This window comes from Bufo gargarizans, chromosome 2 (assembly GCF_014858855.1).
Source record: "Bufo gargarizans isolate SCDJY-AF-19 chromosome 2, ASM1485885v1, whole genome shotgun sequence".
NCBI lineage: Eukaryota > Metazoa > Chordata > Amphibia > Anura > Bufonidae > Bufo > Bufo gargarizans.
The window spans coordinates 611721331-611793419 of record NC_058081.1 but is presented as its reverse complement, the minus strand read 5'-3'; the positions used below and the strand labels follow the sequence as shown (position 1 = coordinate 611793419).

Below are 72089 nucleotides of genomic sequence, written 5' to 3'. Positions count from 1 at the left end.
GTCCAGCATGTTATACACTTAAATATTTTTCATGGATGAAATGGGAAACAGTTCACTGCAGTTGTGACATTTTCAGGAAAATGTTAGCATTCATTAAAGTACTCAATAATAAAAGTAGTTCTTCAAAGCCGAAATTCCTTGGATTTATAGTTCTGTAGTAGATGTTTAATGAAGACCCAACTCACGCAACCGTATTTTTGGTCTACATCCAATCTGCAGTGTTTGCCGAGAGGGTGTGGATCCATTAATTTCCATGGGTCCGCAAAAAATGCGGACAGCACACCGCAAGCTGTCCGCATCCATATGTCCATTCCGTAGCCCCTCCCAAAAAAATAAACATGTCCTATCCTTCTCCGTTTTGCAGACGAGGATAGGCATTGTTACAATGGATCCGTAAAAAAACGGATGCAACACGGATGTCACATGGACGTCATCTGTATTTTTCTGCTAACCGCAAAATACATGCAGTTGTGTGAATGCACTCTAAAGAAGTTTTCCAATAACATCAGAAACTTGGTGGCCTAAAAAACAGTTGGACAGGGAAATAAGAAAGACTATTGGAGTCTAGTCAATGATTTAATTAGGCCCATGAGAGATCACAAGTGAGATCCAAAGATGGTCGATAAATTAGCGTAAATGGGTAACGGAGCTATGCATGAAAGCTGATCAGCATGGATGTGGTGTGTCCAACCCCCAATGATCAGCTAGTGATGTCCTATTCTGAGGATAGGCCATCTCTTATAAAAGGCTGTATAACCCCTTTAAGGGCTCATTCAGACGGCCGCATGCTGTCCACAAAAATGCGGATTCGTTTTTTGTGGACAGTTCAGCATCTCTGCCCCAAAAAATGGATTGCATTCCGCATTTTTGAAGACCCATAGGCTTCAATGAGGCCACATCTCTATTTTTACTGACATGGGCCCCATAGAAGTGAATAGGTCTGCATCTAATCTGCACAAAAACGGATCCAAATTTTTGCGGACAGCATACGGTCGTTTGAATGAGCCCAAACTCCGCTGTGTAACAAAGCTACCACCCACAAATGATGGCACAGACACAGCTCCATAATAGTGTGGAACTATTTGCTGCTACGCAACTATTAGCGGTCAGAGTAGAAAGGGGTTAAGATTGTTTTCTGGGACAAGATAACATCATGCTAATTTTACTAAATGCTGGAACAATCCCAAAAGTTTTGCCATAAGTGGCAACTAACTACGGTAAATCATAGAAAAAAAGTTTCCCATTTATTAAATGAAGAAACTGCATAAACTTTTCCCAAATATATTGTTACTGTCCTTCATTGGTGATTATGGTTGAATCTGAGGGTTCTCACCATATGGACCCCTCATGATTTGTTAGCTAGATGGGTCTTCTCCACTGAGAACCTGCAGGCATCATGTTATAGGGCAGAAGGAGCTGAGCAGATTGCTATATAGTTATACATGAAAAGATTTGGTAAAACTTGTAATTTATACATTTATATTCCTGATGCACCTATGGTGCCAAGGAATACCTGGTTGCATGTGTTATATATCAGGCCTTATTTGACATTTCTCTATGTTGTTTTAGTTGGATGTCTTGCATTTCTAAGTTTAGCAAAAGAGTTAAAGGGGTTGTCTCACTTCAGTAAGTGGCATTTAGAATGTAGAGAAAGTTAATACAGGCCACTTACTAATGTATTATTATTGTCCATATTACCTTCTTTTGCTGGCCGGATTCATTTTTCCATCAAATTATACACTGTTCGTTTTCATGGTTAGAAAGATGAATCCAGCCAGAAAAGGAGGCAATATGGATAATCACAATAGATTAGTAAGTGGCTTGTAGTTACTTTGTCTATATGATAAATGCCTTTTGCTCAAGTGAGACAACCTCTTAAATTTATCTATTAGTGTATATTTCGGTGTGTTATGTTCTTGGTAGAGAAAGACTTCTCCAAGTAATTCATTATTAGTGACAGATTAATGTACTTCATTGAGTCTAGAATGGTATGTTGAAATTTATGATTTTGCTTGATTATTGTTATTTGTTATCATTTTATGAAAAACAAATGCTTTTGAGGAAGATGGATTATCTTGGAGTATTTTAGATATGATATGATACCTCTTTAAAGGGTTTGTGCCAAGTTTAGACAATATCTCCTTTCCACAGGATTGTCTCTATAACAGGCCTAACTGATTGCTGAGGGGTCTGACTGCTTGGACCTCCTCCAATCCCTATAACAGGGGACCCATTCCCTTCAGCTTATGGAGCGGGTGGTTGGACATGCTCCATTATGTTTTATTCTTTCTCTATAGCACCGCTGGAAATAGATGAATGCTTTACTCGACTATCTACTGCAGTTACGTGCCCAACCGACCACTCCATCAGCTCGGGTGAATGGGGCCCCTGTTATCGGGATTGGTGGGGGACCCTGCTGTTGGACCCCCAATTATCACTTAGTGTTTCGCTATGCTGTGGGTAGGGGATAACTTCTAAACTTGGCACAAGTCACTTTACTACTATATGGGCCCCTGCGTTATAAATCCTAGAAGGGGGATGATCTGTACCTCGGTGTCATCTGCACTGTAACATTCTCCTATTCATATACTTGTGAGGTGAAATTCAGGATTTTCCTAAGTTATGACGTAAAGTCATGATTTTATGAAAGACACGGAGGCGAGTATTTGCTTAACTCTTTCTTTACTGAGACATAGCAGCAAAGATAACTGAAGAAAAAAATGACATCAGTGTAACCATGGTAATAACTCCACCCCCATAGCCCCTATATAAGGCGCATCACCCCATGGACACTTCCTCTTTCTTTGTGGACTTCAACTGACGAGAACCTGGAACCTCGAACAGTCAACAAACAGCCCGAACCTTGGCTGCGAACGAGAACACCGGAAAGCCGTAAGGTGAACACTTGGAAACAGCAGACAGAGGGTGATCAACCTGAAGAGAAAATAAAAGATCATGGTAATATGGATACTAACAAACCGAGTATGGGAACCACACCCGGACTCATTCCCTGCGGACACAATAAGAAATTAAACAAAACATATAAGTAAACTTCCGAAAGGTCCGAGACCCCCAGACCAGATGGGTGGGTACAAAACAAAGGGAGGGAAATACTCGCCTCCGTGTCTTTCATAAAATCATGACTTTACGTCATAACTTAGGAAAATCCTGAATTTTATTTCAAGACACGGAGGCTCATATTTGCTAGTTTAAAGCTGAGCAATCACGGAGGAAAAAGCGTGAGGAACAGGTCTAAAATAGAATTCCCGAAAGGTAGAGACTCGGGACCAATCCGCCAAACGTAATACATCCTCTAAACGGGCACCAGCTACGGACATAGAGGTAGCCGCTGCCCCACGCACAGAATGTGCGGTAAAGATGGACGTGTCGATACCCGATAGGGACAGGATCCATTTAACCCAACGGGACAGTGTGACGCTTGAAACCGGCGCAAAGGGGCGGCGGAAGGAGATGAAAAGCTGGGGATCATTCCCAGAGCGAGAAGCCAGAGTGCGAGCCTCATACTCCCTGAGACAAGCCACCGGACACAACTGCAGAGACGAAGGGAAAGACGGATAAGCAACGGATTTAATGCCCGTCTTCGTGCGCCGAGAAATATTAAACAAAACTCCCTCCGGCGTAAAATAGCGAGCATCAACATCCAGAGCCCGGACGTCAGAGACACGCTTACACGAAATCAAACACAAAAGGGTCACTAATTTGGCCGAGAGCTGCCGGAGAGACAACAAGGAGTTGGAAGGCCAACCCTCTAGAAACCTAAGAACTGACGCCACGTCCCAAGTGGAAGAAAAACGAGGTCGTGGAGGCCGCGCTAAACGACAGCCTCGCAACAACCTGCACACTAACGCATGTTGGCCTGCGGGAACACCATCAAACCCCGAATGCCCGGAAGAAATGGCAGACCGGTACACATTGAGAGTACGGTAAGCTCTCCCTGCCTCAAACAGAGATGTGAGGAACTGAAGAACGTCCGTCACAGGGGCCAGTACGGGATCCAAGTCCCGAGAATCGCACCAACGACTCCAGACGTCCCAAGCGGCGTGATAGGCTCGTCTAGTGCCTGGGGCCCATGCCGACTCCAACAGACGTCTAGTCGCCGCCGAAAAGCTGGAGGAGTCCCAGGAACCCCTGAAATGCGACAGGCGAGAAGATGAAGCGAGCCGTCGAGGAGTAGAGGGTGAGGACGGCCGTAAGGGTCGAGCAGGAGGAGAGGGAAAGATGGCAAGAGCCGAGGTTCCTCCGACAGAAGGTAAAGTAGTTGGGGAAACCAAGACTGTGTTCTCCAGTAAGGAACTATCAGAACCATCTGGGCCTGTTGGCGACACACCTGAGCAAGCACTCGAGGGATGAGTGCGAAAGGAGGGAAAGCGTAAAGCAGGGACCCGCCCCAGGGCTGAAGGAAAGCATCCACTGCCTCGGCCTCTGGGTCTGGACGCCAGCTGAAGAACCTGGGGAGTTGTGCGTTCAAACGCGTCGCGAATAAATCGATGGAGAAAGGGCCCCAGAGAGATACAATATCCTGGAAAACCCCCGAATCCAACTTCCAGTCGCTGGAATCTGAAAGACAACGAGAACTCCAGTCGGCCAACGTGTTGTGTAACCCAGGAAGGTATTCGGCCACCACTGACAGCCCCCTGGACAGGCAGAACTCCCAAAAATCCTTGGCCAGAGATGACAGGACCCTGGATCGCGTTCCTCCCAGGCAGTTCACATAACGGACAGCCGAGACATTGTCCATCCGTAAACGGACACACGCCCGAGCCGACCCGTGAGCAAAGCTGCGGATCGCAAAAGATCCCGCTAAGAGCTCGAGAGCGTTGATATGCAAGTGTGATTCGTCCGGGGACCACGCTCCTCCCGTGGACACCCCTTGACAATGGGCCCCCCAACCCATGAGGCTGGCATCCGACTCGATGACAAGGTCGGGACTGGGGCCGAAAATGGCTCGGCCATTCCACACAGATAAATTGTGGATCCACCACACCAGTTCGTGCCTGGTCTCCGTGTCTAAGATCAGAGTGTCCGAAAATGAAGCCCCCGCCCTGAGGTGAGCAATTTTGAGCCTCTGAAGGGCTCGATAATGTAAGGGGGCTGGGAAAATCGCCTGAATGGAAGAGGTTAGAAGGCCAATCAAGCGAGCCAGTTGACGGAGGGACACCTGAGGAAGGGCGAGAGAATGGCGGATCTCTTTGCGAATCGCCTTGACCTTGGACGCGGGTAGACTGAGCGTTTGACTCCCCGAATCTATGGTAAACCCTAGGAACTCTATGGAAGTGGTTGGCAAAAGGCAGGACTTTTCCAGGTTGAGAATGAACCCCAAGCCCTGAAGAAGGTCTTGGGTCAACTTCAGATGACCAAGTAAAAGGGGCGGATCCTGAGCCATAATCAGGATGTCGTCCAAATAAATGATCAGACGAATTCCTCTCCCTCTGAGCCAGGCCACTGCCGGTTTCATGAGTTTCGTAAAACACCATGGGGCCGACGACAGACCAAATGGGAGGCAGGTAAAACGCCAGATGCGGTCCCTCCAAAGGAACTGGAGAAGACTCCGGGACACCGGGGCCACAGGAACTGTGAGATACGCATCTTTTAGATCTAATTTGACGAACCAGTCCCCTGGTTGAAGCATATCTCTTAACAGATGGATCCCTTCCATTTTGAAATGTCTGTAACGAACGAAGACATTTAAGTTCTTTAGATTTATGACTGGCCGGAATTGTCCGCCTTTCTTCTGCACTAGGAAAATACTGCTCAGTATTCCCGTATGAGGTTCGGGGGATACCTCTATCGCCTCCTTCCGGAGGAGGGAGAAAAGTTCTGCATCTAAGAGCGTCTGTATCTGGTTCGAACAAGAAACCCTCGGGATAGGAGGAAGGTTTCTTGGGGCGGCTACCAACTCGATGGTGAATCCCTGAACTGTGGAGAGGACCCACTGGTCTGAGGAGATCCTTGACCACGCACGGAAAAAGAAACAGAGTCTTCCCCCAACCTGTAGCGAAATCGGATAAGACACACAGAGATGGCTTACCATATGGGCGTCTGGATCCTGGAGCGCCTCGGAATCCTCTGGACCGGAAAGAGCCACCGCGAGACGGGAAGAACGTTGGCTGGTACTTGGGATCCTGAAGGGACTGGCGGTAATTAAAGGAGCCTCTGCCCGTGCCTCTGGGCTGGAAATTGGATCGGCCGGACAGGCGGCCCCTGAGACTGCCGGCCCTGGATGAAAAACGAGACTGGAAAACGCGGCGCATCGAACTCTGCGCCTTATCCAGGGCCGTAAAGGCCCCCACGTATTTTCCCAATTCTTTAATAAAAGGATCTCCGAAAAGGAGGCCCTGTGCCTCCTTACCGGACTCAGAGAGGGACAGATTTGCTAACTTGGGCTCTATCTTCATCAAGATAGCCTTTCTTCTCTCAATGGCAATGGAGGTGTTTACATTGCCAACTAAACATATAGCCCTTTGGGCCCAGCCGCTAAGATCCTCTGGGTCGACCTGCGTGCCCGCTACTCTAGCGGTCTCGGCTAAATCGAGGATTTTTGCCAGTGGGCCGGTCATATCGAGCAATTTGTCCTGGCAAGCTTTGAGCGCAGAATCAAGCCCCTTGCGTGGGTTGAAACCGGTTTTCGCCAGAAATTGGACCACTTTTGGGTCCACAGTAGGGGTCTCACATATCTTGTTCGGAATTAGGGGACGGGGACATTCCGCGCGCAGCTTACTGCGAGCCTCCTTGGAAAGAGGCGTGCGGATCCTAGCCTCAAGATACTGGGTCACATGGGTGGCAGGAAGCCACTCAGAGGACCGCGGATGGTGTAGCTGGTCGGGATTAAACAGAGGATCCCCCATGGGGTCTATAACTGTGTCTTTGGCGACTTCCAGCGGCTCAGTAATAACACCCGTTGTCAGAGACGGGTCTTCTAAGGCAGTATCCACTGCAATATCCGCTAACTCATCCCCTGAGTGAGTGGACCAATTCTCACCTGCCTCCTCAACAGACTCTGCGTCTGAATCTGATACCGGATCCGGGAGTGCCCGGGCGGTCTTCCAAGATCGCACCCTTTCTGCCGGGCGCGGGTTAGCTCTTTTGCGTGACTTATTCACGCAGTCAGTGGATGGGCCAGAGCCATCATTCAAGAGTGTTCTGGAGGCAGGAGGGGGCATAACAGAAACTGGCTGTGCCATAAGGGCCTGTGATATGGACTGTGTCAGCGAAGCTGACATGGTCCCCATTGCCGCAACAATTGCATCAGATATAGATTGTTGTAAATTAGTAGCCTGCACTACAGGAGCAGGCGTCTCATTAACTCTGAAAGGAGTGGTGGGAGCTATCTGACCTGTGTGTTTGTCTTGGGCAGAAGCGACAGGGGAAGCTGGCACAGAGGACATGATGGATGAGATACTGCAGGAGTTAGTCACCCCAACAGAGTCAATAGGGAAGCGCAGAGGGAGAAATACCGGACTGAATGTGATGAACAACCGACCGTGCGGTGCTGAAGATGCAGCCGATAGTACTGGCAGCCGGAAACACACTAAGAAAAACCCGGGAATCGTAGGGGGAGTAGAAAACCCTAAGACTCCACCTCCTACCAGTGAGGGCCAATGAGCGGACGCCAAAGGAATGACGTCCGAAATCCCGCGAGATCTCGGTGATCAGAATCCACCAAAGTAAAGATGGCGCCCGAGAATCTCGCACCTCGCGAGACTACGAGCGCGCGCAGCCTGGAAGAAGCGGCGAAAAAGGTAAGGCCCTGAGGAGAGTGGGGGGGAAGAAAATGGCCGAATGCCGTATAATATAAGGGGAAAATCGAAGCGCCGGGCACCCGAACCGGAGGCTAAGCGGCACAACAAGGCCGGACGAAGACAAGCAATAACCAAAAAAGCACCACAAGCGGGCCCTAATAGGGGATGAACAAATAAAATGAGAGAGGGGAAAAAAGGAGTCCCACAGAGATGAGAGAGACAGAGGGCAGACAAATAAGCCCTAATCAACTAACGGACGCCAAGGATGACGTCCGCAAATTGAGAACCCTATCTATATAAGGGTTAACAATAGGACACAAGGCAATGAAAACTATACAGATTAAAATATATAACCATGTACTTATCTGAGAAGCAGCAAAGAAAGAGGAAGTGTCCATGGGGTGATGCGCCTTATATAGGGGCTATGGGGGTGGAGTTATTACCATGGTTACACTGATGTCATTTTTTTCTTCAGTTATCTTTGCTGCTATGTCTCAGTAAAGAAAGAGTTAAGCAAATATGAGCCTCCGTGTCTTGAAATAAAATCCATTGTTATAAGGCCTTTTAGGATATTCTTTGCTGAATTTGACATGTAATGAGGAGAAAAGCTCTGCACATCCACATCTAAATTATCCATCACAGGGAGCTCAGCCGCCTCAGCGCCAAGTGTAATTAGTCACAAAACCGCTGCCTATTCTTGTCCCTGAAACCCTGTCGGATTTAAATTGGTATTCCCAAGTGGCATCTTCGAGCGACTGTTCACAAAATCAAAGTGACCTTCTCAAGATCTGACTGACAGCCATGAGGGTGACCTGCGCATTTTCCTATTAGAGCAGCATCAAATAAAAGCTACAAAGGCAAGAAGCCGCTATTACAGCATGTTCTCTGTAAAAATATAAAATAGGCCAACAGTGCCAAGATGAAAAGTGATCCCTCTACATATTCTATTTGCCCCCACCCCAATGCCTAATTTAATAAAAAAAATATAATACGAAATTAAAGGCAACAAAAGGAAAATAAAAGACATAATAGAAACCACGGACCATGATAAAAACATACAAAACAACGGAAACCAGGTACTTTACAGACGCATGAACCTACAACATTTTGTATATCATATTTATTCTGACACCCCCCCCCAAAAAAAAATTCTAGATGTGACACGGTGTGTACGCCCCAAAAATATTTTGCACATATACCACGTCCTATAAACCTGCTTATGCCCCAAACATAACAGCCATTGTTGTACCCCATCAACATTACAGCGCCAGACAAATGCAGCAAAAGCCCCAGATGTAGGGTCTTGCAAAAAATGAGTGTTTTTTTAAACCCAATATATAAAGGCAGTAATTAAAGCTTGTATTTCACTGTCACAAATTCAACAAAGGCCCCAGATGTAGGGTCTTGCAAAAAATGAGTGTTTTTTTAAACCCAGTATAAAATTGCAGTATTTAAAGCTTGTATTTCACTGTCACAAATGTAATAAAGGCCGCAAATGTATTATCTTGCCCAAAATGGGTGTTTTTTTTTAAAACCAAAATATAATTTCAGTATTTAAAGCTTGGATTTCACTGTGACAAATGCAGCAAAGGCCCCAGATGTAGGGTCTTGCAAATAATGGGTGTTTTTTATAAACCCAGTATATATATGCAGTATTTAAAGCTTGTATTTCACTGTCACAAATACACCAAAGGCTGCAAATGTATTATCTTGCCCAAAATGGGTGTTTTTTTTAAACCCAGAATATAATTGCAGTATTTAAAGGTTGTATTTTACTGTGACAAATGCAGCAAAGGCCCCAGATGTAGGGTCTTGGAAAAAATTGGTGTTTTTTTAAACCCAGTATATAATTGCAGTATTTAAAACATGTATTTCACTGTCACAAATGCAACAAAGGCCGAAAATTTATTATCTTGCCCAAAATGGGTGTTTTTTTAATACCAGAATATAACAGCAGTATCTAACACTTGTATTGGACTGCCAAAAATGCAGCAAAGGCCGCAAATTTATTATTTTGCCCAAAATGGGTGTTTTTTAAAACCCAGAATATAATTGCAGTATTTAAAGCTTGTATTTCACTGTCACAAATGCAACAAAGGCCGCAAATGTATTATCTTGCAAAAAATGGGTGTTTTTTTTAAACCCAGCATATAATTGCAGTATTTATAGCTTGTATTTCACTGTGACAAATGCAGCAAAGGCCCCAGATGTAGGGTCTTGCAAAAAATGTGTGTTTTTTTAAACCCAGAATATAATTGCAGTATTTAAACCTTGTATTTGACTGTCACAAATGCACATATGCTGTGCTGGTGCACAGAACTTGCACAAAATGGCCGCCGACGCCCACCTAACTAACAGATGGATAAAAGTTATCTGTGTCACTGAAACTGCAGTATTTAAACCTTGTATTTGACTGTCACAAATTCAGCAAAAAGCGCCATTAACTCGCCGAACACCGGGGTTCAAAAATCCTAAAGTTTGGTACGAACCCGAACTTTACAGTTCGGGTTTGCTCAACCCTACTGATGACCTATCCAGAGGATAGGTCCTCAGTATTTAAAGGGAACCTGTCACCTGGATTTTGGGTATAGAGCTAAGGACATGGGTTGCTAGATGGCCGCTAGCACATCCGCAAAACCCAGTCCCCATAGCTCTGTGTGCTTTTATTGTGTAACAAAAACGATTTGATACATATGCAAATTAACCTGAGATGAGTCAGAGCTTGAAAATATGACTTTTCTCTGGGCACACAAGTAAGATATGACTCTTTAATGTTAATTTGCATAAAAGGCGGGAAGTACAAAAATGCATAATACTTATTGAATTTGTCTGCAAATGAAATTAAAAGTGTAATTTATATGTTTAGGGTAACACAATGAACATTTAGAAACGCTCAGTGAGGGTAGCATAGTAGAGGTGACAGGTTCCCTTTAAAGGGGTTATCTATGTTACTTTTCAATTCCAGACACTGCTTGGGGCCTGCCGGACACTGCCCAGTCAATCTGCCAACATCTTGTATTGAAAAGCTCCAGCTGATAATGATGAGTCATGAATATTCATGAGCTCCTGACTCTTCCAGCCTACCTGCTGCTGATTGACAGTTATTTTCCATATGAATCAGCAGCAGGTGTGTCACCGGGTGCCAAAGGCACACTCGGTCTCCCATCAGCCGCAGACCTGCTGCTTAGCTTCGGGAGCGAGGATCTGTGTTTGGCCTCATTCCCAGGGCGGCTTTGCTAGCTGGGAGGCTCCCTGCTCCTAGGTCTGTCTCGAGCGCCGAGCTGATCACTAGGTGCTCGACTTGTCTGTCTGTCGGTCATGTGACGCTGGCCACATCACATGACCCTCAGACCCCACTATAAATACAGGCAGCCTGCTGGCCACAATTTGCCTGTTAATTCTAGGTTCCTGGCTACTTGTTGGACTACTGAATACTCACCTGATCCTGTACCCTGACGATCCTTTGCCTGCTCCTTCTGTACTGCACTTCTCTCCTGGTATCCTGACCCCGGCTTCCACCTGATGATTCTTTGCAGACTCCTGTTGTACTTCGTTTCTCTCCTGATATTTGACCTCAGCTTTTCCTGACTATTCTCTGCTCATTCCTTAGTACTGCGTAGCTCTCTAAGTATTGACCCGGTCCGTTCACGTTCTGTTATTTGTCTTGTCTGTCTTCCCAGCACGTATCCTAAGTTAGGGACTGCCGTCTAGTTGTCCCCTGTCATTAGGACTTGCGAGGCAAGTAGGCAGGGCCAGGGGTGAGGGTGGTCACTATCCTCCCCCCTGTGTGTAGTGTACGTGACCGTCACAAGGTGGGCAGGGGAGTGGCTATAGCTGTTAATTAAATAAACGCTGGACTCAATGACATCACGCTGGACTCTGCAAAAAAAAAAAAGAAAGAAAATAGACTCCCAAATGGAAACCAAAAGGACCCCATTATGGTCAATGGGATCAGTTTGGCTCCGTTCAGGTCAGTTATGTGCTGAATCTGACACTTCCATTATTTTCATTGTTCTACTCCTACGAAAATCAATAAGGCAAGTGTGAAAGAGGCCTTAAACTAATCCTCCTTTCCACCTTTAGCGTAAAACATGCAGCCCGCCTCTCAACCTCTAGCGATTCCTGTTACAAGCTACAGGAACAATGATAAGGATGATTACTAGAAAGGAACATCTAAAAGATTTCTGACAGATGAAAAAGGTTGCTGTCATCAGAGCAGACATTTTCATTTACTGTCGCCATACACGAATAGTTTTACAAAACAAACCAGTATGACAAGCCAGGGCAAACTGGGATTCTGCATAGGGCTGCACGGTTCCGGGGCCACACTGGAATAGGTATAAGGCCTTAGTCACACATCTGTGCCCGTAATGAAGTTAGCGAGAAGTCAGCCAGTGTTTCATTCATCAAGATGTCTGTGAAAGATCCATGTTTAGGTCATGTGTCAGATTTTTGCCCTACGTTTGTCAACCGTATTCAATGTGCACTGCTAGGATGAAAATTAAAGGGGTTATCCGGGTTCAGAGCTGAACCCGGACATAACCTTATTTTCACCCAGGCAGCCCCCCTGAGCCTAGCATCTCATGCTCCAATGCGCTCCCGTACCCTGCGCTAAATCGCACAGGGCACCGGCTCTTTTGTTTTTAATAACACACTGCCGGGCGGTAACTTCCGCCCGGAAGTGTGTTCGGTGACGTCACCGGCTCTGAGGGGCGGGCTTTAGCTCTGCCCTACCCGTTTTACTGGCTAGGGCAGAGCTAAATCCCGCCTATCAGTGTCGGTGACGTCACCGGGGTTCCTGTTAGCCCCATGGAAAGCCCCGGTACGTCAACAGAACTCCTACAAATGCCTTTGCCCTGCGCAATTTAGCGCAGGGCAAAGGAGAGCATCGGAGCATGAACTGCTCCGATGCTCCTGCCAGGGGAGCTGCCGGGGTGAAAATGGAGGCATGTCCGGGTTCAGCTCTGAACCCGGACAACCCCTTTAATTTCCAGACCATCTCCCATCAAAGGTCCCTGAAAATCTCTGACAGAACATGGATGCCAATGGTTTTCACAGACCCAACATATTTGGTCCACATCAAGGACCAAAATAGTGCATGTGTTTGTGGTTTTCTGGGTCAGTGGAAAATTAATAATGTGTTAACAAAAACATTAAAGTCAATGGTACATGTGCTGTCCGTGGAGAACATGGACAGCGTATGTCCGTGATTCATTGAAGTGTGAATAAGGCCTAATGGCAGCCTGTACTGATAATCTTCTGAACTCTGTGATTTGCCCAAACAGCAGTTTATGACCACACATTGTCGTATTTAGGTGAAAATGGGTAATAAATTCTGGGGTCATTTTCTCCTGTTACCCCTTGTGAAAATGAAAAATTGGGCCTAAAGTGACATTTCGAAATTTATTGGTGGGTGTACTTTCCACAATGAGGTCACTTTTTGTGGGGTTTCCACTGTAGGGGTACCTCAGAGTCTCTTCAAATGCAACATGGCGCCTAAAAACCATTCCACGGAAAACTACAGGGAAGCCCTCCAAAGGTCATATGGCGCTCCTTCCCTTCTGAAGTCTGCAGTGTGCCTATAGTTATGACCACATATGGGGTATTGCCGTATTCAGGAGGAGAAAATGGGTAACAAATTGTAGCATGATTTTCTCCTCTTACCCTTGTAAAAATGACAAATTTGGGCCGAAAGCGACATTTTCACTGCCCAGTGATTCTAAATTCTATGAAACGCTTGTTGAGTCAAAGTGTTCAGTGCTGCCTTTGAAAAATTCCTTGGGGGGGAGGGGGTGTAGTTTTCATAATGGGGTCACTTTGTCGGGGTTTCCACTGTAGGGGGACCTCAGGGTCTTTTCAAATGCAGAATTAAGGTAATAAATATAGAGGTATGTTTTTATGTTAACCCTTGCTGTGTTACAGGAAAAAAAAGGATTAAAATGGAAAGTCTTACAAAAAGAAATAATGTATTTGAAATTTCACCTCCATTTTTCTTTAATTCCTGTGGAACACTTAAAGGGTTAACAAAGTTTATAAAATCAGTTTCGAATAATTTGAGGGGTGCAGTTTCTAAAATAGCATTATTTATGGTTGGTTTCTATTATGTAAGCCCCTCAAAGTCAAATTTGAAACATTGCTTCTAAAATTCTAAGCCTCCTAAAAAATAAAATCACATTTACAAAATGATGCCAATGTATAAATAAAGCAAAAAATATTGACCCAAAGTTACCTCTAAGATAAAGTATGATGTTTCATAAGAAATCCATCTCAGAATCGGTTAGATAAGTATAAGTGTTCCAAAGTTATTAGCACATAAAGTGACATATCTCAGATTTGCAAAAATAGGCAGAAGGGTGAAAACTGGTCCAGGGTAGAAGGGGTTAACCAAGCCATAACATAAAAACAGCACGAGAACTAGTTTACTATATAACATAGTAAAATAGTTTATAAGGCTGAAAAAAGACATCCGTCCATCTAGTTCAGTCTGTTATCCTGCAAGTTGATCCAGAGGAAGGCAAAAAAAAACTTGTGAGGTAGAAGCAAATTTTCCTCACTTTAGGGGGAAAAAAAATTATTTCCGACTCCAATCAGGCAATCAGAATAACTCCCTGGATCAACGACCCCTCTCTAGTAGCTATAGCCTGTAATATTATTACACTCCAGAAATACATCCAGGCCCCTCTTGAATTCCTTTATTGTACTCACCATCACCACCTCCTCACTGCTCTTACCGTAAAGAATCCTCTTCTATGTTTGTGTATACACCTTCTTTCCTCCAGACGCAGAGGATGTCCCCTCGTCACAGTCACAGACCTGGGGATAAATAGATGATGGGAGAGATCTCTGTACTCCCCCCTAATATACAGGGGTGCACTACCAATGAGGCGGGGTGAGGCGATTGCCTCAGGCAGCACCAGGTAGGGGCAAGAGGGGTGCAGCAGAAGGTGGATTATATGTTTCTGCAGTATAGTATTGGGAAGCACAGTGGGCACAGTATGTGGTGCTGTATTACCCTGTATGTTTTGTAGCTCTCTCTGTATGTAATATTTTCCAAGTATGCCTTTAATAGTAGGGCTGGAGGGAAGGGGTTAGGTTAAGAAATTGGCATTGGGGGCAGGCGCCATTTTAGTTTTTTCGCCTCAGGCAGCAGAAAGGCTAGGTGCACCCCTGCTGATATATTTATACATAGTTATTAGATCTCCCCTGAGTTGTCTTTTTTCTAAACTGAATAACCCTAATTTTGGGTACTGTATTCCACCCATTCCAGTTATTAATTTAGTTGCCCTTCTCTGAACTCTCTCCAGCTCTGCTATGTCTGCCTTGTTCACAGGAGCCCAGAATTGTACACATTACTCCATGTGTGGTCTGACTAGTAATTTGTAAAGTGTCAGGACTATATTCTCATCACGGGTGTAAAAGGAAATATTAATAATTAATATTCATTAATAGGATTAAGTTGTCTATTGATAACTCTGCCTATTTATACAATAAATACTAATAACTATCTTCTTTGTTGCTCTACCTTTCTGAACTACGTGCACTATGTTATTATTATTATGGCGACGATTACTACAATAAATGACTATACGCTGTACTATGAATAATAACGTATTTATTATACAATAATAAGTCTACAGTCTAATTATTGCTATAACTATATATATTTATATCAATGGACATATAAATATATATACTTATAGCCGCACACAGTAATATATTAACAACACTACAATACACCTAACTACACTAAATACAATATCTACACAATTCCACCCCACAAACTATCTAAATAACACACTTAAATACACACATGTAAATAGCAGCAGCTCCCACCCACCTGGCTATACACTGTCCCTATGGGGAAAACAAGGAACACAATCAGGGGTAATGGTCAAACTGCAAGGGTTAATGCAGGCCAGGAATCTGGGGTAAATTGGTAAAAGTGGGAATGGCACTGCAGGGGAGCAGTGAAGGGGTTAATACAATATTGCAGGGGTTACAGAAGTAATGATATTATGGCAAGGGTTAATGATATATTGGTGGTTCAGGGGTTAATATTGTGAGGCAGGGTATAAGGGGTTAATAGTTTTTTTTAGAGATAATGCAGGGCAGGGTATGTAATAAAGGGTTAATGCAGGGAATAAAGGTTGTTGTGGTATAGGGTAATAAACAAAGGGTTCGTTGGTGATATAGGGTTATAATAAAGCAGGGGTTAATTCTTTGGTGGTATAGGGTACTTAGCCATCCAGGGGTTAATTGCTCGTCCTCCAGGGGTTAATGCTCGTTGTCCTGGGGTTGATTCTCGTCTTGCAGTGGAGGATTCTCTCTTAGGGGCTGCTCGGCTCAACTGCTGCGGAGGTCTGCTAGGTTAGCAGCACATGTGTAGCCTTTTGTTATTGTTTTGGAGTTGAGCTGTATCCGCCTCCCTTCAGGTGCACTGGGTGGAGTCGTTGGTATGAGTTTAAATTACGCCCACTCCCAGTGTCCTGTGCGGGTTATAGCTTCTGTCTTGTTTAGAGGAAGGAAGGAAGGATTGCTTGCTGTTCCTGCTCAGTACAAGATAAGTTGGTTTTGTTTTTCTTGTGATTGTCTGTCTAGGCTGTTAGAGAAACGCCTGCCCCCTCCAGGTCCTGAGGGAGCAGGCTGCCTCTTTGCCCCTTTCACCATCTTAGGTATTTTAGGGAATCTTCAGCTTAGGCATGGGGATGTCATGGTCTTACCTTCCTGCTGTTCTCCTTCGTTTGACATGTGCTGGCGGCCATCTTGGTTTCTGGGTTTCTTGTAGCCTCCCACCCTGCGGCTTCTCCCTCCCACTGGGAGGAGCTGGATGCCTAGCTCATATATATAGGAGGTCTGTGGCTTCAGTTCCTTGCTTGGTCCTCCTGTGTTCACATGCTTCTAAGACTGCTGCTGCTTCTGGTTCCTGATCCTGGCCTCGTCTGACTACCCCGCTGGTTCCTGATCCTGGCTTCGTCTGACTACCCTTCTGGTTTCTGACCTCCGGCTACGCAAGACCCTGCTTCGGTTTAGCCATCCGTTTGGACTTTGCTTACAGCTTGATTTTCAATAAAGCCTTCTTATTCCCACTTATCTCTTGTTGTACGTCTGGTTCATGGTTCCATGACATTAGGACCAAGCCATGAATTCTGACGGTACAGGGCCATCCTCGCTACCTACGCTGATTGCCAGACTTGATCAGCAGGATCACCTGTTGGGTCGGTTCGCTGTGGCGTTGCAAACCCTGCTTGAACGCACGGCTCATTTCGCTTCCGTTGCCGATGGGTCGGTTGTCGCTCCTGGGCCCGCTCCTACTGCCGCTCCGGTTGTTGCGCCAGAGTCTACCCCGACACCTGTTGCTGCGCCTGCGGTGTCTCGGGGTATGACCGGTTCTGCCCCCTTCCACAGCGCTTTGGGGGAGAGCCAACTCAGTGCCGAGGTTTCCTTAACCAGGTGGGCATTTATTTCGAGTTGCTGCCACATGCCTTTCCTACTGAGAGATCAAAGGTGGGCTTCTTGATCTCGCTGCTCTCGGACAAGGCCTTGGCCTGGGCCAGCCCTTTATGGGAGAACAACAATCCGGTGGTTGCCGAGTTTTCCGGTTTTGTTGCTTCTCTTCGGAAGGTATTCGATGTGCCGGCTCGTGCTGCCTCTGCTGCGAAGCTCCTTATGTCCATCAGACAGGGTTCACGATCCGTAGCTGAATACGCCATTGAGTTTCGTACCCTGGCAGCAGAGGTGGGCTGGAATAATGAGGCTCTGGTCGCTGCTTTCTCTCATGGTCTCTCGGATGCCTTGAAGGATGAGGTTGCAGCTAAGGACCTACCAGTGGAGCTTGAGTCTCTTATTTCTTTCCTGATTTTGATTGACACCAGACTCAGGGAGAGACCTTCCTTTAAGGAGAGCCTGCGGAGGCCTTCTAACAGATTGGCACCTACGTTTGCTGTCCCACCCGTGCCTCCCTCTCCTCCCACGCCTCCTGGGGATGACTTGTCTGGGGGTGAACCCATGCAGCTGGGGTTTGCTCGCCTGTCCGAGGGGGAAAGGGTACTCCGGAGACGCGAGGGCCGATGCATGTACTGTGGTCTCGGTGGGCATTTTCGGTTGGCATGTCCGAACCGTCCGGGAAACGCTCGCACTGAGATCCTGTCGGGGGCAGATCTTGGGTGGAGTCTCCTCGTCCCCGGTTTCCCGTGTTGACAAACCACTGATCACTGTTGTCCTCTCCTGGGTCGGGGGCTCGGTGACGACCCAGGCGTTGGTGGACTCTGGTGCTGGTGGTTTGTTCATTGATAGTGTGTTCGCTGCCGCCAATTCCATTCCTCTGCAGCCTCGAGGTTCCCCACTGGCTCTTGAGGCGATAGACGGCAGACCCCTTCTGCCGCCACACGTGACTCATGAGACCCTTCCAGTGGGGATAGCCATTGGCGCCGTTCACAGAGAGTCGGTCTGTCTCCAGGTGATTTCGTCTCCACACTACTCGGTGGTCTTGGGGTACCCCTGGCTCCAGAAGCATAATCCGACTTTCGATTGGAGATCGGCCGAGATCCTCTCGTGGTCACCGCAGTGTGGGGCTAGTTGCATCCATGGTCCTGTCAAGTTGCTGTGTACTTCCTCGGACTCTCTGTTGCCTCCTGAATACGAAGAGTACCGGGATTGTATAAGGTGCGCGCGGTTGCCCTACCTCCGCACCGCCCATACGATTGTGTCATAGAGTTACAATCTGGTGCCGTTCCTCCTCGTGGCAAAGTCTATCCACTGTCGGTAGCGGAGAATGAGGCCATGGAGGAGTACGTGAGGGAGGCGCTTTCACGCGGACACATTCGCAAATCCTCGTCCCCGGCAGGGGCTGGATTTTTCTTTGTGAAAAAGAAGGGCGGTGAGTTGAGGCCTTGCATCGATTACAGGGGTCTCAATCGCATCACGATCAAGAACGCTTACCCGATACCCTTGATTCCCGAGCTGTTCGATCGCCTCAAAGGGGCCACGGTCTTTACCAAACTCGACCTGAGGGCGGCATATAACCTGGTAAGGATCAAGGCGGGCGATGAGTGGAAGACCGCGTTTAACACCAGGACCGGTCATTATGAATCCTTGGTTATGCCCTTTGGGTTGTGCAATGCGCCCGCAGTCTTCCAGGAATTCATCAACGATGTTTTCCGTGACCTGTTGCAGCAGTGTGTGGTGGTCTATTTGGATGACATCTTGGTATATTCTGAATCCATGGAGGCCCACATTATGGATGTCAGACGAGTGTTGCAACGGTTACGAGAGAACAGGCTGTTCGGTAAGCTTGAGAAATGCGAATTTCACCGATCCCAGGTAACCTTCTTAGGTTACATCATTTCCGCTGAGGGGTTCTCCATGGATCCTGAGAAGGTTTCGGCTGTCTTACAGTGGCCCCAGCCCAGTGGTCTCCGTGCCCTGCAGCGCTTTTTGGGCTTCGCCAATTATTATCGGAAGTTCATCAGGGACTTTTCTATGCTAGCCAAGCCTCTCACGGATCTGACCAGGAAGGGCAGTAATTTCCAGGTCTGGCCGCTCGAGGCCATCCGAGCTTTTGAGGCTCTAAAGTCCGCCTTTGTGTCGGCTCCGATTCTGTCGCATCCCAACCCTGGGTTGCCCTTTGTCCTCGAGGTGGACGCGTCTGAGACGGGAGTAGGCGCCCTTCTGTCTCAGCGTAGAACACCAGAGGGTCCTCTGCTTCCTTGTGGGTTTTACTCCCGGAAACTGTCTTCCGCGGAGTGCAACTATCAGATTGGTGACAGGGAGTTATTGGCCATCGTGCAGGCCCTTAAAGAATGGAGGCACTTGCTCGAGGGTTCGGTGGTTCCGGTTCTCATCCTGACGGACCACAAGAATCTGACCTACCTTTCTGAGGCCAAGAGATTGACACCACGTCAGGCCAGATGGGCTCTGTTCTTGTCACGTTTTAATTACGTGGTCTCCTACCTACCCGGTTCCAAGAACATCAGAGCGGATGCCTTATCACGGCAGTACTCCGAGCTGTCCAGGGAGGAGTCGATTCCGACTTCGGTCATACCTCCGAATCAGATCCTGGCCGCCATTCGCACCAGTCTGACCTCTCCCCTGGGTGAGCAGATTTTGGCGGCTCAATCTGGTGCTCCCTCTGGGAGACCCAACGGCAGATGTTTTGTGCCTGAGGAGTTGCGCACTCGGTTGTTGCGAACCTACCATAACTCCAAGGCCGCGGGGCATCCTGGAAAGAATCAGCTGTCCTGGGCTGTTTCACGTCTGTTCTGGTGGCCTTCTCTACGTTCCGACATCGCCGCATATGTAGCGGCATGCTCCGTTTGTGCCCAGAGTAAGTCCCCTCGGCACCTTCCGTTGGGCCTTTTGCAACCCATAGCCACCGGGGAGCGCCCATGGTCACACCTGGGGATGGATTTCATTGTGGACCTCCCTGCATCCCGAGGCCATACGGTCATTCTCATGATTGTGGATCGGTTTTCCAAAATGTGCCACTGTGTTCCTCTCAAGAAGTTACCCTCTGCACAAGAGTTGGCCACGATTTTCGCCAGGGAGGTCTTCCGGTTGCACGGTTTGCCCAAGGAGATTGTGTCGGATCGGGGGAGTCAGTTTGTGTCCAGGTTCTGGCGCGCCTTTTGCTCCCAGTTGGGGATTCATCTCTCTTTCTCCTCGGCCTACCACCCTCAGTCCAATGGGGCCGCAGAACGATCCAATCAGGCCTTGGAGCAATTCCTTCGTTGCTATGTCTCCGATCACCAAGACAATTGGGTTGACCTCCTGCCTTGGGCTGAGTTTGCCAGGAACACGGCGGTGAACTCTTCCTCTGGGACGTCTCCCTTCATGGCCAATTATGGGTTCCAACCTGCCGTGTTACCGGAGGTATTCTCTCCCCAGGATATTCCGGCTGTGGAGGATCACCTTTCCGTCCTACGTGCTTCTTGGGTACAGATCCAGAGGTCCCTTGAGGTCTCTGCGCAGCGCCAGAGACTCCAGGCTGATCGCAGACGAGCGCCCGCTCCTTCCTACCAGGTCGGATACCGTGTATGGTTGTCCACCCGCAACCTCAACCTTCGAGTGCCCACTCCCAAGCTGGCGCCTCGCTTTGTTGGTCTTTTCCGAGTGCTTCGCAGGGTAAACCCGGTAGCCTATGCCCTTGCGCTTCCTCCTGGCATGCGGATCTCCAACGTGTTTCATTTCTCCCTGTTGAAGCCATTGGTGTGTAATCGTTTCACTTCCTCGGTTCCTCGGCCCCGTCCGGTCCAAGTGGGCAATCGTGAGGAATATGAGGTGAGCAATATCCTGGACTCACGCCTGGTCCGCGGTCGGTTGCAGTTTTTGGTCCATTGGCGTGGTTATGGTCCAGAGGAGCGTTCCTGGGTTCCCTCCACAGATGTCCATGCTCCTGCTTTGCTCCGAGCCTTCCACGCACGCTTCCCTCAGAAACCGTTCCTTACTCCGCGGAGGAGGGGCCCTTGAGGGGGAGGTACTGTCATGGTCTTACCTTCCTGCTGTTCTCCTTCGTTTGACATGTGCTGGCGGCCATCTTGGTTTCTGGGTTTCTTGTAGCCTCCCACCCTGCGGCTTCTCCTTCCCACTGGGAGGAGCTGGATGCCTAGCTCATATACAGACGTGGACAAAATTGTTGGTACCCTTTGGTCAATGAAAGAAAAAGTCACAATGGTCACAGAAATAACTTTAATCTGACAAAAGTAATAATAAATTAAAATTCTATAAATGTTAACCAATGAAAGTCAGACATTGTTTTTCAACCATGCTTCAACAGAATTATGTAAAAAAATAAACTCATGAAACAGGCATGGACAAAAATGATGGTACCCCTAGAAAACACAGAACATAATGTGACCAAAGGGACATGTTAATTCAAGGTGTGTCCACTAATTAGCATCACAGGTGTCTACAACCTTGTAATCAGCCATTGGGCCTATATATATGGCTCCAGGTAATCACTGTGTTGTTTGGTGATATGGTGTGTACCACACTCGACATGGACCAGAGGAAGCAAAGGAAAGAGCTGTCTCAAGAGATCAGAAAGAAAATTATAGACAAGCATGTTAAAGGTAAAGGCTATAAGACCATCTCCAAGCAACTAGATGTTCCTGTGAGTACAGTTGCACATATTATTCATAAGTTTAAGATCCATGGGACTGTAGCCAACCTCCCTGGACGTGGCCGCAGGAGGAAAATTGATGACAAATCTAAGAGACGGATAATCCGAATGGTAACAAAAGAGCCTAGAAAGACTTCTAAAGAGATTCAAGGTGAACTTCATGCTCAAGGAACATCAGTGTCAGATCGCACCATCCGTCGTTGTTTGAGCCAAAGTGGACTACATGGGAGACGACCAAGGAGGACACCATTGTTGAAAACGAATCATAAAAAAGCAAGACTGGAATATGCCAAACTACATGTTGACAAGCCACAAAGCTTCTGGGAGAATGTCCTGTGGACAGATGAGACAAAAATCGAAGTTTTTGCCAAGGCACATCAGCTGTATGTTCACAGACGAAAAAATGAAGCATATCAAGAAAAGAACACTGTCCCTACTGTGAAACATGGAGGAGGCTCTGTTATGTTCTGGGGCTGCTTTGCTGCGTCTGGCACAGGGTGTCTTGAATCTGTGCAGGGTACAATGAAATCTCAAGACTATCAAGGAATTCTAGAGAGAAATGTACTAGCCAGTGTCAGAAAGCTTGGTCTCAGTCGCAGGTCATGGGTCTTGCAACAGGACAATGACCCAAAACACACCGCTAAAAACACCCAAGAATGGCTAAGAGGAAAAAATTGGACTATTCTAAAGTGGCCTTCTATGAGCCCTGACCTCAATCCTATTGAGCATCTTTGGAAGGAGCTGAAACATGCAGTCTGGAAAAGGCACCCTTCAAACCGGACACAACTGGAGCAGTTTGCTCATGAGGAGTGGGCCAAAATACCTGCTGAGAGGTGCAGATGTCTCATTGACAGTTACAGGAAGCGTTTGATTGCAGTGATTGCCTCAAAAGGTTGCGCAACAAAATATTAAGTTAGGGGTACCATCATTTTTGTCCATGCCTGTTTCATGAGTTTATTTTTTTACATAATTCTGTTGAAGCATGGTTGAAAAACAATGTCTGACTTTCATTGGTTAACATTTATAGAATTTTAATTTATTATTACTTTTGTCAGATTAAAGTTATTTCTGTGACCATTGTGACTTTTTCTTTCATTGACCAAAGGGTACCAACAATTTTGTCCACGTCTGTATATAGGAGGTCTGTGGCTTCAGTTCCTTGCTTGGTCCTCCTGTGTTCACAGGCTTCTAAGACTGCTGCTGCTTCTGGTTCCTGATCCTGGCCTCGTCTGACTACCCCGCTGGTTCCTGATCCTGGCTTCGTCTGACTACCCTTCTGGTTTCTGACCTCCGGCTACGCAAGACCCTGCTTCGGTTTAGCCATCCGTTTGGACTTTGCTTACAGCTTGATTTTCAATAAAGCCTTCTTATTCCCACTTATCTCTTGTTGTACATCTGGTTCATGGTTCCATGACAGGGGACACGTTCATTCCCACCTTAAGGGTCTGAACGTGGGCATAGAAGTCTAGGGAGAGCTGGTAGGGATTTGTCAGGTGACCTTCATCCCCTGCTTCTTGCCTAGACACTTGTTTTATTGTATTCTGTGTATCTTGTATCCTGTCCAGTGTGACATTATAACCCGCCAATACTTTGACTGCCATTTTTCAGCTGTTTTTTAGATGGAGTCAATTGAAGCGCTAGTTGACCTCAGGTGCAATAGGAGGAAGTCAAATTTATAGGGAGCCTAAAGTCGCTCTCCCTGATAGATTTGCAGGGGGTGTGGATGACTTCATACGCTTTAAAAAGTCATGCAAGCTGTATTTTCGGCTGCGTCCATCTTCGTCTGGTGATGAGAGTCAGAGGATAGGAATAATAATGCTTAAAGGGGACGCGCAATCCTGGGCCTTTTCTCTGCCGTCCGGTTCTCTGGCCCTCTGGTCGGTGGAAGAATTTTTTAAAGCCTTAATTTATAATGATCCAGATCGGGTCTCGATGGCGGAATCTAAATTGCGTAATTTATTACAAGGGGAACATACTGCAGAGGCTTACTGCGTTGAGTTTAGGAGATGGGCTACTGAGTCAAAGTGGAATGACCCTGCGTTACGTAGTCAGTTTTGTCAGGGGTTATCTGAGAGATTGAAAGATGCCCTTGCTTTTCATGAGTACCCGGATACATTGGAAAATGCTCTGTCTTTGGCAGTACGGTTAGATAGACGTATTAGAGAGGTGTAAGGTTCCCTCCGCGCAAAGGATCCCTTCTGTGAGTGGTTTAGTCTCACCTGCTCCCCAGGGTGATATGACATGTAACTCTGGGGTAGGGGAGGAACCCATGCAGCAGGGTCAGGTGTCTATCCTTTCTGGTAGTAGGAACTTTAGGAGGTTGCATAAACTGTTATTACTGTGGGAAAAGTGGTCATTTTAGTTTTGCTTGTCCTTTTGTTAAACCGCATGTTGATGGGAAAGAATCTCAAAGAGGTTTACTTAAAGAAAAAAAAACATCCCCGACTCTTGGTAGTGTGAATTTGGTGGTGGAGCAAGCAGGTATGCAAGCTCCCTGTAATACTCGTTTTCTCCTTCTAGCTATGGTGGTGCTAGACTCAAGAAATTTATTGTTGAAGTATTCATTGACTGTGGTGCTGGGGTAAACCTTATTGATTTTCTTTTTCTTCAAAATCTGGGTCTAAGTACCTGCACTTTAGAAAGAGAGATTCCGGTTTTCGCAATTGATTCTTCCCCTCTTTCTCAAATGAGTCTCACTCATATTGCTCATGGTATTCGGTTAAGGGTGGGTGATTCACATGTTGAGATCATGTCTTGTTTTCTCATGAAGGACTTGCCCGCTCCTATAGTCTTAGGTTTACCGTGGTTGACAAAACATAACCCTATTATAGATTGGCAAGCAAGACAGATCATTGGTTGGAGTGAATTTTGTTCAGACAATTGTCTTGGCACATCTATCTCTAGTGTGTCTACTACGGCTTTACCTCAGTATCTCTCAGATTTTGCGGATGTTTTTTCGGAGGGTGGGGCTCAGGAATTGCCCCCTCATCGTGACTATGATTGTCCAGTTAATCTCATCCCAGGGCCTAAGTTGCCAAAGTCTCGGCTTTACAATCTTTCTCAACCTGAAAGAGAGGTCATGCGGAAGTATATTGCCGAGAGTTTGGCAAAAGGTCATATTAGGCCATCTAAGTCTCCGGTTGCTGTTGGTTTATTCTTTGTAAAGAAAAAGGATGGATCGCTGCGACCTTGTTTAGATTTCCGGGAGTTGAACCGTATTACGGTCCGTGATCCGTATCCCCTTCCTTTGATCTCTGATCTTTTTGATCAGATTGTTGGAGCCAAGGTGTTCTCTAAGTTGGATTTAGGAGGGGCCTACAATCTGATCAGAATCAAGGAAGGGGATGAGTGGAAAATGGCCTTCAATACACACGAGGGTCATTTTGAGAATCTGGTTATGCCTTTTGGGTTAACTAACGCACCAGCGGTATTTCAGCGATTCGTCAATGACATTTTCCATAATTTTGTGGGGAAGTTCATGGTAGTTTACTTGGATGACATTCTAATTTACTCTCCTAATCTGAAGACCCATCAGGATCACGTGAGACAGGTTTTGTCGATCCTTCGGGAGAATAAATGATATGCCAAATTGGAGAACTGTGTGTTTTCTGTGCAGGAGCTTCCGTTTATGGGATATCTACTTTCTGACTCTGGTTTTCGTATGGACCCCGAAAAGGTACGGGCGGTTCTGGAATGGGACCCACCGGAGAATCAGAAAGCTTTGATGCGGTTTTTGGGGTTTACTAATTATTATTGAAAATTTATCTTGAACTATTCTACCATTGTAAAACCTCTGACCGATATGACTAAGAAGGGCATCGACGTCTCTGTCTGGTCGGATGAGGCATTGCAGGCCTTTTCGGCTATTAAGGAATGTTTTGCGTCTGCTCCCATTCTGGTGCAGCCCGATGTGTCTTAGCCATTCGTGGTGGAGGTTGATGCATCAGAAGTGGGGGTTGGAGCAGTGCTGTCGCAGGGTTCATCTCCTGGTAAATGGGTTCCGTGTTCTTTTTTTTCCAAGAAGCTCTTGGTCGCCGAGAGGAATTATGATGTAGGAGATAGGGAATTTCTGGCGATTAAATTGGCCTTTGAGGAATGGCATTACTGGTTGGAGGGGGCGTCTCATCCCGTTACGGTATATACTGATCATAAGAATTTGGCTTACCTGCAATCTGCCAAGCGTCTGAATCCTAGACAGGCTAGATGGTCACTGTTCTTTACCAGGTTCAATTTTGTGGTTACTTTTCGCCCGGGGGTTAAAAACGTCAAGGCAGATGCGTTGTCTCGCAGTTTTCCTGGGGGATGTGATTCAGAGGATCCTGCTCCGATCTTGGCTGATGGCGGGTGGTGGTCTCCGCTCTGTACCCCGAATTGGAGATGGAGGTGTTGGGAGCCCAGGAGGGGGCTTCTGGTTCTTGTCCCCCAGGGAGGTTGTTTGTTCCCGATGGACTGTGATACAAGGTATTCAAGGAACATCATGATACTGTCCTTGCTGGACATCCTGGTGGTAAGTCCACCTTTGATCTTGTGTCCCGGAGATTCTGGTGGCCCGGGTTACGTAAGAGTGTTGAGGATTACGTAGCAGCTTGTGAAACCTGTGCACGGTTAAAGGTTGCTCACACTCGACATTCTGGTTCACTTCTTCCTTTGTCTATTCCGTCTCATCCTTGGACGCACTTGTCTATGGACTTTATTACGGATCTGCCGAGTTCCTCCGGGAAAACAGTAATTTTGGTGGTTGTTGACCGTTTTAGTAAAATTGCTCACTTTGTATCGTTAGCTAGTCTGCCCAATGCCAGGACTCTTGCTCAGATTTTTGTTGATAATATTGTGAAATTACATCGCATTCCCTCGGATGTGGTTTCTGATAGGGGCACGCAGTTTGTCTCCAGGTTTTGGAGGGCGTTCTGCTCTCGGCTTGACATTCAACTTTCGTTCTCTTCGGCTTTTCATCCGCAGTCGAATGGGCAGACAGAGCGTACTAATCAAAACCTGGAGACCTATTTGAGGTGCTTTGTGGCTGAGAATCAGGAGAACTGGTCCTCATTCTTATCCCTAGCAGAGTTTGCTTTGAATAACCGTAGGCAGGAGTCCACGGGCAAGTCGCCATTTTTTGGCGCATACGGTTTTCATCCTCAGTTTGGTACCTTTTCTGGGACTAGTTCCTCTGGGATGCCAGAGGAGGAGAGATTTTCTTCTGCCTTGTCTTCTATCTGGCGGAGAATCCAAGTGAATTTGGAGAAGACGGGTGAGAGGTATAAGCGAATGGCTGACAAGAGACGTATGACTGGTCCAGACCTGTGTGTGGGTGATCTGGTGTGGTTATCTACTGAAAATATTAAACTGAGAGTACCATCTTGGAAACTGGGTCCAAGATTTATTGGACCTTACAAAATATCTGCGGTGGTCAATCCTGTAGCGTTTTGTCTGGATCTTCCGCAGACTTGGAGGATCCATGATGTGTTCCACAGGTCTTTACTCTAGGGTTCTTCGGGGTTTCCTTCAGTATCTGATACACTAGAGGGGATACGGCCCTGAGGAGAGGATGTGGGTTCCGGCTGTGGATGTTAGTGCCAGCCGACTGGTGAGGGCTTTTCAGAGATCCCACCCGGATAAAGTTGGGCCGGGGTGTCAGGAGGTCACCCATAGAAGGGGGGTACTGTCATGCCCTGCTCAGGTCACGTGCGGAGGTCTGCTAGGTTAGCAGCACATGTGTAGCCTTTTGTTATTGTTTTGGAGTTGAGCTGTATCCGCCTCCCTTCAGGTGCACTGGGTGGGGTCGTTGGTATGAGTTTAAATTACGCCCACTCCCAGTGTCCTTTGTGGGTTATAGCTTCTGTCTTGTTCAGAGGAAGGATTGCTTGCTGTTCCTGCTCAGTACAAGATAAGTTGGTTTTGTTTTTCTTGTGATTGTCTGTCTAGGCTGTTAGAGAGACGCCTGCCCCCTCCAGGTCCTGAGGTGGCAGGCTGCCTCTTTCCCCCTTTCACCATCTTAGGGATTTTAGGGACTCTTCAGCCTAGGCACGGGGACACGTTCATTCCCATCTTAAGGGTCTGAACGTGGGCATAGAAGTCTAGGGAGAGCTGGTAGGGATTTGTCAGGAGGTGACCTTTATCCCCAGCTTCTTGCCTAGACACTTGTTTTGTTGTATTCTGTGTATCTTGTATCCTGTCCAGCGTGACAACTGCAAAGCGCAGAGCCGCCGGACTATTAAATCTGGCGGCGCTCGCTCCCAAGCGGCCCGCACTGCAGCCGTACGTGCACGCCTGCAGGCAAGTCCACGTGGGCTGGCGCGGCAATATGACGTCACCACACGATCCCGTGCATTCTGGTGCGCGCTTCCAGGCGGGGGGATGCTTTGATCCTCCCGGCTGTAAAAGGCAGGGGAGCCCTTTGTTGTCCTATCTTTGTAATGCTAAACATCTCCGGACCTGCCGGAGATGTTATAAAAAGGCAGAGGATCTCTATTGATCCTCTGTCTTTTGAAGTGACCGCCACTGGACATAATTGACCAGTCATCTAGGCGGCATCAGCTGGGGGGGCACCCCGTGCTTGGGGGACATTATTTTGGCCACCAGACTATAGGAATATGCATATATATATATATATATATATATATATACATATATATATATATATATATATATATTGTGTGTGGTCCTCATCTGAGTTCCTGCTTATCCAGGTACTTCTCTTGGTATTTTGTTGCTCACATTTGCTTGTTGTTTACTAGGCCTCAGGGAGACGCTGGTTTGTTCACTCCAGGCAGAGAATATTAACTGCATTAAGGGTCTGGCTATGACATTACTTGATTCTCTTAGGATATGGGGGTGTATGCCATCTGGTCCCAGTGATTTGTCCATTTTAATCTTTTTAAGATGCCGCTGTGCTTCTTCCTGGGTCAGACAGGGCACTTTTAAAGGGGAATTTATGTTTACATTCTGCATTTCATCTGACAGCGTATTTTCCTCAGTAAAATATTTAATAGCTTTGCTTTTTCCTCATCGCTTTCTGCAACTTTCCCCTCATCACTCTGTAAAGGGCCGACACCTTCAGATTTATACTTTTTAACATTTATATCATTTAAGAACACTTTTGGATTAGTTTTACTCTCTTCAGCAATGAATCTCTCTGTCTCTTGTTTGGCTGCTTTTATTTGTCTTTTACATATTTTTTTCCTTATAGTTTTCCAATGCTTGGGACATAAATACAGCACCATAACCAAGCATGATACATAAATACAGCACCAGGAACAAGCATGGGACATAAATACAGCATCAGAACCAAGCTCATTACATAGAGTGGCAGAGCCAAGCTCAGTCCATAACTAAGGCTACTTTCACACTAGCTTTTTTATTTTCCGGTATTGAGATCCGTCATAGGATCTCAATAACGGAAATAAAAAAACTTCAGTTTTGTTCCCATTCATTGTCAATGGGGACAAAACGTAACTGAACAGAACAGAATTCTCCAAAATGCATTCTGTTCCGCTTGGTTGCGTTCTCATACCGGAGAGCAAACCGCAGCATGGGATGTGGAGCAAGATTCGTCATACCTCACAATGCAAGTCAATGGGGACGGATCAGTTTTCTCTGACACAATCGAAAATGGATCTGTCCCCCATTGACTTTCAATGGAGTGCGTGGCAGGTCCGCCTTGGCAATGTTAAACATAATACAACCAGATCCATTCATAACGGATGTAGACGGTTGTATTATCAGTAACAGAAGAGTTTTTGCTGAGCCCTGCCAGATCCAGCAAAAACGCTGGATGCATAGAACCATGCACAGTGCATAAATAGAGCACAAGACCAAGCACAGTACAGTTTGAAACTACAGCTCCCAGTATGTTCTGAACAGGTGTAAAGGTATGCTGTGAATTGTTTCACAAAAGAAAAATGCTATCACCCATCATCAGGGTGTGGACCATATGAGCGACTACATCACTGATCAGAAACAGTCTGTGGCAAAATAATCATTTACGTTTAGCTGTTCTTCCATTTCCTTTTCTTTCCTTTCAGTACATACTGCCATAGTTGGCTTCTCCAGGACATGATTAAAGGACATGATTAAATACCCATATTTTCACCCAGGCAAACCCCTGATGTTAGCATTGGAGCATCTCATGTTTCGATGCTCTCCTTTGCCCTGCGCTGGATAGCGCAGGGCAAGGGCTCTTTTGTTTACAATAACACACTGGCTAGGGCAGTGCTAAAGCCCGCCCATCAGTGCCAGTGACGTCACCGTGCTTCTGGTAACCCCATGGAGAGCCCGGTTCGTCACCGGGACTCCTAAAAATGCCTTTGCCATGCACGATTTAGCGCAGGGCAAAGGAGAGCATCGGAGCATGAACTGCTCCGATGCTCAAGTCAGGGGGGCTGCCTGGGTGAAACTGGGGTTATGTCCGGGTTCAGCTCTGAACCCGGACAACCCCTTTAATCTCTGTAGAGTTTGCCACCCAAATGTCTTCAGCTTCTCGCTTTACCAACTCGTCCAACACACCTTATGAACTAACAGAAACCCGTCAGTACCACATGCTGTGCCCTGAATATAATAGCAGCATGCACTGTGCCTCTGAATACAATTATGTCAAATATTTTTCCCCTGAAAATAATGCAGCACATACACAGCGCCCTTAATGGTAGTGCCTGTTATAAATTGTGCCATACAGTCTGTGCCCCCATATTGTGCTACATGCTCTGTGCACCCTTATATAGTAAGACATGACCTGTGCCCTTATATATGGTAAAATTATGGGCCAGTACTTTTTCCCTACCCTAACCGCTGGTGAGGTTCCCAGCGCATGCGCAGTGTCGGTCGGTGTCCATCTGAGAACATCCATCCAATCACAGCGACTGCGCACTGGCCTGTAATTTTGCCCTACCCTAACCGCTGGTGAGGCTCCCGGCGCATTCGCAGTGTCAGCCGGTGTCCAGCTATCTCTGCTGTGCGCTAGCGAGGCACACCTCCTCACGTCATGTCCGATGCGGCCGGATATGACGAGGGTATGGAAATCTCACGAGGTAGGGAAATCTAACGGAACACCCCCATGTTTTGTGCAACCTTATATAGTAATACATGCTCTGTTCACCCTAATGTAGTGATAAATGCTCTGTGTCAACATGGTCTGTGCCCCTTATGCTGTGCCTTCATGCTCTGCACACTTTGCAACCATGTTCTGTGCTCCCATGTACTGTGCAACCATGCTCTCTGCCCCCATGTTCTGCACCCCTAGGCCATGTGCCACCATGCTCTATGCCTCCTAGGCTCTGTGCCCCTTGTAATGTGCCATCATGCTCTGCACCCTAGGCACTGTGCCACCATGTTCTATGCCTCTTAGGCTCTGTGCCACTTGTAATGTGCCATCATGCTCTGTGCCACCCTTCTCTCCTCAACCATGACCTTGTATTCTTACCTTTACCCGGTCCCAGGGGGGTCTTTGGCAGCACTGAGGCGGATGCTCAACTGTATCTGTGTCCTGTGGGCTCAGATATAATTGAGTGCAGGGGTGCCGGAAACCAGCAGAATCGACCTGGTGACCAGGTGCTCAGGAGTGAAGGGTTATGTACCCTGTGCTGCTGCACAAGTAGAAAATCCCTAAGGCCGGCCATGACTATCTTGCATCTTAAGGGTTGATGTAGACTCCAACAACCCCCAACAGTCTCTTAGGTGCCCCTTAATTAGCTCCCACTCTGATAGGCCTCACTTTTAACCTAGGTGTTGAAGGGTCTGGTCTGGTGTCTGATATTTATTTGTGTTTCTATAAAGGATGGGAACGATAACAAATCTGGACCATCTGCTTCTGTGTTCGACATTTCCGAGTAATTATGTTGGCTTGAAAAAGCCTGTACCCTACTGTTATTCTGTACCCTACTGTTATTCTGTACCCTACTGTTATTCTGTAACCTACTGTTATTCTGTACCCTACTGTTATTCTGTACCCTACTGTTATTCTGTAACCTACTGTTATTTGATTGTTTCAGCTTATTATTCCGTTTTATTATTATTCTCCGCCCCTTTTTCTACACTATATGGTCATTGTATGGCAATATTTTTGGTTATATTGGTGCTTGTGTAGTAACAGCATACACATTGGCAGGCTTGCCCACCATGCAAATAGGGTTGCCACCCGACCGGCATCTCACCGGTCTAGCCGGTAATTTAGTGCCCCTGCCCATACCGGTAATGACCAGGCACCTCATACAGGTCATACTTACCCCGCTCCCCGGCACTCACATATATACCAGCCGGTATTTTTTGTTGGGAAAGGTGGGGGGGAAAAAATAGTTTTGTGTTAACAAAAAATATGATCAAACCATGGATTTCAGATAACGCCCAGTATTAAGCAACGACACAAAGCACACCACCTTGTCACCATCCTAAACTTTGACAGTCTTTTTTTTTTAAAAAAAAGCTTTATTAAGTATGTAAAATTGTTACATATAATTTTGGTCTTTGAAAAAGGAGGAGCAGGCCTCCGATGTACATACATTGTTTAAGTAACAATAGCTGGTAGAACATTCAAAACATACTTTGACAGTCTTTTTGAACAGTAACCAATCAAATAGCTTCTTTCATTTTCCATTCGGCTGTGGAGACATGAAAGCTGGAATTTGATTGGTTGTAACTTATAATTTACTGCTTTTATTCATAAACCCAATGTAACATTGGCGTCGTCTATCAGCCGGGTCTAGCGTACCGGGTCAGGCTGAGGGCCGTCCCCTTGAACCAGGCCTTCGTCTCCCGCCTCCTCCTTCCACCCCTGCTCCGCCCTCAGCTCCCCCTCCTTCACTGCCGCCGGTGACTCCCAGGCTCTGGCGGAGAGAGGCCGCCTGATATCCTCGCTCGCAGGCCGGAGCTAGCACACCGAAACCGGCTGAGGAGGAGGAGCCACCCCGCGGGCAGGATAGAAGCGCAGCTCCGGAGACGGTGAGTAACTGAGGCCGAGGACCTGACCCGAGCCCGGCTCGTCTGCTCCATTGTCTCCCTGCATCCGGGGGAGAGGAGTGTGGCCGGCTCCACAGTCAGCGCATTATGCTGCTCCTGTAGGTGTATGTGTGTCTGTAGCCATGTCCTGTGTACGTGCAGTGTATGGAGCATTCCGCTACATGTCACTGTATCATCCACTGCACATGTATGTGTCATGTGTACATACAATACCTAGAATCGTATACATATGTGCATGTCAGTGGGGCCCTGTATAGTATATTATCCAGTGTACATGTATGTATCCCTGTATTGTGTACATACAACATGTAGAATCATACATATGTTCATGTACATTGGATAATACAGGGCACCACTGACATGTATCCCTGTAAATACAATCTGTAGAATGATATACATATGTACATGTCAGTGGGGCCCTGTATAGTATATTATCCAGTGTACATGTATGTATCCCTGTATTGTGTACATACAACATGTAGAATCATACATATGTTCATGTACATTGGATAATACAGGGCACCACTGACATGTATCCCTGTAAATACAATCTGTAGAATGATATACATATGTACATGTCAGTGGGGCCCTGTATAGTATATTATCCAGTGTACATGTATGTATCCCTGTGTTATGTACATACAATCTGTAGAATGATGTACATGTCAGTGGCCCTTGTGTGTATAGTCTGCAGTTTTTTTCTGGCGTACATTGTAAGTATCCCTGTTGTGTGTGTGTGTGTGTGTGTGTGTATGTGTATGTATATATATATATATATAATGCTGGCCATACCAAAAATGCCAGATCAACTCATTACAGTCAATGGGAATTTGAAAGTGCTGTATCCGGCAAAATCCGTCAGTCTGCTCTCTGCCAGAACAGCCTCCCGGATATGTGAATGAATCCTTAGGCTACTTTCACACTTGCGGCAGAGTGATCCGGCAAGCAGTTCCCATCGTCAGAACTGCCTGCCGGATCCAGCAAAACGTATGCCAACTGATAGCATTTGTAAGACTGATCAGGATCCTGATCCGTCTTACAAGTGCATTGAAATGCCGGATCTGTCTTTCCGGTGTCATCCGGAAAAACGGATCCGGCATTTATTTATTTTCACCTGCATTCACAGACCAGGAGGACAGATCTGGCATTCCGGTAATTTGAATGCCGGATCTGGCACTAATACATTCCTATCGAAAAAATTACCGGATCCGGTATTCAGGCAAGTGTTTAGTTTTTTTGGGCCGGAGATAAAACCGCAGCATGCTGCATGAACTGATTGCTCTCCATTCAGAATGCATGGGGATAAAATTGATCAGTTATTTTCCGGTATTGAGCCCCTAAAACGGAACTCTATGCCGGAAAAGAATAACGCTAGTGTGAAAGTACCCTTACGCTGAAGATTTTTTGCACGAAAGTCCGCAAGTAATCCGCAAAGTGTGCATATACCATTAGGATGTGATGACCTGCAGTGCGGATTTTAAAATCTACAGCATGTCATTTCTTTTTGGATTGGATTTTCAGTGCGGATCTCACCCTGTGAGATTTGGAGCAAATCCACTTCAAAATCCATTGACTGTAATGTGGATATTCACACATCAGTGGCTTTCTGAGGGCTGTGGTGACATGACAGAATCGTGCCCTATTTCTGTCTCTCGCGCACATTATAGTCTGGGGGCCCGTGAAAACATGGATGCCATCTGTGTTTGGTTCATGGTTTTCTCGGACCAATGGTAGGAGATGCTGTGGAAATACATTTTTGCCTACTAAAGCCTATGGACTACGGATGACATACAGAGGACAAAAAACAGACACATGGACCAAACACGGATCCTTCAGAAACCTTCATAAACCACTAACCGTCTTGTCTCGGATGTCTGAAAGAGGCCTAACATCCTGAATTATTATTATTATTATTATTATATATATATATTTTTTTTTTATTTTTTTTTTGCGGACCCATTGTAACAATGCCTATCCTTGTCTGTAAAACGGACAAGAATAGGACATGTTGTATTTTGTTGTGGATATACGGAATAGGAATGTACAGTCATTTGTGGGTTTTTTTTGCGGCCCCGTTGAAATAAATGGTTCCACATGCTGACCCCCCAAAAAACTGGAACGGACAAAAAATAAGTTTGTGTGCCTGAGCCCTTAAAGCGGTCAGCTCATTTTTATACGTTGGAGGCATATCGCTAGAATAGGTCCTAGTGATATTACCCCAATGTATGAGACGGGCCATGAGACTGATGTTTTCCTTTAGGCCTCTTGCACACAACCGTGTGTTCCCCGTGGCCGTATTGCGGTACGCATATGGCGGGTCTGCAATACACGGGACACAGGCCGTGTGCATTCTGCATCACGGATGCGGACCTATTCACTTGAATGGGTCCAGAGATGCGGTGTGGAACAGAACAACGGAACGGAAGCACTATGGAGTGCTTTCGTGGTGTTCCGTTCCATGCTTCTCTTCTGCAAAAAGATAGAACTTGTCCTATCTTTTTGCGGAATGGATGGATCGCGGACACAATTCAAGTGAATGGGGTTGCGATCCACATGAGGCTAGCCCACGGTCGGTGCCCATGCATTGTGGACTGCAGCACACGTTCGTGTGCAAGAGGCTTTAGTTTCTTTCAGTGTTTTCCAAATCTGTTAAGTTCTTGTGTGTTTTTTTTTTTTTAATTTGTATTTTTTTTCAGCAGATGCTGTTTAGACGGCAGCGATCGGCTGCCGGCAAGCGATGATTTAGGTGACCTCATGAAAGATGCATTTACCTGATGAATGAGCGTTTTGCTCGTTCATCGGGTAATTGGCGGCGCCTTTAGGGTCCATTCACACGTCCGTATGTGTTTCCGCAAAACACGGACACCGGCAATGTGCTTTCCACATTTTGCGGACCGCACATCGCCGGAACTCTCATAGAAAATGCCTTTTCTTGTCCGCAGTTTCTTTTTGCGGATCCGCAAATGCGGTTGTGGACAGCACATACCGGCCCTATTGAAAATGAATGGGTCCGCACCTGTTCCGCAAAATTGCGGAACAGATGTGGACCCATTTTTCCGACGCGTGAATGGACCCTTGCACTAAACGTTCCTGAACACTTATCTGGCCGAATCCTGGCCTTTAGTGGCCAGTGGGAAAACTGTAGGATTTAATGTTTTTTGTTTAAATATAAATATTGACATGTAAAATTAACTTCACAAATTATTTTTTGAACATGTGATTTAACCAATTAGTCATTTTCTGATGACACATTTCCTTAACTGACCCATTGCCTTGAATAGACCAGTCCTGTGTGAAAAGCAGTTGAAGATAAAACAATGCTGGTGCATATAGTCATTGAAGTGAGAGGGTCGGGGTTCAGTCCGGGTGCGATCCATTGTAAGAACAGACCGCATCCAGATGGGAAATAAGCCTAAATCTGCTTTATTTCCATGGCGGATATAGCCCAGAAGCAAGTAGGACAGTGTTGACCCATCTCGTACATTGGGGGCATATCAGTAGGACAAAGGGCTGTATTACACCAGTAGAATATCTGACCAATATCTGTCCAATCAGACCAAAAGGTCTGTGTGTGTAAACGCCCATCTGACCAATGATTGGTGAGAAAATCTGTAATGCAGTCCATGGCGAAGAGCTTTGATTGGCTGCAGTGTCATTGCTGGAGGCCGGACCACAAAGACATTGCCATGACATTTGTAGGCGAGTATACTCTTTGGTTTTGTTACACACAAAAGCAGCGACAGCCACCGTCCAGCACCGCATAATGTGAACAGGGCTGTCGCTGCTTTTGTGCTGTGCCGTTGGGGTGATGGGGCCCAGGGCCTAGGTGGCTTTTTGCTGCACAGTGAGGGCGCTGTGTGGCTGCTGGGTCCCATTGCCTGCTGGAGCAGTGTGGGGGCGCGATGGTCGCCGCACGGTGCCGCGCCAAAGTTAGAGTAGGTTCCCACTTGATAGAGGCGACCTTGTCGGGGTAAGTGGGCCTATGCTTTTTGATCAAACTGTATACTAATGCCTCCTAATAGTGCACAGCAATAGATTGATAATAGTGCTGCAGAGCCATGTCTTATCATGCTGATATTTAATACGTTTGGTATATCAAAATCATAGCTATGAGGATGTGCGATTTAGATTCTCTCTCAAATTTTAACACATTTGTTACAGTGTAACTTTAGGTCAATTGAGCGATATATCAGGGGGCCATTCACAACATACGTGTCAGGGGTGCAACATCATTGGCGGAGTTAAAGGGGCTGTGTCACGTCAGTAGGTTGCATTTATCATGTAGAGAAAGTAAAAAAAAAAAAGGAAAAAAAGGCACTTACTAATGTATTGTGATTGTCCATATTGCTTCCTTTGCTGGCTGGATTCATTTGTCTATTTCGCTACGCACTGCTCATTTCCATGGTTACAGACCACCCTGCAATCCATCAGTGGTGGTCGTTCTTGCACAATATAGGAAAAAGCACGCGCTCCCATGGTCCAGGCCACAAGAGAGGGTGACGCTTTTTCCTATAGTGGCAAAGCACGGCCGCCACTGATGGATTGCAGGGTGGTCTGTAACCATAGAAACGAGCAGTGTATAATGTGATGGAAAAATGAATCCAGCCAGCAAAGGAAGCAATATGCATAATCACAATACATTAGTAAGTGCCTTCTCTACATAATAAATGCAACTTACTGAAGTGCGAGAACCCCTTTTAAGGTTCTTTCTAGATAAAGACCTCTCAAGTATTCAGACGTGTGGACTAGGAATTGCGACCTGTGATATCCTTTTTCTTTTCTTTTTTTTGGGGGGGTACAACCAAATACACCCCTTACTATGGTCAGTGAAAAAACATCGGATTGTTTTTCATGGAGTGAAACGGACACAGGTGTGAATACGACCTTAATGTGTACTTTGAACATTTTATTGTGGCCCTTTTTAAGTAGTTCAGTCGCACAGTTTGGATCCTCACTTGCGCTACATTCGCACAGCTCTTCTGATGTATCTGCTCTCACTTAGGGCTCATTCACACGGCAGTAGGTATTTTGCAGTCTATAAAACACGGATCATGGGCATGCCGCTATTTTTATTTTATTTTTAACTTCTGTAGAAATGTCCTGTCCTTGTCTGTAAAACGGACAAGAGTAGGCCATGTTCTACATTTTTGCGGGGCTGCAGAACGGACATGTGGATGCGGAAAGCATACGGTGTGCTGTCTGCATCTTTTGCGGCCCCATTGAAATGAATGCGTCTGTATACGCCGATGTGCATGAGCCCTTAAAGGGGTTGTCTCACTTCAGCAAATTGCATTTATCATGTAGAGAAAGTGTATACAAGGCACTTACTAATGTATTGTTATTATCCATATTGCCTCTTTGGTGGCTGGATTCATTTTCCATCACATTATACACTGCTCATTTCCATGGTGACGACCACCATGCAATCCATCAGTGGTGGTCATGCCTGCACACTATAGGAAAAAGCATCAGGCTCTCTGGTGGCCGGGATCGCAGGAGTGCACACAGGCTGGGGCTTTTTCCTATAGTGTGCAAGCACGGCCTCCGCTGCTGGATCACAGGGTGGTCGTAATTTTGGAAATAATCAGTGTATATTGTGATAGAAAAATGAATCCAGCCAGCAAAGGAAGCAATATGAACAATCACACTACATTAGTTTTGGTTTGTTTTAACTTTCTCTACGTAAAAAATGCTATTTGCTGAAGTGAGACAACCCCTTTAAGGTAAGGAGTGTACGAAACGCACAGCTATGGCAAATCCCGTAGTGCGAAGGCAGCCTTATAATACTGACCACATCAGGATATTATTTCTGTTTTGCTTTAGTCTTTGGTAGAATTTTTATTGGCATCAGTCACTGATGGAGAAGTGGTTGGGATTTCAGTGCACTGAGCGAGGTTCTCTGGTTGCACAGGACATTATAATTGTTCTTAACCACACAGTCCTGACTTCTGGGCAGCGGCCTGGCACGCTGTGTGTCATCAGCACTCATTCTCATACAGACAGCTGCTTGCCTTGGCTGCGGAGTCGATGCCTTTCACCAGTGGAGAGGATACAGCACCACAGCTGCTTGTAACCTAAGGTCAATAAGTCTTCATTTCCAGTAGGAAACTATGGGTGCCTTCCACTCGCCTGCATTGCTTCTACTTTTAGGGAATGGGCTCAGTAAGTAATGCAGCTTGCAGCGACATGCTCTGCGATTAAGTTGACATACCTCTGATAAACTCCCAGGAGATCCAGCAAATACTTGGGCAGCAGTGTTGGGCCATGTGTTGTGTCAGTGATTTTATTTTCATTTTCGATCCTTTTATTATATTCCTTAAAGAGACTTAAGCCTTGTATATGTATGCAGTTTTGTAACAATATATACATTGGGAAACTGTTACTATTGTGGTCGCTTCTTAAGAGCTCATGCACACAAACGTATTTTCTCTCCATGTCCGTTCTTTTTTGTGGACCGTATGCGCAACCATTCATTTCAATGGGTCCGCTAAAGAAAACCTGAAGTTGCTCCCTGTGCGTTCCGTTTCCAATATGTCCTTATTTCCGTTCCGCAAAAAAATAGAACATGTCCTAATATTGTCCGCATTATGGACAAGGATAGGTCTGTTCTATTAGGGGCCAGCTGTTCCATTTGAAAAATACGGAATACACACGGACATTATCCGGATTTTTTGCGGATCGCAAAATACATATACGGTCGTATGCATGAGCCCTAATTCTAGCATCGTCTGGGGCAAAATGTGGTGTGTTTTGGGCATCTCATTTGAGACAGAATTATGAACAACGTCAACCAAAAAAAAGAATCCATTGTGCGATATCTGCCGAGGTGTTGTGGCTCTGCCATAAACATCCTATAACTGCGGATCTGATGCTGAATGATAAATATGGCGCACCTTTACACTGTGTAGTCTAACTTTAAGGGTGCAACGGCATGGTGGCGGTTTAGCCACACTTTGATCATATACCGCGTGGCCATACAGGCAACAGCAGGCCCTAATGAAACTGAGGAGACGCGGCACCCGCTCTAAGGGGGCATTCACATGACGGCACTCTCAGGGGAAGACCTACTGGGGGCCGCTATCTTTCTGCCTTCCATACATCTAAAAGAGAGGCAACTCTGAGGATCACGAAGCGGCAGCTTATAGCCGTCCCGAGAAGGGACATGTCCTTTCCACGGAGGGTGCGACCCCGACCACACACAACAGCCAATGGCCAGGCAATTTTGCAGTAAAAGTGTGCGGCCATTGGCTGCCACAGATGGGCATGACTTGGCCAACCTCACCCTTGGGTCTAACAAGCCCCTGCATCAGTGAGATCATCACATTACGACAGACTTTTCTAATTTAAAACTAAACTGTGGAGGGCTTTTATTCAGTGACTACAGAAATTTTGAAAAAATATAAGGAATTATTTCATAGTATACAGGTCCTTCTAAAAAAATTAGCATATTGTGATAAAGTTCATTATTTTCTGTAATGTACTGATAAACATTAGACTTTCATATATTTTAGATTCATTACACACAACTGAAGTAGTTCAAGCCTTTTATTGTTTTAATATTGATGATTTTGGCATACAGCTCATGAAAACCCCAAATTCCTATCTAAAAAAATTAGCATATTTCATCCGACCAATAAAAGAAAAATGTTTTTAATACAAAAAAAGTCAACCTTCAAATAATTATGTTCAATTATGCACTCAATACTTGGTCGGGAATCCTTTTGCAGAAATGACTGCTTCAATGCGGCGTGGCATGGAGGCAATCAGCCTGTGGCACTGCTGAGGTGTTATGGAGGCCCAGGATGCTTCGATAGCGGCCTTAAGCTCATCCAGAGTGTTGGGTCTTGCGTCTCTCAACTTTCTCTTCCCAATATCCCACAGATTCTCTATGGGGTTCAGGTCAGGAGAGTTGGCAGGCCAATTGAGCACAGTAATACCATGGTCAGTAAACCATTTACCAGTGGTTTTGGCACTGTGAGCAGGTGCCAGGTTGTGCTGAAAAATGAAATCTTCATCTCCATAAAGCTTTTCAGCAGATGGAAGCATGAAGTGCTCCAAAATCTCCTGATAGCTAGCTGCATTGACCCTGCCCTTGATAAAACACAGTGGACCAACACCAGCAGCTGACATGGCACCCCAGACCATCACTGACTGTGGGTACTTGACACTAGACTTTGGGCATTTTGGCATTTCCCTCTCCCCAGTCTTCCTCCAGACTCTGGCACCTTGATTTCCGAATGACATGCAAAATTTGCTTTCATTCGAAAAAAGTACTTTGGACCACTGAGCAACAGTCCAGTTCTGCTTCTCTGTAGCCCAGGTCAGGCGCTTCTGCCACTGTTTCTGGTTCAAAAGTGGCTTGACCTGGGGAATGCGGCACCTGTAGCCCATTTCCTGCACACGCCTGTACACTGTGGCTCTGGATGTTTCTACTCCAGACTCAGTCCACTGCTTCCGCAGGTCCCCCAAGGTCTGGAATCGGTCCTTCTTCACAATCTTCCTCAGGGTCCGGTCACCTCTTCTCGTTGTGCAGCATTTTCTGCCACACTTTTTCCTTCCCACAGACTTCCCACTGAGGTGCCTTGATACAGCCCTCTGGGAACAGCCTATTCGTTCAGAAATTTCTTTCTGTGTCTTACCCTCTTGCTTGAGGGTGTCAATGATGGCCTTCTGGACAGCAGTCAGGTCGGCAGTCTTACCCATGATTGCGGTTTTGAGTAATGAACCAGGCTGGGAGTTTTTAAAAGCCTCAGGAATCTTTTGCAGGTGTTTAGAGTTAATTGATTCAGATGATTAGGTTAATAGCTCGTTTAGAGAACCTTTTAATGATATGCTAATTTTTTGAGATGGGAAATTTGGGTTTTCATGAGCTGTATGCCAAAATCATCAATATTAAAACAATAAAAGGCTTGAACTACTTCAGTTGTGTGTAATGAATCTAAAATATATGAAAGTCTAATGTTTATCAGTACATTACAGAAAATAATGAACTTTATCACAATATGCTAATTTTTTTAGAAGGACCTGTATATGCAAAAATTGCAACAATTTTCATATGATGAATAGGTTTTATTTCTTGAACCCAAAATACTCTTTTAATATATTTTAATATACTCTTCTTTATCATTTGACAAATGGGAAGCCAGCCTAAGATGTTCCTTGACATCTCTGACCTGGGTGAATGTGATCTGTAGGCAGGAGGCGACGGGCGGATTCTTAGTGTTGGCTGCATGACAGCTGCTATCAGAACGGTAATTTAAGAACTGATATGAGAAATGTGTATGACCATGAGAGCTGTATCAATGGATGTTTCCAGTTCTGCAGGCTGTGGATCTCCTTCAGCAGCATTAACCTCTTATATAGGACATTGGGTTCTGTGCAACCATATCTATTGGAGAGAAAAAAAAAATCCCACACCACGAAAAAGAGCCTGTCCTATATGCGAAACAGTGCCCACTTTACTCTTAAAGAGGGCCTATCACCACAAAATACAATGCAATCTGAAACCATGTTATAGAGCAGGAGGAGCTGAGTGGATTGATATATAGTTTGGTGGGAAAATATTCAGTAAAACCTGTAATTTATATATTTATCTTAGCTTTTTCCGCTTCCTGTGAACAGCTATCGGTACAGGAGGGAGGTGTTACCAGTGATTAATGGCATTGTGTGTATAAAGAGATAGCTGTCACTGGTAAGGCTAGTGTCACACGAGCGGCAGGGGAGTCCGGCAGGCTGTCGGATCCGTCCTGCCGCTAGTTCATGTGTGCCCCCGGACTGCCGCTCCGTTCCCATTGACTATAATGGGGGCGGAGTTACGGCGGTGCACGGCAAGAGGCAGCTGGACTAAAAGTACTGCACGTCGTAGTTTTAGTCCGGCTGCTGCCGGAACTCCGCCCCCATTATAGTCAATGGGGATGGAACTGCAGTCCGGGGGAACTAGTGGCAGGACGGATCCGACAGGCTGTTTCCCCTGCCGCTAATGTGAAAGTACCCTAACGCCTCCTCCCTGTACAAATAGGTATTTGCAAGAAGTGGAAAAAGCAAAGACATACTGTAAATGTATAAATTACAGGTTTTAGTGAATCTTTTCCCACAAAACTAAATCAATCTGCTCAGTTTATGTGGTGACAGGTCCTCTTTTTTAATTTTGTAATTAAGGCCGAATGTATTCAGAAAGTTGTTACAAAATGTTAAGAAATTGCATTGTGCCTAAATTCTTTTTGGGGAGTAGCTACTGAACCCTGAAATTTTTAACATTACACAGGGGCAGCTTTGCTACAAATGGCAAAGTTTTTTTCAGATGGATTATACCTGAGGCTACTTGATGGATACAGGCATGGACAAGTATTAATATAGACAAATATCAGACTATATACAGCAGATATTTACCAAACTTATTTATTTTTTATTTTTTTGCAGGGTCCCCTCCATTCCATCCTACTGGCTGCACCTAGAGCATCCTTCAGCAAGAGGTACATGTGTGCATCTACATCACACAGATCATAGGAACGGATGTTTAGCTGTGGAGCTCAAATGTAGAAAGCAAAATAAGAGAGATTTATCTAATCTGGCATGTGGTGCACTGCTGGAGGATGGCTGGAGGCACAATCCTTGTCTTAAATTAGGCGCATCTCCAGCAGTCCACGTACCTAAAGTGAAATCTACTGTAGCTTTTGACTGCTGTAGATTTCGTTCTTCATTTACACAAAAGAAGCGTAAAATAAGATAAATGTGCCAGTCCCGCTGGCCCCCGCTCCCACCTTACCACACACCTTTCTCTGGAAAGTGGTGGCGGCATTGAAACACCACTTTTGACTACATTTAGTTGCATTAGTGTTTTAAAAAGTTGCAAACACAGGGTTTGCTACTTTTCTCCCAGAAAAATAATGAAAGGAGATGATAAATCTCCCTCAAAAGTATTTTAAAGCCTCTGGATGTAAACAAGAATAATTAAATTCATTGACAGCAAGCAGAAATTTTCACAATAGAAAAGGAAACTACCAGTATATTATGAAATTGCAAAACCTTTCACTGTTACCAAGTACATTGCTCTCGATAAGTCTTCAGGACCCTTTCACTTTTTCACATTGTATTATGTTGCAGCCTTGTGCTAAAAAATAAAATAAAATAAATTCCAAACAATTTGAACTCAGTATCCCATAATGGGAGTGTGAAAACAGAATATTCAAAATCTTTGTTAATTTATTGAAAAGGAGAAACTAAAATCTTGAATTGACATGAGTATTCAGACTCTTTACTCAGAACTTAGTTGAAGCACCGTTGGCAGTGATTATGGCTACCATTCTTCTTGGGCATGATGCCATGAGGTTTGCACACATGGATTTGGGGGATTTTCTGCCATCCTCTGCAGATCCTGTCACGTTAAATGTTCAGGTCTCTCCAAAAATGTGAGAGTGGGTTCAAGTCAGGGCTCTGGCTGGGCCACTGAAGGACATTCACAGAGTTGTCCCTAAGCTACTCCTGTGTTGTCTTGGCTGTGTGCTTAGGGTCATTGTCTTGTTGGAAGGTGAACCTTCGTCCCAGTCTAAAATCCAAAGCTCACTGTATCAGGTTTTCATTAAAGGGGTTGGCTTCTTTCTGTTGACCAATGTGTTTGTAAACTGATTATATCTCACTAATATAGCGTTTATTGATATTTGGCTCCACGTTCTATATTTCATAAGTTATGTCCCCTTGTTCTCAAAGTCTTATGTGCTGTCTAAAAAGAGGTCCTGTCCCTAAAATGGCTTCTGATGGAGAATCATGTGACAGGCGAATAACCTCGTTGTGATGTCTCCTCCATGCACCTGCCCTCTGTTCTTGCACTTCTGGAAGTTTAGTGCGGATGCAGTGTGTTTGAATAGAGGATGCTGAATGATTTGTCTGTCACATGACCCTCCATCAGCGGCCATTTTACAGACAGGACCTCGACGCGGACAGCACAGGAGATTTGCTTTACAAGGAAACATGACTTATGAAATATAGGAAATGCATAGATTATCAACAAAGGCTATATTACTTGGTGCCAAATGGTCCTCTTACAAGATACCTTACTGTGGAGAGGCTTCTTTCTGGCCGCTCTGCCATAAATCTCAGACTGAGTGCTGCAGTCATGGTTGAACTTCTGGAATTTTCTCCCATCTGCACACAGGATCTTTGGAGCTCAGTCAGAGTGACCATTGGATTCATGGTCACCCCTCTTACCAAGACTTTTCTCCCACAATTACTTAGTTTGGTGGGGTGTCCGGTCTTAGGAAGGTCCTCGTTGTTCCAAACGTCTTCCATTTAAGGCTACTTTCACACTAGCGTTTGATCGGATCCGTTCTGAACGGATCCGATCATATTAATGCAGACGGATGCTCCGTTCAGTACGGATCCGTCTGCATTAATAACTTAGAAAAAAATCTAAGTGTGAAAGCAGCCTGAGCGGATCCGTTCAGACTTTCAATGTAAAGTCAATGGGGGACGGATCCGCTTGAAGATTTAGCCATATGGTGACAGACATCTTCAAGCGGATCCGTTCCCATTGACTTACATTGTAAGTCTGAACGGATCCGCACGGCCAGGCGGACAGCTGAACGCTGCAAGCAGCGTTCAGCTGTCCGCCTGTCCGTGCGGAGGCGAGCGGAGCGGAGGCTGAACGCCGCCAGACTGATGCAGTCTGAGCGGATCCGCTCCATTCAGACTGCATCAGGGCTGGACGGAGGCGTTCGGGTCCGCTCGTGAGCTCCTTCAAACGGAGCTCACGAGCGGACCGACGAGCGCAAGTGTGAAAGGAGCCTAAGAATCCTGAAGGCACTATGCTCTCGAAACTTGCTCTTAGAAATTTGTTTGTAGCCTTTTACCTATCTGTGTCTCTAAACAATCCTATCTCTGAGCTCTACAGGCAGTTCTTTCCTCCTTATGGCTTGGTTTTTGCTCTGATATGTATTTGTCAACTGTGGACATTATTTGGAAAGACACATCCCTGTCTATATAATGTCTCAATCAACTGAATTTACCACATGTGGACTTAAGTTGTAGAAACATGTGAAACATGATAAAGAGAAATCAAGAACTAAATTTCAAGTGTCAAAGCAAAGGTTCTAAATACTTATGTCCATGTGAAATGTTAGTTTTTCATATTTTTATTTATTTAAGCTCGAAGCTGCAACATATTAAAATGAAAAAAAGTTAAAGGGTCTGAACACTTTGACTGCATTGTAACTAAAAACCCGCTTTATATGGAATCTGTTTAAACTGCATCCTTTAAGAAGGGAAGGAGCATCTAGAAGTTGACACACTGCTTGCAGAGCAGAAACTAGGCTGCAAGCAGAGGAAGGAGAATCAATGTACACATACATCTGTAGAGCATCGGTTGGTATCCCTAGGTTTGCAGACACTTGCCTTTGCTGCGGTTTAGTATTACGCATGAGAATACTGCCATCTGGAGGTGATCAATGGCAATCTGGCTGCAGTAGATAAATCAGTATAAAACTACTCCCTCTTGTCCATTTTGCCTCATGTGAAATTTAATCATGACTTAAATTTCACTTCATCCTGTCTTGATAAACAGATGTCTTATGGCTTTTACTACTGTTTCTTACAGGGAGCAGGGCAAGGGGGTATGAACCGTGAGGGGGCCCCCGGGAAGAGTCCGGAAGAGATGTATGTTCAGCAGAAGGTGCGCGTCTTACTTATGCTGCGGAAGATGGGCTCTAATGTGAGTATTTGTGTCAAGCAGTGAGAGTTGCCACTCTTGGCTGTAGATGCCATATTTACTCATTGACAAAAAAAAAAATGCACCAAGGAGGAGTTGTTGGAATTGAATGACACTTTCTACGTGTGACTGTAATCGTGAAATATGTGAGTGATCACAATATTAGAGCAAAATAATTTGTTTATTTAGGAAGACTGTACAACTGAACTGAGCCCCTCTAGTCCTCTGTTGGGCTACCTCCAGCCCGCATACAGGATGAGATGCGTTAGAGCATGGAGGCATAAAGGTTCCATGTAGTATCCTGGGGCACATTTGCCCACATATGTTTCAGCTTGTCCTGAAGATCCTGCACACTCATAGGTTGTTGAAGTTGGTGTCCCAGCTGGTCTCATAAATTTGCAATAAATCTGGTGACTGGGCAGGGCAAGAAATCGTTCCAATCTGGCAGATATATTCCTGCGAAACCCTTTCTGTGTGTGGGCGAGCATTAACTTGCTGGAAAATGCCATTTGGAAGCCCTGCCGTGAGAGTTAACACATGGCCGCAGGATGTCCTGCACATATCACATAGCTGTTAGTCTCCCTTGTATCACTACTTGGGGTTACCGACTGTCATATTTGATGGCACCCCCGATCATCACACCAGCAGTTGGGGCAGTGTGTCACTCCACAGCAAAGGCAGGATTGAAGTGCTCACCACAAGCTCTCCATACTCAAACCCCGTCGTCATGAGATTACAAATAGAACCTGGATTTGTCTCGAACAAGGATACATTTCCAGTCCATAGCAGTCCATGTTTCTCGTTCACTATACTACTGCAAACAAAGACAATGGTGGCAGGACACACAAAAGGTTCTGTGACACTAAATTTCCTTCTGCTGTGCGCCTGGAAATGGTCTGGGCCAAGATAAGGGGGGTGCAATTAAGGTGTGACGTGTATTTTGATGGTGGACAACAAAACTGTGGGAGCTGCTCGTGCTTGTTGGCAGATGAAACGATCCTCTCTACTGGTGGCCTGTCTAGACCATCCAGAGCCTGTTCGCCATGTGTGCATGCCCTCATGTAACTTGCTCTCAATGCCTCCTAACAGCTGGGTCAGAACACCCTAGATAGTGAGCAATTGGTGGAAATAACCATCCTGCATCTCTAAGTCTAACAATGCGCTCCCTCAAAATCTGTCAACTGGGCAAAATGTCTTTTGAGTGTGTCATAGAGGCATGTCTAGTAGTCGGCAATCTCTAACCAAGAGTTATCATACCCACAAGTGGCCTCTGAGAGCCTTTTCACAGGGCAGCAGGGAAGCGCTTTTACGCCCTCTTGTGGGAAGATCCATTGTCTAATCCGGCCACACCTGAAATCACTTGCATATCTGCCTGAGATATAACTGCATGGCAAGTTTTGCACCAATCCGACATTTCTGTCTGGGTGCGATATATTATTATAATATATAAACATATAGTTATTATCAAACGTTTGGACACAAAACAAAGAAGGAATACATATCAAATGAAGTAGTATACAAAATGTGTTTCACAAACTAGAATATGTTTTAGATTTGCCTTTTGCTTTGACAGCTTTGCACACTCTTAGCATTCTCTCAATCAGCTTCATGAGGTAGTTGCCTGGAATGGTTTTCACAGAATAATTATGTTTTGTCAACAGGGGCGTAGCTAAAGGCTCATGGGCCCTGGTGCAAGATTTCAGCTTAGGCCTCCCTTCCCTCAGTGCTTTGTGACCAGGGAGGCAAACATTGAAAAATTAAAACTGCACCCCCCCCCCCCCCAACCCCCCTAATGCCAAATTCTTGACCTAACCCCTTCCCTGCAGCCAGAGGTAACTTGACCAGCATGCACTTTCCATAATACCAGTGTCATCTTGTGTGGCACAAGGGTCTTTGGGCCCCCTGGGGCTCCTGGCCCCGATAGCAACTGCTACCTCTGCACCCCCTATAGCTACGCCTGCTTGTTAGGTGTTAATTTGTGGAAATTCTGTCTGAGACCATCAATTGTGTTTTGTAGAGGTAGGATTGGTAGATCGTTCCATACAGTGTTTAGCCCCATTCTACTACTGTCCTAATCCACATTATGGCAAGAAACACTCAGCTAAGTAAAGAGAAACAGCAGTCCATCATCAATTTAAGACCTGAAGGTCGGTCAATCCAGAAAATTTCCAGAACTTTGAAGGTATTCTTAAGTGCAGTCACGAGGTGGTTCAGGAAAGGAAGACCAAGAGTTACTTCCGCTGCATAGGATAAGTAAATTATAGTTACCAGCCTCAGTGCAAATTTGAGCCTACATAAATACTTTACAGAGATCAAGATCCAGACACATCTCAACATCAACTGTTCAGAAGAGTCTGCGATAACCAAGGCCTTTATGGTGAAATTGCTGCAAAGAAGCCACAAGTAAGGTCTCATGCTGTTTTTGCAGTCTGCAAAACATGGATATCAGCCGTGTGCGTTCCACATTTTAATACGGACATGTTTTTTCCGGGTGCCACAGAACGGACTGTGGGTTATCTGAAGCTTTTGTGGCCTCATTGAAGTGAATGGGTCCACATCCAACCCGCAAAAGTCCTAAGGAACAGGAAGCAGAGAATTGTTTGGGCTATGAAACACAAGGAAGGAATGGACATTAGACCTGTGGAAATCTGTACTTTGGTGTGATGAGTCACCATGTGAGATTGTCAGTTCCAACCTCCAGGTCATTATGAGTTGCAGAAAAGGTGAGCGAATGGTTTCTACATTTGTGGAAAAGGAGGTGTGATGGTGCTTTGCAGGTGATTTATTCAAAATTCAAGGCACGCTTAACCACCATGGTTACCTCTGTTTCTGCAGTGACACGCCATCCCATGTGGTTTGTGCTTCGTGGGACCATCCTTTGGTTTTTCAACAGGACAATGACCCCAAACACCCCTCCAAGCTATGCAAAAACTATTTGACCAATTGAGAACCATTATTTCTCATGAAGCTGATTGAGAGAATGCCAAGAGTGTGCAAAGCTGTCATTAGAGGCAAAAGGCAAATCTGAAATCTAAAACATTCTGGTTTGTGTAACACGTTTTGTTCACTACTGAATTCCATGTGTTTGTCATCATTTTCATGTCTTCAATATAGAAAATAAAAACGATGGAATGAAAAAATGTGTCCAAACTCTTGAATGGTACTGTGTATATATAATCGAGTATCTGGATTCTCATAGATGAGCTTCATTTGTTGATTTATTTTACCCTTCATTTATCCATGTAGTTGACGCCCAGTGAAGAGGCCTTCCTGCGGTCATACGCTGGAGTCGTTAATAGTCAGCTTAGTCAGCTGCCTCAGCACTCGATTGATCAAGGTAAATGTGAGACATTACTGGCAGGAAGAGTTTGACTGTGAACCCTTTCCTCATACTATTATGTCTTACTGATGTCATCACCTGTCTTCAGTGTAATTCTTCCAAAAGTGATTTTTCTTTCTTCTTGAGACTATTCTGTCATGAAAATATTCTGTAGGGTAATTTCACATAGCTGGATGGGCTCTCCTTTTCAGATTCCCCAGCCCTCCTCTTTTCCCCGATGCCTGATATTCCCCTAACCTCCCAATCCTTCCTCATCACGGCGCTTCTATACCAGGGCTTGGGAAGTTAGAGAGGTAGCAGGCATCGGGGGAAAAGAGGGAGGTTTGAGCACATTAAGTAGGAAAGCCCGCCCAGCTGAGCCCTTTAGATCCGATTTGCATATGAGTAAGTTATTTTTCTGGGCATTCATTGCACACACTGTGTGTACCGCTGAAAGCTTTCCACTGCTGTGGTTGCGGTCCAATGTCGTGCTGTAGATATTTCTCGTACGATCGCGCTGTAAAACGTTGAGCTTTTTTTGGGGGCGTTTGTCGCGCGTTCCCGCACATAGATATTCGGGAACGCGCAACAATGTGTGCACGCCTGTCTCTGTATGCGCGATTGTAAACGCCCGTACAATCGCGCATACAGAGCGCTCGTTTCAGAACGCTCAGGTCTGAACCCAGCCTAAGGCTCTTTCACACCTGCGTTCTTTTCTTCCGGCATAGAGTTCCGTCGTCGGGCTCTATGCCGGAAGAATCCTGATCAGTTTTATCCTAATGCATTCTGAATGGAGTGAAATCCGTTCAGGATGTCTTCAGTTCCGGAACGGAACGTTTTTTGGCCGGAGAATATACCGCAGCATGCTGCGCTTTTTGCTCCGGTCAAAAATCCTGAAGACTTGCCGCAAGGCCGGATCCGGAATGCATCCGAAAGGCATTGATCCGGATCCGGCCTTAAGCTAAACGTCGTTTCGGCGCATTGCCGGATGCGACGTTTCGCTTTTTCTCAATGGTTACCATGGCTGCCGGGACGCTAAAGTCCTGTTTGCCATGGTAAAGTGTAGTGGGGAGCGGGGGAGCAGTATACTTACCATCCGTACGGCTCCCGGGGCGCTCCAGAGTGACGTCAGGGCGCCCCAAGCGCATGGATCACGTGATCGCATGGCACGTCATCCATGCGCATGGGGCGCTCTGACCTCACTCTGGAGCGCCCCGGGAGCCGCGCGGATGGTAAGTATACCGCTCCTACTATGGCAACCAGGACTTTAATAGCGTCCTGGGTGCCATAGTAACACTGAAAGCATTTTGAAGACGGATCAGTCTTCAAATGTTTTCAGTACACTTGCGTTTTTCCGGATCCGGCGTGTAATTCCGGCAAGTGGCGTACACGCCGGATCCAGACAACGCAAGTGTGAAAGAGGCCTTACTCCGCACTCACCACTTTATAAAACTGGCTGTGGTTAGCTATGTTAAAGGTTGTTCCCCAGAGTATTCAGACCCAGTGGGGGAAATATTTCCTCTGCAATTACCTTTTACCTTGGTGCTGGCTGCGTCTCATCCACTTGGGTCCCATTTGAATGTGTTCCTAATTCTTCCTGTTTGGTTGTTGGAGGCGCAATGGGGGGCTAAGTACAGAGAAAACTATTTTTCCTCCACAGGATCTAAGACTTCAGGATTTTCACATAAGCCTGGAGAACCCCTTTAATGTAAAATATTGATGTACCGGGCAACAGGACCCATGAGGGCAATATATTCTGTAAAAGTAAAACAGTCTTTCAATGTTTCTATAGTATTGTGCTCAGTACTGGAGACCATATCTCCAGAAGGATATTGATACTTTGGAGAGAGTTCAGAGAAGAGCTACTAAACTGGTACATGGATTGCAGGATATAACTTACCAGGAAAGATTAAAGGACCTTAACATGTATAGCTTGGAAGAAAGACGAGACAGAGGGGATATGATAGAAACTTGTAAATACATAAAGGGAATCAACAAGGTAAACGAGGAGAGAATATTTAAAAGAAGAAAAACTGCTACAAGAGGACATAGTTTTAAATTAGAGGAGCAAAGGTTTAAAAGTAATATCAGGAAGTATTACTTTACTGAGAGAGTAGTGGATGCATGGAATAGCCTTCCTGCAGAAGTGGTAGCCGCAAATACAGTGAAGGAGTTTAAGCATGCATGGGATAGGCATAAGGCCATCCTTCATATAAGATAGGGCCAGGGGCTATCCATAGTATTTAGTATATTGGGCAGACTAGATGGGCCAAATGGTTTTTATCTGCCGACACATTCTATGTTTCTATAGATGAGAAATGAAAACCCTTGTTCTATTAGGATGCTAGTCAGGATTACAAGCAGCTAGTGACAGTCGGGGTTATTTCCTGGACATGATTGAGGCATCCCGCAGAGGATTGGTTGGGGTTCACACTTAATGGGCAGCTGTGCAGTAATATCACTGCAATTCTCTCCCTACATCTGGTCAGAGAGTGGTTGATGCCACCACCCGATCCAGAAGAACAGCTCTTAAGATACGTGCCAAGATTTAAGAAATAAAAGGGGAATTTCTGCGCCAGGTTTATAAAGTGTCATACTTTGATAAATTTGTTGCATCTTAAAACATAACACATTTGTCTAGAACTGTTACCCTGTTCTTTTATGCCACTTTGTGCGGATCTGTCTACAAATGCATTGCAAGAATGGATCTGTCTCTCCACTTGTCATGCAGATGGACGGATCCGTCTTGCAGTCTTTTTCACAGTTTTCCCGGTCTGCGCAGTTTTCCGTCCTTCAGTTGTTTCGCAATGCCGGATCCGGCACTAATGTAAGTCAATGGGAATTAATGCCGGCATTCCGGCGACTGATCAAGAATTTTGGACGGACATAATATCGCAGCATTCTGCGGTATTATGTCTTGCCAAAACGCCTGACAGTGACTGAACGGAAGGCATATTGATGCAAACTGAACAGATTTCTATCCATTCAGAATGCATTGGGATATGCCTGATTAGTTATTTTCCGGCATAGAGCCTTTTTGACGGAACTCTATGCCGGAAAAGAATAACGCTATTGTGAAAGTACCCTTTAAAGATCTGCAGTTAATAAATCTAGCAGACTTCATTAAGAATGCTGCAGTTGTTTCTATTTTGTTCTTCCATGTGCTGACCACTAGGTGTCACTGCAGCACTCTTTAGCAGTCAGACAGAAGACCACTCGTCACTCCTTTAGGCTGGGTTCAGACCTGAGCGTATTCCGCGCTGTAAAACGCTCAACAGGCAAGAACCAATGATTCCCTATGGGAATGGTTCTCACCTGAGCGTTTTACAGCGCGTACGATCGCGCTGTAAAACGCCCGACGCCCCAAGAAGTACAGGAGCTTCTTTGGGGCGTCTTGTCGCGCGTTCCTGTATATAGACTTCAGTGGGAACGCCCGACAATGGGCGTTCGCTTGTCTCTGTATGCGCGATTGCAAACGCCCGTACAATCGTGCATACAGAGCGTACGTTCAAGTACGCTCAGGTCTGAACCCAGCGTTACCATCTCGCCCTGGGTATGTTTCTTTGTTTTCTGCTGACACACAGTATGTAAGTTCCTGCGCTGAACTGGACTCTGCCTGTTTTTCAATTTTAATGTTTTATAGACTATACACTTTGGACCATGAACATAAATAATTTGCAGCTGTAGTCAAATAATGTTGTCCTCATTCCCTCTGCTGTGATCAGGTGATGACTCTCCATTATTATTATTTATTATTAAAGCGCCGTTCATTCCATATCTCTGTACATATAAGAGGGGTATACATGCATAATACAGACAATTTCACTAAGCATGAACAAGACGAGTTAGACTGGTACAGAAAGAGAGTGGGCCCTGCCTATGACACATACACTCGGTGGTGACATGACATTAACGCTTAAGCTGCAGCTGTCTTGAGGGGAGCAGACTGTGTCCATTATTTGGCAGTTATCATAGTTCACAATTTTATTAAGACCAATGGAGGACGACCTGTACACAGATAGCGGATGTCTGGGATTCACATGACTGCGCTTGTGAAATCTGCTGTGGAGAGAATTTAATTAAGTAAAATTAGCCTGCCAAGGCTGGTTCCTCTTGACACATTGTAATTAACAGCCACTGGTTCCTTACGTGTTGTCATGACGCCGAGCATGATGGCGGTAGTCAGGTGTCATGTATGATAAAAAAAAATAACCCCGGTGATTGCACTGCTCAAATCCATGTAGAGTCTCCACGGTGACACCAGTATGTTCATGAATAGAAAGATAATGGGCAGTGTTGTGTGAGTTACTGCTGGTCTATTGCCAGACAAGCCTATAGATAACGGCATTATAAAACCCTGAGCTTTGCAAAGAGTCTCAATTTAAAGAGGACCTGTCACCACTCCACCTCCTGTTTTGATAACTTTATGCATGCCGATGCAATAACAATTCTGGTGCATCTATTCTTACGGCTCTGTTTTTTCCATTTCTTTATTATTTCTACTAGAAGTTATGAATGAATTGCTAGCAGTCTGCAGTAAGGGTACAGAGGGGAGGTCACCAGTTGGGGGGGGGGGGGGGTGGGGGTGTACCTGCACAGACTGAAAATGGCAGCACTGATTGGATAGGTTGTCTGTGCAGGTACACACACACCCTCCCCCCCCCAGCTTGTGACCACCCCTCTGTACCCTTACTGCAGACTGCTAGCAATTCATTTTTGAGGAACTAACACACAGTTGTGGACAGCACACAGATGACATCCGTGTACGTTCCATTTTCTTCCAGACCCATAGAAATGAATTGGTCCACGTGCAAAAAATGCAGATCGGACACTAATACAAAATACAGTTGTGGGCATGAGGCCCAAAGCATACCTTTCATACAATTCTCATTTGCACTTTTAGTCATACAGTTCACATTTGCACTTTTAGTCATGATGAAGTGTAATGGATAATCTGAAACGCTTAGTTTTTTTTTTTTTTTTCTTCCCTCACATGATGCGGTTTTAGTTTTGAAATAATCATTATATACAGCAACGTGCTGGATTTTTATCTGTATATGAGAGATTTGCATTACCCCTCCCTGAGAAATATTCTGCTGCTTTGTGCTTTGTTCAAAGTAAAATGAAACCCCAAAGCTGCAGAGACAAAACTCAATAACCAGGGTCAAGGGCAGCGATTAGGAGGAACTGCTGTGCAATCATTCTGTGCCTCCACGCAGAATAGAATGGCTTTTAAAGGGACCCTGCTGCCCAGTAAATCATTTTGTACAGCGTTTATCTGGAATTGGTGGATTTTATGTAACTGAAAGCTTTCAGCTTCCTTCATGATTGTAAGATATGATTTATGTCAGCAAAGGTGGAAAAAACCTAGAGGAATGTCTACATGTTTCAGTGAAATCATATGATGCATACCGGAGTTCAGGTTTCTAGCTGCTGCAGAACCACTTGTCTCAGCATGCTCCTGCCAGCTAGCGGATGAAACTCATTTGTCACCAGTTTACAGGATGCCCAAGGATGACCTATAAGTATCTAATAGGATTAGATAGGGATTTTCATGTCAAGCTTTACCCCTTATTAATAATCCTCCTTGATCTGTGCACCGCTTCGTTTGTACATACAGGCTCAGTCTGCTGTACTGTGGTCAAACACAAGGGGGCACCAGTATTTTTATTAACTTTAAAAAAAAAAAAATGTAATGTGGTTTTATTGTCTTTTTCAGAGCAGTGGAATACTGCTATCTGGATATGTTGGAAATACAGTTGAATAAAAGGCCAATGAACTATATAAAATATTACCACGGTAAAGATTCATTGCCCGGTGGTCCTTTCTTTTACTGTAGTTTGTTTAATCGGAACCTACATGGAAGACAATACTGTGTGGTTATTGTGGAGTATTGTCTTAGATGGCCGCCTTATGTCATGGAGCAATTCTTAAGCTGGTAATGGACACAAAGCAGCCATCTAGGGTGAATGGTCACTTTATGTCTATGACCAGCTTAAGAATTGCTCCGGTGTGCCCCAAAACCTTTACGTGTGCATTAACCAGCAATCTGTGTAGGAGTCATACTACCCATACTGTACATCACATGCTGCGCAGTCATTACTTTTGTGTTAGATGATATGGAGTTACAACATCTCTTCCAGCAGGAATTATAGCTTTTAACATATTTACTGATCTCCAGTCACCAGTGCTAGCCATTTTTTTTTCTTCTTCATGGGCACTGTGCAGTGATTGTTCAGACAGGTTGTTCCAGGTTGAGGGTGTTCCACAAAGGGGACTGAGCAGGTGTGATTTTCCTGTGCCAATACCTCATTTGCCATCTCTACCCAATCCTGAACTCAGTAAACCTGTTTAAGATTTGGGTGTTCACGTCTCTATTTAGATGATCCGGCACAAATGCTGGCTGTCGACCGGACAAAAAAACGTTGCATGCGATTGGTTTATATCCGGCTGAAACCTGCCATTTATGACGGAAAACGGCTGGATCTCCTCCGGACCTCGTTACAGTCATTGGGGATGTGGTGGTAAAGTGGAAACTATGGTAACACTGGATCCTGTGAGATCCGGCAGGCTGCTCTGTGCCTGAACAGCGGACAGGCCTATGGGCCAGATTTATCATTAGCTCAAGTCAGTATAATGGAATGAGAAAGTCGCTTATCTTATGCGACTTTTTATTGGAACGTGCTACTTTTTCGTAAAGACCTGCGACTTTTGTAAAGCCTCTTACTGACTGATAAATTATGTTTTGGGTCTGGGGGAAGCGCTAAGGCTGGGTTAAGACCTGAGCGTACTTGAACGTACGCTCTGTATGCCCGATTGTAAGGGCGTTTGCGCATACAGAGACAAGCGAACGCCCATTGTCGCGCGTTCCCGCTGAAGTCTATGTACGGGAACGTGCGACACAACGCCCTAAAGAAGCTCCTGTACTTCTTGGGGCGTCGGGCGTTTTACAGCGCGATCGTACGCGCTGTAAAACGCTCAGGTGAGAACCATTCCCATAGGGAATCATTGGCTCTTGCCTGTTGAGCGTTTTACAGCGCGTAGGAACGCGCTGTAAAGCGTTCAGGTCTGAACCCAGCCTTACACACTACATTCAGATTATTTTCCAGTGTTTAAAAAATCCTGGCAGGATCTCAGGATATACTGTGAAACCCAAAACCGCATTAAAAAATGGACTTCTGACGACACTCTGCTTTTTATGGGTGATACTGGGGCGTCCCTGGATGCGGCCATGGCATTGATTGATAGATTTGGTGGCTTTTCTGGTCTTCGGATAAATTGGCAAAAATCTTCCTTGATGCCAATTGATGGGCAGGCCCTGACAGGAAGGCAAGCAGATAGTTTGGTTCCCTGGGTGGATAAATTTAAATACTTGGGACTGTTTATAACACCTAGAATATCAGATTTTGAGGTCCTCAATCTGTCCCCGTTGCTGGCTACTTTCAGGCTTAAGGTGAGGTCATGGTGTAGGCTCTTTCTCTCTGTGGTAGGTAGAGTGAACCTGTTAAAAATGGTTATGATGCCTCAGCTGCTCTACGTATTGAATAATGCTCCTGTATGGATCCCCCTAGATAGATTTAAGAAAATTCACTCTATATTTAGGGATCTTATTTGGAAGTACGGTCAGGCTAGGATTAAATTGGAAACATTGCAGTACGCTAAGTCTGAAGGAGGCCTGGCTGTTCCTAATGCATTGATTTACTTTTTGGCTTCCCAGTGTCAGCATTTCAAGGGATGGATTAGTTCCAGGTGTCGGATATGACTGGACAGATTTTGCAGCATTGGTTGGGTAGTCGGGACCTCATGGGTATTCTGGAAGGATCAGGTATGCATGCTGAGAGGGGAAAACTTATTGAACTCATGAAAAAGATTTGGGCGAGGGTGAAGCAACTGAGAGGGGTAGGTGGAATCAGTGAGCTCTCTCCTATTAGAAATAATCACCTATTGCCTGAATTCTTTAACATGTCTGGACTTGGAAGTTGGGATACTCAGGGAGTGATGAGAATTGGCCAATTAATTGAGGGCAAGATATGTAAGTCGTTTCAGACCCTGCAGCAGGAATTTAATATCCCTAAGGGATGGTTTTATAAATATCTTCAGGTGAGGCATGCTCTTGAGGTCACGCTGCGGAAAGGATGTGTGATAGCCCAAATGGAGGTAGTTCACAAGCTTGTCCTTCGGACAGGGGGGGGGGGAGAGAGGGCTGATATCGCAGGTATACGCTCTTTTACTTGGTAAATTCTTAGAGGGGTTTCCGCTCTCAAGAATGAAGAAATGGGAGGCTGACTTGGGTGATATGTCTAAGGATAAGTGGGAGGATATTCTGGAAGGTGTCCCCAGGGTGTCCTTGAGTGAACAGGGTAAATTGTCCCAACTATTTATCATACATAGAGTATACAAGACACCGGTATTCCTTAAAAAAGTGGGAGTAAGATCTGATGACAGATGTCCGAAATGTATGGAAGATGGTGCGGATTTGCTGCATATGCTGTGGTCTTGTCCGGTGATTGGGAAATATTGGGATGCTGTAAGGAATATGATTAATAGTAAAATGACGTTGGAAATTCAAAATGACCCTAAGGTGTGTGTATTGGGTTATGTATCTGAGATCGGAGGGAATGACTCTGTCAAGGTGGCAGTGGGAAGGTTGTTGTATGTGGCCAGGAAGCTGGTGGCTATGAGATGGATCCAGGGGAGTCCGCCTACATTGGAGGAGTTTTAGAGGAAGGTGCATGATATGTTGATATTGGAGAAAGGGGTGGGTGTTTGTGAAAAGAGGGTGTCCTCAGAAGTTTGATAAACTGTGGAGTGATTGGTTATCTCATACCCATGTGGTCATATAGGCTCAGACAGATACAAGACTAGTTTACAGGGCGGGGGGGGGGTGTTGGGGCGGGGGGGGGGGGGCGGTGGTGGGGGATGGGAGGGGTTTTGGGAGGGTTTAGACATTTATAATTCCTGGTGTCTATTGTTTTCCTATGAGTATATAGTACATGCAGATACTTGTATTGTAAGTGTGTTGGTACTGATATGATACTGATGTACACTGATTCCGTAATGTGGATAGAGTAAGAAAAGACATTGTATTGATTTGTAAACTTCTGTCTTTAGTGGTTAATAAAAACGATTTGATTCAAAAAATGGACTTCTGCTAGTTGATATGTGGTTTTCTCGTAGAGGTGGTGGTTTTTGAGAGGTATTTTTCACCTTAAGAACCCTACTACATAAGAATATGAACTTGCAGACACTGCTCAAGCGGAAAGCCAATTAAATATGTCTCCATATTGCTGTCTGTGCAGCCCCTGACACCAGAATTCCTCCACAGATCTGCAAAGATTTTTTTCCTTTAAAAAAAAAAAAAAAGGAAAGTAAAAAAAAAATGTATTTTTATAGTTCTGGATTGGAATCGGCTCATGTTAGTCACATTGCATTATTTATAACGTGTGTAAGAAAAAACAACAACTTTCCTCCACAGAAGAGCAGATGACTGCGCTAATGTGTGGGAGGACCTGTCACTCGCTGAGCACTTCGGTATCTGCACTGCCTCTGTACATTCTGCAGTCATAATGCACACATATGTCTTACCACAGGTTATTACTACTGCACAGAGGCTGGCACATAGGGTATTGTGGCACGGAGGTGGACAGTTTAGGTTGCATTAACACAGACAGTTGTTGGTGCCAATGCCAGACGTGGATTGTAAAGGAAGGAACGACTTTTCTCCTTTAGGTCCACTACTGTAAAGTCAGCATTTAGGGAATTTGAGATGCGGTGACCACAAATCTGTGTTAGGGCTCATTCAGACGGCCGTATGCTGTCCACAAAAATGCAGATCCTTTTTTTTGTGAACAGTTCAGCATGTCCGCAAAGACTTCAATAGAGCCATGTCCTAATTTTCACTGACAAGTATAGGACGTGTTTCATTTTTTTGCCCCATAGAAACGAATGGGACAGCATCTGAACCGCAAAAAAAAATAATTTTTGCGGACAGCATACTGCCGTCTGAGTGAGCCCTTAGAAGCAGATGTCACCCTATGTGTTGCAAAGGGTGAAATCTACAGTGAAAATCAGTTTTTTCAAACAAGAATGAGCATGCTCTGTATTTTCATGCAGCATTTTTATGCTTCGTGTAAATGGGGTTTTGAAACTTCCACATGTATTATGCTATAAATTGCTGCTTATTTGCAAAATATTTTTTGCAGCTGTGCAATGTCTGAACTGGACCATAGTATTGAGTATAGTGGGGATGGTTAATGGCCAGAGGTTTGAATATCCAGTCCTACACCAACCATTTATTGGATGTGGAGAAGCTTGCAGAGTCTAATCTGCCTTCTACACACAAGACTAGACTAAGGCCCCTTTCACACGAATGGTACGGATTGGCTCAGGGTGCGTTCAGTGAAACTCACCCCATTTGGCCTCATGCACACGACTGTTGTGTGCACCCGTGGCCGTTGTTCCGTTTTCCGTGATTTTCTGCGGATCCATTGACTTTCAATGGGTCAGTTGAAAACTCGGAAAATGCACCGTTTGTCATCCACCTCCGTGATCCGTGTATCCTGTACGTCAAAAAAATAGGACCTGTCCTCCGTCTATTGTATTTATATCATTGGTGGCACAGTGTGCGGCCCCCTCCCCCGATCATTGGTGGCAGAAGAGAGTTCCGATCGAAGTCCCAGTTTAATCGCTGGGGCTCCGACCGGTAACCATGGCAACCAAAACGCTACTGCAGCAATATTAGAAGCATCATACTTACCTGCTGGCTGCTGCGCTGTCTGTGACCGGCCGGGAGCTCCTCCTACTGGTAAGTGACAGATCATTAAGCAATGCGCCCCACACAGACCTGTCACTTACCAGTAGGAGGAGCTCCCGATACGCACAATTAACCCCTTCAAGTGCGGCACCTGGGGGGTTAAATTGTGCGGATCACAGCCCCCTGTAAGAGATCGGGTGCTGCCAGGCAGCAGGGGGCAGTCATGTACACAATTAGTAGTATATTCTAACTAGAAGCGTCCCCATCACCATGGGAACGCCTCTGTGTTAGAATATACTGTCGGATATGAGTTTTCACGATGTAACTCAAATCCGATGGTATATTCTAACATAGAGGCGTTCCCATGGTGATGGGGACGCTTCAAGTTAAAATATACCATCGGATTGGAGAAAACTCAGATCCGATGGTATATTAATAGGGACTCCTGACTTTACATTGAAAGTCAATGGGGGACGGATCAGTTTGCAATTGCCCCATATTGTGTCAACATCAAACGGATCCGTCCCTATTGACTTGCATTGTAATTCAGGACGGATCCGTTTGGCTCCGCACGGCCAGGCGGACACCAAAACGTTTTTTTTTTTTTGTTTTTTTTTTTTTTTCTTGTCCGTGGATCCTCCAAAAATCAAGGAAGACCCACGGACGAAAAAACGATCACGGACCTACGGACCCTGTTTTTGCAGACCTTAAAAAAAAAATGGTCGTGTGCATGAGACCTTTCCCAAACAAGTTCAGTCAGTTTTTGCATTCAGTGTTTCAGTTTTTTCCTCAAGGGTGCAATCAGTTTTGATGTGTTTTTCACATTTACTAGCAACCATCAGTGAAAAATGCATTGCATCCGGTTGCAATGCGTTTTTCACTGAAGCCCCATTCACTTCTATGGGGCTAGGGCTGCGTGAAAAACACAGGATATAGAACATGCTGCGATTCTCATGCAACGCAGAAATGATGCGTGCACAGACCCATTAAAATCAATGGGTCAGGATTCAGTGGGGGTGCCATGTGTTCACTTCATGCATCACACCTGTTCAGAAAACTTGCGCGTGTGAAAGCGGCCTAACAGTGCACACTGAGATTTATTTTTTTTATTAAGCATTTGCAAATGTTTACCTAGTATCTGTTTTAATGATTGAATACTCAGTATGGGATAGAAGAGCACAGTCATAACAAATAGTAACTTATAGGTGTAAAAATCTACAAATTAGCACCATTTACAGCCCAAATTATTAGTGCAAATGTTCACCAAATATGAGTCGGTATAAGAAGCCTGCAACCTGCTATTATAGTCCGTCCGTCCCCAGGAGTCACCACCCTGCTATTTATGAACCCTGAATGTTATGTGTCAGAACCGTTCTGGCTTCTTACTCATGAACCAGGAGGCTTAGGATGAGCAGATCTATTGGCCATCTCCAGACAGGAAATTGCTTATTGTGAGTGTGTTGTGTTCATAAGGAAGCAGTTCTGTGATGCTGTTTTTCAGTGATTCCGATATGGCAGCCTAAAAGTAAAGCATTTTCTAAAAAAAAGAAAAGAAAAAGTTAGCTGTTCATTGCCGGATGTACCAGTAATGTTCCTGCAGATGTTCTCTCTTTGGTGCCCGGCATAGATCCGTGGGTCACTGTGGCACGTTAATCATCTATCCACAAAGACTTCTGAATCCTTAGCTCCCTGTAAAGTTCCATCCTCATTAGGTATCCAAACGTCAACCTGCAGATTTCCGTGCCCTCACAGCTTAGCCGTCCCGTCGCTATGGTAACTGGAGAGAACGGTCTCCTTGCTCTGCTGGTAAGGGAAGCAGCTCCCAGTAGGATTGTGATTGGGGAGGGGGGATTATACTGGTTCTTGGCACATCCCCTTGCCTGTCAGTGTACACATGGCTCATAATTTATAGCCACGCAGCGGCTGTGCAGTTCTAGGATATAATGTGAATTCCATTTCTCCATTGCTAAAGGTGGCTGCAGATCAATTAGCCTATTGTGTTTGTGACAGTTTAATAAAGAAAACACTATACTGTGATGTCACTCTGACGCATTTTATATCGGTACATAGTGTGGACTATATAAGTGCCTGGAATTTGTGCCATTCGAACCAATACATTTTTATTTCTATGGTGCCAACATATTCTGCATGGCGATGTAGCAGAGCTCCACTTCTCATTCGCTTTTATTATTTTTTCATTCTGAGTGCTAAGTTAAAGATGATACAATAAGACTTGAAATAAGGGCATCATTTTATTTTAGATATTCTAATAATTCAGTTCAAATTCAAGGATGCAGCACCTGCTAATTCCAATACTTTATGACCTCCTTCTTTGCTTAGTATTAACTAGCCTTCAAGACTGCAGAGGTTCTTCTAACTAAAGGGAATCTGTCAGCAGTTTTTACCATGCTAGACTGCTGACAGCATTAGGTAGGGGCTGGGGAAAGGAGGACAAACATACCTTTTTATGGAGCTTTTATTATCAGAAGTGGTGTGAATATGAAGGTTTAGTCCAGGTTACTACTCTTGCAAGTGCAGTGAAGATGGAGCGTCACTAAAAGCTTAAAGGGGTTGTCCGGGTTCAGAGCTAAACCCGGACATGTCCACAGTTTCACCAAGGCAGCCCCCTGATGTTGGCATCAGATCATTTTAATGTTCTGATGCTCTCCCTTGCCCTCTCCTGGATCGCACGGGGCAAGGTTTTCTTGTTTTGTTTATAACACACTGCCGGGCGGAGGCTTCTGCCTAGCAGTGTTCCAGGCGGTGACGTCACCAGCTCTGATGGGCGGGTTTTAGCTCTGCCTTAGCCATTCTACAGTCTAGGGCAGCACTAAAGCCTGCCCAGCAGTGAGCCCGGTGACATGGCCTACGATTCCCTTGAAAAAGCAGTGATGGCAGCAGATGTTATGCATTTTTTTTAATGCAAATCACAGGAATGATAGACGTGTTAATGATATGCACATGATAAAAAAAAAAATTTAGACAAAATATTCAAAACTTTTTGATCTTATTTTGGATCAAGAAATACACACATTTATACACCTTGGCATGGCGTCAGTGAGGTTATTAATGTTTAATCTGAGGAATGGTCTGCCACACTAAATGCGCTTGGGCACGCAAATCATCAGCTGCTCCTTTTTTGCAATTGCCGACTAATTCCGTCCCTAAATTTTCTTGATGGAAGACAAGTGTGAAGATTCTGTAGGCCATGGTAGCACATTTATGCCACTCACAGTAGCATGAGCAACATATGGCCTGGTATTGTCCTGTTAAAAAACAGCTTCTGGAGAACAGTAGACATTGCACAATCACCCCACACAACTTTATATGATTTTTATTTTATTGCTTGCCATCTGACTTTTATGACTCTCCAACATGCCACTACACTGGAGCTAGGTGCTTGAAAATGTGATCATCTGTATATCTTACTTACACTTGCTACTTCCTCGATTTGCATAACTTTATGGTTTGTCCATCTTACACGTGTGTGTAATATATTATATGAGAATCTAATAATTCAGAATATTTTGATATTCTAGTCAGTTCATAGGCAGGTTAATGGAAATGTGCTCTTCATCTATGATGGTACCCATTGCACCACTCCCCAAATATCCATTAGAAGGGGGAGCAGTAGACATATGCATAGTATAGACAAAGCAGTGCATCCTTCCTGGCATATCTTCGAAGCTGGATCCTTTTTTTTTTTTTTTTTTTTTTTTTTTATGTTAAAGGTTCACCTGGAATTAAGAAAATGAAAATACTTAAATATTACTTATATTCCCAAATACCTTTCATTATTTATCGTGGCTCCTTTTGTCTAGGGCGCAATCATTAGAAATAAGATGCTCCCTAGACAAAACAAGCCATTTTAACCAATGAAAGGTATTTGGGAATATATTTATAATAAAGTAATATTTAAGTTGTTTAATTTTCTTAATTCCCTGATATCAACATTGATGGTTGCATCAGTTAGCAATCTAAAAAGCCTTTCTTACGTTGATTACCTTTCTTCTCTTTTTCTTGTAGGTGCCGAGGATGTGGTGATGGCATTCTCCAGGTCAGAGGCAGAAGATCGAAGGCAGTAACCTCCCTGCAGCTATTGCCAAATCCCAGACCACAGATGGGAGAAGCAGAGGCACCCTGGCGTTTCCCCTGACTCCTTCTCCCACTGTCCCTATGTTTTTACTGTCTCCCCAAATTTCTAATGATTTAATTTCATTTCATCCTTCTACTTTTGAGACTCTCCCCATTGGCTGCTGACTTCTGTATTTCTTCAAACCAACAAAATGGCGGCCTGCCACACGGAGAGCGGACTCCTTTCGCCAGCAGAAGCCGTTTCTTATTGCCCCTAACTTATGTTGAATTTGTCATCACTCCTGTTTCTAAGATGAGACATTTGTCCACACTCCTGACTGATATCTGCAGCAGTAAGACAGGAAGCGCATTTGGGATGGTGGCTCATGTGGTCTGTGCTCTCCATTGGATATGCTTGTACAGACTTTTAGGTTTATATTGTAATTTGTTTTAGGTTTTTTGTTTTTGTTTTTTTTAATTATTGATGATGTCAGCGCTTTGGCTGTTACACTGTGTTTTGACTTGAAAGAAGTAAGCTTTTGCAGTATTTATTACCAGTGTGGAGGGGGCGATGTCTGTGCTTCTGTCTTGATTTTTTATTTTTTTTTATATTTTACTTTAGAAGCACAAAAAAGAAAATATAAGAATTGATTATTTTTCCTTTTTTTAAGTTTATTTGATCAGAGGCCCATCAGGCTGCTTAATTTTATTGTTATAATTTTTTTTTTTTTTTTTTTTTTTTTTTTTTTTTTTTTATGTATGTTGGTATAATACTACATAATTTTGAGCCATACATGTAGTCAAATCTGTCAGGTCAGACAGTGTATCCTATAAGTATCTCAGCTGAACTAGTATTCAGTTTGTTTGAAATTAGTGGTCTCAATGAGGCATGAAGAAAAATGTGCCTCCTGATTCATTTAACACTGCTGGATCCATGTCGGTGTTTAGGCTGCATTCATTCTCCCCACATTCTAGGAATGAACTCCATATATTGACAGAGTCTTTATCAGTGACCTGAAGTTCTACAAAATGTTAACATTATGGCCCAGAGTTACTAATTCTAAAGATGGGATAAACTTACCCAGGCCATCTAGACCTGTACCAGATTCACCACAGGGGCTCAGCCTGGATGATGGATGTGCTGCAGAGAGGGACACTTTTCTCTGACTCTGTACCAACTATTGGCTAGCTTACTTTGAGCCAGATTTCTTTTCCACCCCAGAATTGCTCTGGCGCATCTTGGGCTGCGGCTCTTTCCCATGAAGCTCCACCTACTTTGTGCTAAGCCCTGCCTACTTGTTGAGCACGTCATAGAAAGTGTAGAGACCCTAGATGCGCCAATTTTCTCCGATTTGCACCACTTTTTAAGACAGATTTTGTGGCGCAGATACATTAGTAAATCTATCTATGTATCTATCTATGTATAATTGTCCTGGCTTCTTTAAGAGAGTGAATACAATTGACCATAGCCCTAAAGGGGTTGTGTTACTTCAGCAAATGTCATTTATCATGTAGACAAAGTTTATACAAAGCACTTACTAATGTATTGTAATTCTCCATATTGCCTCCTTTGCTGGCTTGATTCATTTTTCCATCACATTGTACACTGCTTGTATCCAGGGGTTACGACCACCGCTGCAGCACCGATGGCCACGACAGGAGCTGCTACGCATGTGTGCCTATGCATGCTCCCATGGCACTGGCCTCTGGGGCTTTTTCCTATAGTGTGCAAGCACGGCCACGGCTGCTTCTCGTCTTCAGGGTGGACGTGACCCCTGGAATCAAGCAGTGTATAATGAGATTTAAAAAATGAATCCAGCCAACAAAGGAGGCAATTTGGACACTCGCAATACATTAGTAAGTGCCTTGTATTAACTTTCTCTACATGACCAGTGCCATTTGCTGAAGTGACACAACCCCTTTAAGAAGAGAAAAGGCAAGATAATGGACAGCCATACGGACGTTTCCGACTTGTAACCTGTAATGCTGCCTAGCTGTATATGCCTTTTTGGCGTCCTGCACTAATAACTTTACCTAATTATTAACACAAACCCTGAGTTGATAAATCTGCATACAGCTGGGAGCCTTCCGGCTGTTGGACCTCATGTTCATGACGCATACCTTTTTAGTTCTGTTATAATACTGCCCTCCATATTATTTTCTCCTATATATGACTTGTCCACATGAGTCTTTTATTTTATATTTGCCTTGAAAAAGAAATCCTGGTAGAAACCTCTAAAAGGAATGTCTGATGTTGCAAACCTCCCGCACACAGCAATGTTTCTTACCAGAGATGGCGGTGTATGACAATGTGTTCAGATGATTTATGTTCTGATATGTAACTGGATTTGTTGTTTACAAGTTTCCTAATGCGATATGACATAAAGTAATGTGCAAACTGCAGGGTCTTGGAGTGGAAATCTGAGCTCAAACAACCTAATTAGAAGACAACATGGTGGGCGTTCCATGACTTTGGTTTGCTTTATTAGAAATGAGGGGCGAATCTGGGATTTGTAGCCGTAATACAGACTCTAAAATGCATGTCGAGCTCAATGGGGTAATCGTGTGCATATGGAAATCTTTGTGGAAACTACCGAATCACGTGGGATCCCTCCTCCCCCCACAGATGTTATTTTCATGTCTCATATCTTTTAAATATGATTTACTACTACTGTACATTCTAGTTTTGTGTTTACTATATTATTAAAAGCAGTCTGTCAGCTGCAAAACACTTTTAAACTGCCCACAATGGGTGGTAGGGCCTTTTGCGGCCAACAAAATTCATATTTTTAATCCTTCACAAATTAGATATTCAGTGCATGAGGCTGTGCCTGAGCTGCAGCTTTTGCCTCCCTCTCTAACAGGGCCAAGCTTCTCCAGCAGCATCACGCCACTGAAATCCCACTCTAGTGCTGCTGCTACAGACCTTTGTGCAGATGCAGTGCTTTTCTTCTGGCCAAGACTTCAGTGGATGGTACTGCACACATGTAATGGCGCTGAGTTTCAGTGCCAGGTTCAGTGCCTGTCAGGGAGTACGTGGAGCTGTGATGCACTGAGCGGCTTGGGCCTGCCCTTGGTGCACTGAATACCTAATTTGCATGTGGATTAAAACATGAATTTCTCTGGATTGCAGGATCACATGTGTACAGGGAGACAGTCCTACTAGTTTAAAAAACAATTCTGCAGCTGACCCGTCTGTCTTTTAAGGGTCTGGATCTGAGGTTTATCCTCTGTCTTCATATTAAGAACCTTATCTGAGCCTCATAAAGACAGTGAAAGTGGTAGCATTCACCCAGCCATATCCATGTATGTCAATACACTAGAAAGCGTATGCTCTGGGGAACACTATCACCAGTGCAGGTTCCTGGGAGGTTAGGGTATATCATGATGTGTTATGGAAGCTGGACTAGTGACCTCAATTGCTTTGTGTCCAGAAACTCAGTGGGTCATAAGAAGTGAACTGATCCCAACAACACACCACCCTGACCACAATTAAAAGCTTCGCCACCCCAACCATAATTAAAGAAAGAAATGTTTCTTCCAGAGTCAGGATCTCGCCTCTTTTGACCATCTTAGTCCTAGCCAGAAGTTGTGCCTTCTTAGAAATGAGATTCTTCCCATGTCTTAGTAGCTTAGGCTTCAGGCAAGTGCTCATTGACCGACCCAGAAATGCTGCACCCCCTTAATTGTGCAAAATGCAGTCAAAATCCCAAATCGGAAACATCACCCCCCACAGTGCCTCGTATCTCAGACCCTGGATTGATTACCTTCACAGCTGTTGGTTCAGTATAGTAAGTGGCTGTTTCCACTGTATGGAGGTGACCGGATTGATCGTGTTCCTCCCAGTCAAGTATTGATTGATGGGAGTTCCTGCACTGCTGGAGTATCCACATCTCCCCACAATTTTGACATCTTCTGTTAATAGCTCAGATCCTCCATTTCTTTGCCAACTTGATGTTTGCACAATAGGAAACAGCAGGGAGTGTGTCCTGTCTAAGACTACTTTCACATTAGCGTTTTTCTTTTCCGGCATAGAGTTCCGTCACAGGGGCTCTATACCGGAAAATAACTGATCAGGCATATCCCCATGCATTCTGAATGGCGAGCAATCCGTTCAGGATGTCTTCAGTTCAGTCATTTTGACTGATCAGGCAAAAGAGAAAACCGTAGCATGCTACGGTTTTATCTCCGGCGAAAAAAACGGAAGACTTGCCGGAGAAGAAAAAAAACGGATCAGTTTTGCCTGATGACACCGGAAAAAGGGATCCGGTATTGCAATGCATTTTTCAGACTGATCAGGCATTTTTCAGACTGATCAGGATTCTGATCAGTCTGAAAAATGCCTGATCAGTCAGAAAAAATGACATCCGTTTGCATACAGTTTGCCTGATCAGGCAGTCAGTTCAGGCAACGGAACTGCCTGCCGGAATCAAACAACGCAAGTGTGAAAGTACCCTTAGGGTACTTTCACACTTGCGGCAGGACGGATCCGACAGGCTGTTCACCATGTCGGATCCGTCCTGCTGCTATTTCGCCGGACCGCCGCTCCGTCCCCATTGACTATAATGGGGATGGGGGCGGAGCTCCGGCGCAGCACGGCGAAAGCCGCCGGACTAAAAAGCCTGACATGCAGTAATTTTAGTCCGGTGGCCTTTCGCCGTGCTGCGCCGGAGCTCCGCCCCGTCCCCATTATAGTCAATGGGGACGGAGCAGCGGCACGGCACGGCGAAATAGCCGCAGGACGGATCAGACATGGTGAACAGCCTGTCGGATCCGTCCTGCCGCAAGTGTGAAAGTACCCTTAGCGATCAATGTAAATCTCAACAAGACGACATAAATCTTGCTTTTACGCTTTCGTGACCACGGTTTTCATTTAGTTGTGAGTATTGGGGCAGGTCCAAAATGTGTAGCCATATTGGGTGCTACCTTGTGTGATTTGGCGACTTATTTGCTGTGCTCCATGGAAAACTAATATACAAAGAGGTATCTCCCAAAGAAGAGAACCATCTTGTTAGCGCCACCTTTTTCGAAGTGGCTCCTTATGAACCAAAATCCACCTTTCTGACAAGATTTAGGATTTGACAAGGCCAAGCCAGATATCCATCCCTAGTCAGTACGGAGTAGGATACTGGCTGGCTGGGTGCGATACCTTGAATGCGGCTTAGGCAGGGTGCTAGATCTCCTTAAAAAGACCTATCCTCCTATGGGGTCTTAATTTAAGGCATCGAACCCAGCCAGAATACTACTCTGTATTGATGAGGCAGCACCCCCGAAACAACTGTCTACAGATGGATATCTGGCTTGGCTATATTGCCTTTTCAAATCACAATTCTTGTTGGGAAGTCTGATTGTGACTCATAGGAGGCCACTTCCAAGAGGTGGCACTAGCAAAATGGTTTTCTTCCTTGGAAGATACCTAGTTGCATTTCAAGGACTTTAATATAAACCACTTCCAAACTGGGCCTAATTTTGCTAATATGACGTGTCACTTTATGTGGTAATAACTTTGGAATGCTTTAACTTATCCAAGCCATTCAGAGATTGTTTTCTCGTGACACATGTCTACATTAGTCAAAATATTTCACCTTTTATTTATTTATTTAATAAAACAAAAATCCAAAAGTTAACCACTTCACAACCGCCCACAGGATATAAACGTCCTATGGGTGGAAGTTTATCTCTGAATGGACGTTCTGGAATGTCCATTCAGAGATGGCAGCTGTACGCTAATCGTGCAGCTGCCGAGCGGGGTGCCCGCTGTCAGTGTCTGTGTATGCAGATCAGGAAGCGCTATGCACAGGTTCCTGTCCCGACCCGGTGGTCATGTGACCGCCGGGGCCGGGAGAGTGCAGGAGCTGTCGGGTCTTCTACAGACCTTGATCAGCCCTGCACTGAGGCTGTACAGCCTCTCTGGGGGGTGTATTTACCCTGTAACTGGGGTTACTCTGTCAGCCCCAGTTACAGGAGAAATCAATGGTGGTCTTGTATGACCTCATGGGGTTTGCAAAGTGTAAAATAAAATAAATAAATAAAATACAACAATAAAGTGTTTAATCCCTTAAGGACACGGCCATATTTCACCTTAAGGACCAGGCCATTTTTTGCAAATCTGACCAGTGTCACTTTATGTGGTAATAACTTTAAAACGCTTTTACTCATCCAGGCCATTATTTATGGCTCTGATTCTGTAGTTTACAGAAACACCCCATATGTGGTCGCAAACTGCTGTACGGGCACACGGCAGGGTGCAGAAGGAAAGGAATGCCATGCGGTTTTTGGAAGGCAGATTTTGCTGGACTGGTTTTTTGACACCATGTCCCATTTGAAGCCCCCCTGATGCACCCCTAGAGTAGAAACTCCAAAAAAGTGACCTCATTTTGGAAACTACAGGATAGGGTGGCAGTTTTGTTGGTACTACTTTAGGGTACATATGATTTTTGGTTGCTCTATTTTACACTTTTTGTGAGGCAAGGTAACAAGGAATAGCTGTTATTTACAACATTCATCTGACACGTTAGATCATGTGGTATTTTTATAGAGCAGGTTGTCACTGACGCGACAATACCAAATATGACAACTTTTTTTTAATTTGTTTCAGTTTTACATAACAAAGCATAAAAAATATATATACAGTACAGACCAAAAGATTGGACACACCTCATTCAAAGAGTTTTCTTTATTTTCATGACTATGAAAATTGTAGATTCACACTGAAGGCATCAAAACTATGAATTAACACATGTGGAATTATATACATAACAAAAAAGTGTGAAACAACTGAAAATGTCATATTCTAGGTTCTTCAAAGTAGCCACATTTTGCTTTGATTACTGCTTTGCACACTCTTGGCATTCTCTTGATGAGCTTCAAGAGGTAGTCACCTGAAATGGTTTTCACTTCACAGGTGTGCCCTGTCAGGTTTAATAAGTGGGATTTCTTGCCTTATAAATGGGCTTGGGACCATCAGTTGCGTTGTGGAGAAGTCAGGTGGATACACAGCTGTTAGTCCTACTGAATAGACTGTTAGCTGCTTTTTTCTTGCCATAATACAAATTCTAAGTAAAGAAAAACGAGTGGCCATCATTACTTTAAGAAATGAAGGTCAGTCAGTCCCAAAAATTGGGAAAACTTTGAAAGTGTCCCCAAGTGCAGTCACAAAAACCATCAAGCTCTACAAAGAAACTGGCTCACATGCGGACCGCCCCAGGAAAGGAAGACCAAGAGTCACCTCTGCTGCGGAGGATAAGTTAATCCGAGTCACCAGCCTCAGAAATCGCAGGTTAACAGCAGCTCAGATTAGAGACCAGGTCAATGCCACACAGAGTTCTAGCAGCAGACACATCTCTAGAACAACTGTTAAGAGGAGACTGTGTGAATCAGGCCTTTATGGGAGAATATCTGCTAGGAAACCACTGCTAAGG

The 72089-nt window shown here is 45.1% G+C and overlaps 2 protein-coding genes across 3 annotated transcripts; one reads left to right on the top strand and one right to left on the bottom strand.

Moving 5' to 3' along the window:
* Window positions 1-2674: 2674 nt before the first annotated feature.
* On the bottom strand, window positions 2675-8112 carry LOC122926815. Its single transcript, XM_044278315.1, has 2 exons — window positions 6050-8112; window positions 2675-2934 (listed from the first exon to the last, which is right to left on the bottom strand). Exons 1-2 carry the CDS (start codon window positions 7404-7406, stop codon window positions 2930-2932), a joined length of 1362 nt encoding a protein of 453 aa, XP_044134250.1. The 5' UTR covers window positions 7407-8112; the 3' UTR covers window positions 2675-2929.
* A 24535-nt stretch (window positions 8113-32647) lies between these two features.
* Window positions 32648-67344, top strand: CTNNBIP1 (catenin beta interacting protein 1). 2 transcript variants are annotated; one of them, XM_044278313.1, is made up of 5 exons: window positions 32648-32805; window positions 43243-43295; window positions 46412-46525; window positions 49769-49859; window positions 64621-67344. In XM_044278313.1, the coding sequence occupies exons 3-5, from the start codon at window positions 46430-46432 to the stop codon at window positions 64677-64679; spliced, it is 246 nt and encodes an 81-aa protein (XP_044134248.1). In that variant the 5' UTR covers window positions 32648-32805; window positions 43243-43295; window positions 46412-46429; the 3' UTR covers window positions 64680-67344. The 2 variants fall into 2 exon arrangements, with proteins under 2 accessions (XP_044134248.1, XP_044134249.1); XM_044278314.1 differs by lacking the exon at window positions 43243-43295.
* Window positions 67345-72089: the final 4745 nt, after the last annotated feature.

What these genes read in the sequence shown, in the direction of transcription:
- LOC122926815 (XM_044278315.1), bottom strand. Translation starts at nt 7,406, where the DNA reads ATGTCCTCTGTGCCAGCTTCCCCTGTCGCTTCTGCCCAAGACAAACAC.
- CTNNBIP1 (XM_044278314.1), top strand. Translation starts at nt 46,430, where the DNA reads ATGAACCGTGAGGGGGCCCCCGGGAAGAGTCCGGAAGAGATGTATGTT. An exon ending in TGCGGAAGATGGGCTCTAAT is followed by an intron (nt 46,526 to 49,768) that starts GTGAGTATTTGT and finishes TTATCCATGTAG; the next exon opens with TTGACGCCCAGTGAAGAGGC. An exon ending in TCAGCACTCGATTGATCAAG is followed by an intron (nt 49,860 to 64,620) that starts GTAAATGTGAGA and finishes TTTTTCTTGTAG; the next exon opens with GTGCCGAGGATGTGGTGATG.